We start from the raw sequence: 61,116 nt of genomic DNA, 5'->3' as shown, positions 1-61,116 counted from the left end.
AAAAAAAATATACTTCATGCACTGTACGATGGGCCTTGGTTCATCCTAAATCACTTCCTCTCCGTTCGACAATAGGAACCCAAATTTCTCGCCTCCAATACCAAACTCACTTATTCTGCGCTTTGGGTTTGCCTCCCTGAGCTACCCACTGAATTCTTTGACCTTGATATTCTCCACAAAATGGGAAGCAAAATAGGCAAACTGTTAAAAATTGATACATATACCTCTGGGACCACACGAGGCCAATATGCCCGAATTTGTGTGGAGGTGCCGCTAGAAAAACCCCTAAGAACACATATCTATATAGGAACCCACAAACAAATAATACTTTATGAAGGCATACACCTTTGTACTGCCTGTGACAAAATAGGACATTTATTAAGAAACTGCTCCACTACCATCACCTTACCAAACACTCCGTCCACCCTTACTACCAATCAGAATTCCACAGTAGCACCCACAGAATCACAAGAATGGAAAAGGGTCCACTTTCCGAGGAAATCCGCTGCCAAAGTAAAGGGACCCCACCAACATTCTCTGCAGAAGGCATATAACCGCCTCCCTCTACATGTGTTCCCCACGCGCCTCGAGCAGGTAAGTATACCACTCTTCCAAAACAAACTAATAAATCCACTAATCTCTCTCGTACCCCTATTATTAGTGTTAAGAGTGATTATACACACACAAATCAATTTGCAAAACTCCAATTAGAGGAGACCATTACACCACCTGACCACTCCACTCAAGCCCAAAATAACGGCAGCCCAGTAACTACAACAATAGCCCAATCAAAGCCTAGCCCATCCCACCCAAATCCTAACAAGGTTAGTCTCCCAATCACTGACACATTAGGACACCATGCTTTCACTTCTAATGTCTACGTAGACTTTCAGGGATTAAAATCCACTGCTCATACCCCACATGAAGCCACATCATCCAACCTAACTATTGCACCTAGGGCCACGATTACCCACCAAATCTCTGAATATTTTCAAAAATCCCAAGCCCATCATCACTCTGATAATACAATCCCACACGAAATTAACCCCATCAATTATACAAATCTAATTCCTGATACTACCACTTCTGCTTCAATAAAAAACTCCACCTCAAAATCAACTTCACCCCAGCAGACACTCTATTTCACCGCCTATATTCACCATCCCTCACTCCACATATAATACTCCCCCCTCACCTCAATCATTAGTGCCTACAACTGCAAATTCACATACTCCTACTCCTCCCAATATTAACCATGCACAGGTTTCGTCCATCACTCCCAGAAACACAAACGACTCCTTCTCGCCTAAACACTCCTCATCCTCATTACCATCACCTCCAGTTTCAAACCTCAACCATGAATCCCAACACTCACATTTTCACTACCCAAACAATCCATGCAATGGAGGATCCGACGTCCAGGTTGGAAGTGGGTCTCCAGAATCATGCTCTCATTTTCACAATGGTAGTGAACAATCAGGAAGTCACGATCCTTCTCACAAACCCCACAGATTTAGCGCAAATAGTAACGGAGGAGATCTGCCTAGCGACGGACATTTATGGCCGGTACCACTGGTCTATGATACAAGCTCCATTCCTAGCACCATATCAACCACTACCAAACTCAGCCCCTTATTGGGATCCCACCCACCTCTATCCTCATTATCTCTAACTCCCCTTTTATCTAACATCGACACCGTCTCCATCAACCTCATGGATACAACCATACACACTCCCACCACTGAACACCCCACCACCTACACCACCACAATCACCACCCCCTCCCAATCCAGTAGAACCAAACATCGAATTCCAACAGGAAATTGCAAGGGCAATGGAGCACTATAGGAACACACGCCCAGAGCCTCTCTAGCTTGCAGAAATCAAAGTATTTGTGATCCAGGAGCAATACTCAAAAAAGTTTCATCTAAACTGTCCTCCAAATCTCCACACCTGCTCCCTACGAATCCGGCCAGCCACAAATTGAGCTGCGGGAAAATATGCAGTAGTAGTGATTCCCTCACTCCATCCTCAGAGTGAGGATAACACTGGCCCAAGTCAAGCTACACAAAGAACACCCATGACAGCAGCAAATACTAGCCAAATGAACTTCATTGTGTGGATTTGTCGGGGTGCCCAATCCCAGAATTTCGTAGGAATTTTCGCTCTCTCCTAGACTATCATAGTCCCGCCTTAGTTACCCTATTGGAAACCCACCTCCATGATCATAACTCTCTTAAGGAAGACTTTTTATTTGCTAACATGGCACAGGTACCCGCTGAAGGACAATCTGGTGGTATTGTCCTCCTCTGGCATTGTGAGGCACTAACAGTGGATGTTATTACAACAACCTAGCAAGAAATCCACTGCATGATAAAGGTAATTCCATCCACCCAACAATGGTTATTTTCGGCAATATATGCTAGCACTAGTCATCATGCTAGGAATATTTTATGGCAAAATATTAAGTGTATAAGAGATCATTTTACGGGCCCTAGGATATTGGGTGGGGACTTTAATGACATCATCTATACGGGTGTTAAATTTGGCGAGAGAGCTATCAACTTAAATAGATCCCAATATTTTCTAGCTTGCATTAATTACTGTCAATTTTCCGACTTAGGCTTCAAAGGAAGCCGATACACGTGGATACATAACCGTAGGCTAGGTAGTAATATTATAGAATGGTTAGATAGATTAATGGCAAATTATGATTGGATCAATTTATTCCCTAACTGTTTAGTCACACATCTCCCTCGCACTCACTCCGACCACTTCCCTTTATTACTCCAACTTAATTGTCGTCTATCTCCACAACAGAAGGTCTTTCGGTTTGAAATCATCTGGGCTTCTCACCCTGACTTTCGTCCCCTTATCCAATCCATTTGGACAAACCATTCTCATCTATTACCCGTCATTCAAAATTTCACTGACATTGTTCAAGTGTGGAATAGAACGCACTTTGGCAATATATTTAAAACGAAAAACATTCTCTTAAAAAGACTAACAGGCATACAAGCGTCAGATAAATACCCCACTAATTCCTTTTTACAAAAACTAGAACATGATTTAATATTCGATTACAATGTTGTACTACAACAGGAAGAAAACTTTTGAAAATTAAAATCCCGCATCACCTGGCTTAACTACGGTGATGCTAACACCAAGTTCTTTCACTTGTCCACTATTCAACGACGTCGTCGAAATAAAATAATTGCCCTCCAAGATTCAGGAGGGAATTGGATTTGCGACTCCTCCCAACTCCAACTCTACATAATGGAGTACTATCAACATCTCTTCACCACAAATTCAACTTGTTCCAGTAACACCACCTCCTTAGCCCCACACAACACCCTATCCCAAGATGCCCAAAATCTACTCTTGCTCCCCCTTCAGGACTCTGAAATCCTTGAAGCTCTACACTCCTTTCAACCATTAAAGGCCCCAGGCCCTAATGGACTTCACCCTTATTTTTATCAACGTTACTGTACTGACATCAAACACTCGGTCATCTCCTTGTGTCACCAAATCTTTAAGGACCACGTCATCCCCCAAGAAATCAATACCACGTATCTTTGCCTAATTCCAAAAAATAAGAATGCAACTTCCATCACTCAATATCGTCCTATTAGCTAATGTAATACTATCTATAAAATTATCATCAAAATTATCGTTAATCGAATGAAGCCACTCTTACATACCATTATCTACCCTACCCAAACTAGTTTTCAAAAGAATAGACGTGCGGCGGATAACACAATTATTGTTCAAGAAATCCTCCTCAAACTCGACTTGCACCCCTTCCGGACAAACATTTTGTACTCCACAATTTCTCCATGACAGAAGGTCATCAGTTCGGGCGATACCTGGGTTTTCCCATATTTTTACGTCGACCTACTAAAACTGATTTTCAATTCCTTCTTGACAACTTCAAAGCACGATTGGCTGGGTGGAAATCTAGTCACCTCACCATGGCTGGACGAGCAACTCTCATTCGTTCCACACTCAACGCGCTTCCAAATCACGTCATGCAATATATTTCCATACCTCAGAACATTTGCGCCCAGTTAAATAGGTACCAACGTAATTTCTTATGGGGTACAACCCACCAAAAAAGGAAACTTCATCTCCTAAAATAGGATAAGGTCTCCTAAAATGGGATAAGGTCACTCTCCCAAAATCCGAAGGAGGACTTGGCATTCAGCGATTAAAAACTAAGAATAAGGCTTTCCTTGCAAGCCTGGCATGGAGACTCTTCCATAATCCTAACTAACTTTGGGCCAAACTACTTCTTTTCAAATACAAGTCCCTGAATCAAGCACAAGGATCTCCTATTTGGAGGAACATTCAGACTGGTTGGTCCACCTACCAACTGGGCTACAAGTGGCGAATTGCCAATCGGCGACACATAAAATTTTGGTAAGACCCCTGGATCCGAGCAAATACCACACTTCGCTCCTTAATCTATGGGTCGTTACTACCTCACGAAGAATCCTCCTCGGTAGCCCATTACACATCCAATGCCTCATGGAAACTCAATAACATATCCTTTCAATTACTTGATCATATTATCCAACAAATCAGTACTATCTACTTACCCCGAACGACCCAGCGATTTGATCAAATCATTTGGACCCTCACAAACAATGGCACCTTTTCAGTGAAATCAAGCTACCACTCTCTCCTTCCCTCTAACACTGCACCACTCTTTAAATGGCTCTGGCGACTACACCTACCACCAAAATTACTACACTTTCTTTGGCTATGCTGCCATGATCGACTACCCACAAATAATTATTTAGCCTTCCTTTCTATCACCAGCACTCCCATCTGCCCAAAATGCCACCTCGCCCCTGAAACAGCTCAACACATATTCTTCGAATGCCCAAAAGCAAAACTATTGTGGATCAAATTAAACCTCGCAACACTCATCCATGATTTCAACACTCAGTTTCACCCCCACCCCCAATGGGTCTATCACTTCTTACACCTCCATTTTAGTACATGCCCCAATAATATACCTCTGCATATTTTTGCCTCATTTAGCCTCTAGCAAATTTGGCTAAATCGTAATCAAAGCATTTTTGAACATAATGATCAACACATCAGTCTGCCGCTAATAATCTCTAAGGCCTCGGAATACTGTTTCCTTACCAATGCGTCCCAACGAAAGCATAAAAAAATTACGCTACATATTAAATGGAACTCACCACCCATAGGGGTCTATAAACTGAATATAGACGATTCTTACACAACAAACCACAACGGAGTAAGAGGGATTTTTAGGAATCACTTGGGGCATTGGCAATTGGGTTTCTCCAAACATATACATGCTACTTCTTCCATAGACACTGAATTGCATGCATTACTGGAAGGGTTACAACTAGCACATCAACACCAACTTCTCCCTCTCCAAATCGAGGTGGACGCATCCGAGGTAATTAGTATTCTTAAATATGACCACCCTAGTTATATTAATATAATAGATGATTGCAGGTCAATGATCTCACAAATGGATGATCCAATCATCCGGCACGCATACAGGGAGCAAAACTATGTAGCAGATAGCCTAGCCAAATATGCGGCACAACAACAGAATGGAAGCAGCTTAGAGCTTTTTGCCACTCCACCATCTTTTGTCACACACCACTACCAAGCTGACTGCCTGGGAATTGACTCTAGAAGACTTGTAAATGCCTCTGTTTTTGAAACAACTAACCCTCCCATGTATATCCACCACATGCAGTAGTATCTTTTTATAGTACCACTAGTACTTTTACTCATACTACCCCGACTAGGGGAGTAGAACCTAGTAATATGTCTACTACTTGTAACAACTCTGTATCGGGGGTTCCTAATGAGCCCCCCCCCCCCCCCACCCCCTGTATGCTTTCTTCCTAAATACAAAAGTTCTACTTTTAACCAAAACAAATATTAGCCGCAAAATAGTGATATGAAAAAAAATTGATTTTACCAAAAAAAGAATATGGAATGATCGATAAGCAAACACAGTAGTTTAAAATCAAGTATTATCAGGCTATGCGATTATACATGGTGCAAATTCAGTATAATATTATTGAATCATGGAGGTATTAGCTTTTTCACAATGATATTAAAGATAAATCCCCTAATAAAATAGAAGGACATTTATATTATGCTAATAAATTTACAAAAATTGAGCAAAAACTTAGAGAAAGTTTTACTAAAGAATTAAGAGGAAAAGAAGGATTTCATTGAGATCTAGAGGGTACTGATGTAGTTATGAAGATTAAAAAAAACAAGCAATAAAATATTGAACTTTATGTCTTAGCTTGTAGAAGAAGATGATTCATTTCAAAAACGGATGCTCAAAGAAATATTGGAAAGTAATATTAAGAATAAAAAATGATGAAATAATACTTAGGTAAGTATCTAAAATTTAAAGAATTTGAACTAAATTATAATATTAATGAAATGAATTATTATCATATTAAAAATATAAAATAAGAATTAGATAGTTTGACCTTCATATCATGTCATTATCGTCCTTTTAAAAACAAAGAGAATAATATTGTCATAGCTTAATTTTATATCTTAATCACTTTGATTATATATTCCATTTTTTTGAAAATAAAAGGGTCTGACACTGCTATGTATAATATCTTTAGGATTCAAATTTAAAATTTAATAAGCGTTCAAACAATATCTGATTGAGGATGAAGAAACAAAATCTGAAGTTGAAATTGAAAAAAAAAGTATTTGCAAGTTAAAGTTAAGTTTGGACATGTGTAGACAATAAATTGCGTCGAAAAAATAATCAAGACGGAAAAATATTGCAACAATCGTAGTATTTGATTTCAAATATTTGAGTGTTACAATCTCTATAGTTCCTCTGATTCTACTTTTCCAATATAAATTCAAGGGCCTTTGAGATTGATCTTGAACTTATATTTGTTGCCACGGACGATGATCTTGGATTCAACTAACACGAACTTTGATTTGAACTCGTACTCCTTGAATCTTGATTTATTCTTCGTTTTTGAGCTTGAGCTTGATTTGAGCTTGAACTTGGTTTGTTCTTCGTTCTTGAGCTTGAACTTGATTTGTTCTTCGTCCTTGAGCTTGAACTTGATTGTTGAACTTGAACTTGATTGCTTGAAGCTTGAAACTTGTGGAGGAATTTGCAGCGTTTGATCCACGAGCTCTTTCTTGCTTCTTGTTATAATTTCTGGTGTCTTTTCTGGGTTATGAAGACCCCTATTTATAGTTGTGGGAGGAAAGAGTTATGATAAGAACAAACTCATTCCGACCAATCAGATTGAAGAGTGATAAGGCCGCATTTGATTGGCCAGAATATGTCACTTGCACATGTGGCATGATTTCATTGGCCTTTTAATGTGACTTGCATGCCTTGTTATTTTGACACGTGGCATGATCCTATTGACTCTTCTGTTTGACTTGGCGCGCCGCGTCATTTGACACGTGGCACCAAACTAGGCCTCTAGGAAGATGGCATCTTGGGTTTAATGAGGTGGGCTCATCACTTTAGCCCAATTAAATGGGCTAGCCCAATGGATTAAGACTTAGTTATTTAATCCATATGTATTGGACTTATAAAATTAATTCAATTATATTAGCCCATAATATTTATTTGGCCTAATATATCTTGTATTTAAATATAGTTCAAATTATTTAATAAATTTAATTATAATAAAATTTATATGCCTACAAATTTCCCATACTTCAAGATTTGTTGTGTGAATTTCAAAGACTAGTCTTCGAAGTAAGAAATTCTTCACGTATGTCCCTCAAAGACGCTCCATGAAACGTTGTTGTGCAACCAAGCGCTCAAATATGATCACTATTCAGTTAATGAACTTTGAGCAAAATGTGCATTTAAAAACTTTGCATCTTCTTCAACAGATTGGAATTTAAAGTTTTCTTTCATTGAGGTATTTAGGATAAAGCCACATGGATCCAAAAATTTGAACAAAATGTCATCTTTGTCTCCCTTTGCTTGGACATCCTTTCCTTAGTCCACTAGAAAAGGAATGACATCGTCCCTTTCCCAATTTGTATGTAAGTAGAGACAAACTCTACCGCCTTTCCTTTTTTTCTTTCAATTGAATTAGGATAACGAATTCTAGTTGAACTTTGATAATCACGGCTCCCACATCGCTATTAGTACTTTAGTTAACGACTTTTAGAGCTCTATAAATAGGGACATGCCTTCCCTTCAATTGGCATCAGTCGTAGCTCACAAGCCTGTTCAAGTGAATAACTGACATGTACCTTTTTTTGTCCTGCGTTTTTGTCTCTTTTTTTTTTGTAGGTCAACGAGGTGGATAAATTCATGACGGCATATAGATGATCAAATCCACAACAACATATAAGAGAATAAATCCCTCGCAACATATAGGCGGACAAATTCATATTATCATATAGACGGATAAATCTATACCAATATATAGACAGACAAATTTCCATCACCAAATAGACGGACAAATCCACATCAACATATAGACGGATAAATCCATACCAACATATAAACGGATAAATTCACATCAGCATATAGACGGAAAAATCTATATCACTATATAGATGGCCAAATCCATATCAACATATAGACGGACAAACCCCCATATAGACGGACAAATCCACATCAACATATAGACAAATCACCATATAGACGAATAAAATTCATATCATCATATAGACGGATAAATCCATATCAACATATAAAAAATTAAACCCATGACAACATATAGAAGGAAAAATTCTTAATCGCATATAGAAATTTTCCCAAAGCACAAAGGACTAGAATCTTCTCCTCATTTTGTCAATTATCGTTGACTTAATATTTACTAATCTTTTTTTGTTTTTTTGCAGATTGTAAACGCGTAGAGAAACTTGAACCCCGTAGGCAAAGATGCACTTCAGTCATGATACGCCATACCCGTTCCTTGAGATCGTTGGCGGCAAGCAAAACTCGCGCGCCGAAGTTCTTGCTTTGAAAGTTCATCCTCTGGTGAGAGGTGCCTTCCTTTTACAGTTTGTGACCTAGGCGAGGGACTAGTTGGTATATCCACCTCTCTCGAAGAAGCACGTGATTCATCTCCTTTTTGCGGCTTGAGAAAGCAGTACATGTGTGTCTCCTTCTTGCGGCTTGGTGAGAAAGAGGCTTAGACCAACCATATTCCATCCTTGCGGCAGTGGCGAGGAGTAACTTCTTTTGGAACTTGGTGAAGAAGTCATGGAGTTTCCTAACCTTAAGGCTCTGACTTAGGACTACATCTTCAAGTTATTACGAGTTGGTCCTTCTATATACACCGCAATACATATATGACAAATCCACATCACCATATAGACAGACAAATCCACATCACCATATAGAAGGACAAATTTTCAACAGCGTATAGAAGGATCAACTCATAACAAGACTGGATTAAGGTGCAAAAGAACTTAAATATCCATCTTAAGCTTGGAAAATTACAGATCCTTTTAAGAGCAAACCCACGAAGAGGCCAACTTAAGGTGCAAAGGGACTAAACACCCACCTTAAGATTGGAAAATTATAGTTCCTTTTAAGGACAAACCCGTGAAGAGGCCAACTTAAGGCGCAAAGGGATTTAAACATCCACCTTAAGATTGGAAAATTATAGTTCCTTTTAAGGACAAACCGTAAAGAAGCCAACTTAAGGTGCAAAGGGATTGAAACGCCCACCTTAGTATTGGAGAATTAGAAAGCGTCAACTTAAAGACTTGGTGGATTTGTAGAACTCAACTTGAAGACCGACAAACTTGATGATTTGACGAACTTGAAGATTTGGCGGACTTTGACGCGTCAACTTGAGGAGCGATGGACTTTAAACTTCAACTTGAAGAATTAGCAGACTTGAAGACTTCAACTTAAAGAATTAGAGGTCTTAAACAACTAAACTTGAAGACCGATGTACTTGAAGGCTTGGAGGGCTTGAATACTTCAACTTAAAAATGGGTAGACTTGCAGACTTCATCTTGAAGGACGGTGGACTTGAAGACCAATAAACTTGAAGGTTTATCGAACATGAAGACATAGCGAATCCCCGAACTTTAATGCAAATACTTGGCATCCTCCTAAAGTCATCCGATTGAAGATACCAATTTACCATGGAGGGTTGCCCCCTTTAAATCAAATGAAATCCAAAGTTCAACAGAAGAATGTTGTTTCATCTTGATTTTACATTCCTTCATACTTCACTCGGACAATAATGGGGGCAATATGTATCTTTTGAACTTATGCGACTGAACTTAGAATGAAACTCTAAGTTGCCTACGTACCTCGGTGAAGAGGATCAAGTCATACTGTAGTTCAGAATAGGTGATTTTTTTATATGTCCTAAACTTTTGCCTAGGCCGCATCTTTCGAGGTTTTCAACCTAGCAAACTCATTTTTTAGGGCCGTACACAGTTTATACTCTTGCGGTCCAGGAGTAACATACAATTTATGCTCTTACGTTAAGTAGCGTAGTAATTTGAAGATTTAGCTCAAATTTTAAGAGCTTCGTGACTTGAAGATTTAGCTCAAAGTTGAAAGAGCTTTGCAACTTGAAGTTTGGCTCGAATTTGAAAAGATTTGCGACTTGAAGTCTTTGCTCGACTTTGAATAGCTTTCGACTTGAAGACTTTTCTCGGATTTGAATAGCTTTACAACTTGAAGATTTTGCTCGAATTTGAAGAGCTTTACATCTTGAAGTTTTGCTCGAATTTGAAAAACTTTACGATTTGAAGTTCTTGCTCGACTTTGAAGAGCTTTCGACTTGAGTTTTTGCTCATATTTGAGGAGCTTTGTGACTTGAAGACTTTGCTCGAATTTGAAAAGCTTTACGCCTAAAAGATTTAGTTCAAAATTGGGGAGCTTCGTGACATACAATATATTCTCATGTGCCAAGAAGTATTATAATTTGCAGTTTAGGCTCGTGCGTTGATGAGCATTACAACTTGCAGTTTACGCTCGTGCGTTGAGGAGCATTATAACTTTCAGGTTAGGCTCATGTGTTAAGGAGCATTATAACTTGCAGTTTAGGCTCATGCGTTAAGGAGTATAGTGACATACATAGACTCTTCGATTTCATTTTCGAATGAAAACTTGCCCTCATCCTCGCCTTCTTGTTCTTCTTCTTCATCGTAAGGCCCAAAGATAGGTAGCTCTTGGTCTCCACATGGGTCCATACTTAGTTCCATATCATGAGCACGAGTTTCTAGTTCTTCAAATGTTTTCGGCTTTATGCCTTGTAAGATATAGCGAAGACCCCAATGCATGCCTTGAATGCATACTTTGATGCCAGAAGTTTCGCTAAGGCAATATTTGTAGTTAAGGCTTAAGCTCCTCCAGCAATTGATGAAGTTAATAACTGGCTCATCCTTTCGTTGACGAGCGTTTGTAAGTTCGATCATACTTACGATGTGTCTTGTGCTATAGAAACGATTGAGAAACTCATGCTCTAACTGCTCCTAACTATCGATGGAACCATATTCGAGATTTGTGTACCAATTGAATGCACTACCTTTAAGAGATCGAACAAATTGTTTGACAAGATAATCACTGTACGTTCCACCATTGTTGCAAGTTTCAACAAAGTGCGCTACATATTGTTTCGAATTTCCCTGGCCGTCAAATTGTTACAACTTAGGAGGTTGATAACCAACATGCATCTTCAAGTTATCAATTCTTTGCGTATACGGCTTTGCATATGTGAGAGATATTTTGGATGTCAACTCAGGATTATCTTTGATAGCCTCCATGATATAGTCCTTCAATTTCTCAACGGGAATCAGACCTTCAACGGAGACTTGGATCTCCTTAGTTGTTGTTGCTTACTTTTCGGATGAGTCTCCTTTCTCATGTGACCTTTGAAGATTTAAAGGTTCTTGTGTGGATTCTTCTTCTACTATACTATCCAACTTATTTGTTAACTTGGAAAGTTTAGCATCTTGATCTTGCACGCGCTTTGACAAGGCTTCAACGACTTTAGTCAAATTTTCAAGTTGTCCGTCTATCGTAGAAGCTTCAATAACCATTGCTTGCATGATCGCCGTAGAGGATGAATAATGATATGGATCATTATTGGGATAGAGCTTAGATGTCGCGTTAATGTTGACTAGAGTAGATCCAACGCTCAAGTCATCATCATCGGCTTGCATGAAAGGTTTCTTGGACTTAGATGAACTAAGTTGGGCAAGAACCTTTTCTATCCCTTTGGCGACGTCGTTCCCTTTTTGGGTCGTGCTTGTAAAGGATCTTGCTCATTTTGAGGATGAAGATCCAAATATAGGGGTTAATGTGGACGACACTTGGAGTGCTTGTTGTCCTAAAGATCTTGCTTTCCTCCTTGTAATCAGGCCATAGCTTCCAAAGGTAACATCGAAGGTGCTTTCCACATCAGCGTAGAACTTGAAATTAGTAGGCTTAGTGGACGTTGATCTGGAGTTGATTTTCTGCTAAGCCATTTCGATATTCTTGAACTTTGGTGATTGAAAAGTTGAGATGAGAGGTAGAGATTGTCCCACCGGGCGTGCTAGAATTTGGAGACAATACACTGCGTCTAGAAAATAATCGAGACCAAAAAATATTGCAACAATCGTAGAGTGTTACAATCTTTATGGTTCCTCTGATTCTACTTTTTCAATATAAATTTAAGGGCCTTTGAGCTTGATCTTGAACCTATATTTATTGCCACAGATGATGATCTTGGATTCAACTAGCACAAACTTTGATTTGAACTCGTACTCCTTGAATCTTGATTTGTTCTTCGTTTTTGAGCTTGAGCTTGAACTTGGTTTGTTCTTCGTTCTTGAGCTTGAACTTGATTTGTTCTTCGTCCTTGAGCTTGAACTTGATTTCTTGAAGCTTGAAACTTGTGGAGAAATTTCCAGCGTTTGATCCACGAGCTTTTTCTTGCTTCTTGTTATAACTTCTGGTGTAGTTTCTGGGTTATGAAGACCCATATTTATAGTTGTGGGAGGGAAGAGTTATGATAAGAACAAACTCTTTCCGACCAATCAGATTGAAGAGTGATAAGGCCGCATTTGATTGGCCAGAACATGTCACTTGCACATTTGGCGCAATTTCATTGGCCTTTTAATGTGACTTGGCATGGCTTGTCATTTTGACACGTAGCATGATCCTATTGACTCTTCCGTTTGACTTGGCGCTCCACGTCATTTGACACGTGGCACCAAACTGGGCCTCTAGGAAGATGACATCTTGGGCTTAATGAAGTGGGCTCATCACTTTAGCCCAATTAAATGGGTTAGCCCAATGGATTAAGACTTATTTATTTAATCCATATGTATTGGACTTATAAAATTAATTCAATTATATTAGCCCATAATATTTATTTGGCCTAATATATCTTGCATTTAAATATAGTCTAAATTATTTAATAAATTTAATTCTAATAAAATTTATATGCCTACCACATGAACTTGACTTAAAAAAAAATTAATGAAAGCATTTGTGACTAAAAGCATTTATTTCGCTTGAGATACTTCTTAAATAATTTTTTCAATATTTCACCAGTATTTTAGACACTAAATTTCAGTAAATAAAACAAGGATTAAATTTCTTAATGAAACTCAAATGTGCGTAATATAAAGTTAAATCATCAATTAACTTGAATTTTGTTAGTTTATCCATTTGAGCTTGTGCTATCTCTCAGTAGTATCTAAGAAAAAGAATGAAAAAGGAAAAATAGACATCCTGATTTTATATATAGAAAAGAAGTAAATTAAAAGAAACAATTTTATGTACTTATTAAGTTTTGAAATATTCAGAATACGCCTGCGTAATAGCGGGAAGCTTGTAACTGAAAATCAAGAACCCAGCCAACCCCAGCGGCAGTGAAGGATGAAGTATGAAAATTTTCATTCAACTGCAAAAACAACTCTCTCACTTCACTCAATATAGAGCTTTTACTTCAACAAGAATCAGCCAAAATTTCCTGCCGAACACCATAGGCACCGAATCAAGCTTGGCATCAATATCATCAAACCCATGTTTTGCACTTCTGAGTCTTTGCAGAACCCTCTCTTCTCTCAAAAAAATCCATGCCCTTTTCATAGTTCACGGCGAAACGCATGATGTCCTCTTAAAAACAAAGTTAATTAGTTTATATGGACTATTTGGGCACTTAAAGAATGCCCGCAAACTGTTCGATGAAATTCCAAACCCAGATCTTTTTTCTTGTAAAGCAATGATAAGATGGTATTTTATGAACGATAAGTATGATGAGATTATTGGGTTTTATAATTTCATGAGAAAAGGTCTCACTTTGTTTGACAATGTCGTGTTTTCAATCGTTTTAAAGGCTTGTAGTGAGTTGTGTGATATTGATGAAGGTAGGAATTTGCATTGCCATATTGTGAAAGGTGGAAATTCTGATAGTTTTGTGTTGACTGGGCTTGTTGATATGTATGCTAAGTGTGGAAAGGTCGAATCTTCGCGTGATGTGTTTGATGATATTTTGGATAGGAATGTGGTTTGTTGGACTTCAATGATTGTTGGTTATGTAAAGAATGATTGTGCTGAAGAAGGGTTGGTTTTATTCAGTAGGATGAGGGATGGGTTGGTTGAAGGTAATGAATATACTTTGGGGAGTATAGTAACGGCATGTGCTAAATTGAGAGCTTTACATCAAGGGAAATGGGTTCATGGGCATATCATAAAAAGTGGGATTGAACTAAATTCCTACCTGGTTACAGCTCTGGTAGATATGTATATGAAATGTGGAGCTACTGCTGAGGCTCGTGTGATTTTTGATGAGCTTTGTGCAAATGATTTTGTTACGTGGACAGCAATGATTGTTGGATATAGTCAAAGTGGCTATCCAGATGAGGCACTGAAACTCTTTACAGACGAGAAATGGCAAGGAATATTGCCTAGTTCAATCACTCTTTCTAGTGTACTTTCGGCATGTGCACAGTTGAACAATCTGAAGTTGGGAAAATCAGTCCACACTCTCTGGATTAAGCTAGGATTGTATGAGGCTACTGTGACAAATGCTTTAGTGGACATGTATGCGAAGTGTGGTGCAATGGCAGATGCTCGTTGCTTATTTGAGAACTTCGCACACAATGATGTAGTTGCCTGGAATTCACTTATTTCTGCTTATTCGTTGAATGGATCTGCTAAGGAGGGTCTGATATTGTTTCATAGAATGAGATCTAAACATCTTCAGCCGGATGAATTTACAATGGTGTCTGTCCTATCAATTTGTGCTTCACTTGCGAATCTTAGAGTTGGTTCTTCTTTTCATGCTTTTATTATCAAAGAGGGTCTTTTATCGTCTAATTTATATGTAGGTACTGCACTTGTTAATGTGTATGCTAGATCTGGTGATGCAAAATCTGCTCGTGTTTTTGATGAGATGACAGATAGGAATGCAGTGACGTGGAATTCAATGATAGGTGGCTATGCAATGCAAGGGGACTGCAGGAATTCCTTTGCGCTTCTCAGTGATATGATCAGGGAAAGTTTTGAACCTAATGATATAATCTTCACTTCGATACTATCTGCTTGCAGCCATAGAGGGATGATAGAGGAGGGATGGAGATTTTTCTATACAATGTGTGAGGAATATAGGTTTGTTCCGTCCATGAAGCACTATACATGTATGGTTGATTTACTGGCTCGTGCTGGAAGGCTTAAGGAAGCCCTGGATTTCATTGACAAAATGCCAATTCAACCTGATATTCCGGTGTTTGGTGCTTTTCTTCATGGATGTGGTATTCACACCAGATTTGACTTAGGGGAGGTGGCAGTGAGAAAAATGCTGGAGTTGCTTCCTCATGATGCTTGTTATTATGTGCTTATGTCAAATTTATATGCCTCTGATGGGAGATGGAGTCAGGCTTATCAAATGAGAGAGTTGATGAAGAGCAAAGGTTTGAACAAGTCCCCTGGGTGTAGCCAGGTTAACATGGATTGCGAAAACGACTGTCTGAGGGTGTCATCTATTGCTTAATTATTTCCGAGGAACATTTGACATTAGCTGCCTGGAATGATTATCCGCCCTCGGAAGAAGTTAGCATCATACCTTGTTGGGGACTATTAAAATAGCTTTTACAGAAACATTTGCCACAGAAACCTTAATCAAGGGTAAATTACAGCTCTCGTTGACTGCAGGCAGAACTTGAGTGAGTTCAAATTCAAAATTTTATCCACTTCAATCTAGTTGCCAGGTTAACTGAATTGAAGTTTTCCGACATGGACAGTGAGGATTTTATATAGCTAATCCCAACTTGCCTGGAATTGAGGATTTTCTTGAGCCGAGGATCTTCCGGAAACAGCCTTTCTACCTCCTAAGGGTAGGGGTAAGGTCTGTGTACACACTACTCTCCCCGGACCCAAACTTGTGAGATTCCACTGGACTTGTTGACGTTGCCGAGCTTGAAACTTAAGGAGCCACTTAGGATGGTTTTTTGGCTCTCAAAACTTTGTGGAGAGAGAACTTTTAGGGGAAGATTGGATATACATGAATCTGAAGATATTCCTAGTATTGCACGTTAGCCTTTGGAATTTGGGTTGAGAAATGTTGGCTTGTGAACCTGTAAGCCTTTAAACTTGAGGATGGATCTCTCTTGAAGGTGCTATCACTGTATTCTTCTACACTATTTTGCTGATTGAAAAATTAGCTATGGAAATTCTGGACACAAGTGTTGAATGCTATGCTTGGCAGAATTTCTGGCAATTCGAATGTACATCGATCTCCATTGTGTGACTAACATTATACCCTAGACGAGATTGTTCTTAGCTGATGGTTCTCAGACCCTCATGTGGAATGACATTTTTGAGTGAAAAATACAGAATAATCGTGCTACCCTTGCAAGAATTTCTGATTTGGATGATGTTACAGTAGCAGATTTCTTTACCCCGCTTAGATATTACTCAGACCTAAAGGAGATTTTGTAAGTAACTACTCATTGGAGTAAATTCATTGACACTGAGCAAGTTTCCTGGAACAAAGTGGCTAATACTGGTGCATCTCTGGTAGCAACCAGTTAGAACGGCTGTATTTAGTAACATTTTCAGATGTTTGAGTAGAAAGCTACACTGCAACAAAGATCGAGTCTCCCCTATCTACATCTTCAATTTTCATTTTCACTCTGGCATGGACAGTACAGACATGTAATGCACTTCATTCTTTTGAGTAATATATCTGGATATACATACATCATGATACATTATCAATACTGGAATGGATCAGTAGTCAAAAGATTAGATTTCCGATCTTTCTTGATTCAGTTTCAGATGGTTTAAAGGTGAACACTACCTTCAAGATCACTGTTTTAGCTTTGAATGAGGAAACTGAAAGGCAAGTTGGAGTACCCAAGTGGTGCATTACTTAATATTTTGCTAATTCTCCATCCACCAAGAAAACTAAGGGGTCGTTTGGCAGAGTGTATAAGAATAATGCTGAATAAGGTGTATTAATAGTGTTGGTATTAGTTATGCGGACATATTTCTTATCCATCGTGTGGTTTGATGTATTAAAGCATTGCACAATTTCTAAAAGAATTGTTTGTTTACAAAAATACCCTCATAAATCAGTCCATCATTTATCTTTTTAAAAGAAACATATATTGAGGAATGTTTTTATATGAAAAAGGTTTAAAAAAATTATTTGATTTGTCTGCTTATATTGTAGTATAGAATCGAATATTTATTTATAAAAAAAGAAAATATGTTAAGTATTTATTTATTTACTAGGGATATAATTTCATTTTCCGCTTTCTTGGATTATTTCAAACTCGCATTAATATAATAGCATATTTCAATCAAGAATAAATTTTGAAGGATAAATTTGTCTTTAGCTAAGCTAATGGATACATTAAAACCCATTTCATTGTTAATATCATGATTTCTTATGCATTAGTTATGCATAGCATAATACCACATACGGTGTATAACTAATGTCACACCTCCTTTTTACGGGAAAAGGGAAGGAGTTTTTCCGATTTAAATGACATTATTGAAATGAGATTATTTTATTTTATTTAAAGAGTCGCCACTTGGAATGATTAATTACGGCGTCCCAAGTCGCCATTTATTTTTAATCCCAAATTAAGGAAAGTTTGACTCCGTATAAGTCTGTGAAACACAGAAGACCGGGTAAGAAATTCTGTTAACCCGAGAGAAGGTGTGAAGCACTCCCAAATTCTGTGATTTTAGCACGGTCGCTTTACCATTACACTCGGCTTAATTATCTGATTATTACATGTTTCAAACCTATGTGCATTTGAACCTTTTACCACTTTTAACTATATATTTTGAACCGCTTAAAGTATTTATGGAATTGTTTTAAAACAAGTTACGATGTCGCACATCTGTTGTTTATACATATCGCAAATCGCGCCACGTGAAACGCGCCTGCAATTTACAACATTTTTATTTTATTATTATTTGAAGTTGTAGGTCAAGTCACATAAGCGTGCACTCGAATTTGGGATTAAATGTATCATGACTATGCCACGAAAACTGTACCCATAATCACAATAATTTATTATTAATCGCGTCTAAAGCAAGCTACGATGTTCATATATTGTTTATTTTCCCAAGTTTGAGATTATTGTGACAAGTCCAGAATTATGGAACTTTCTTTGTGGGCAAGTGTGCGTTTCTTTCATTACTGAAAATTAAGAACGAATGAACAAAGGTCAAGATTCTAATGCCTATAAGATAAACGGCATCTGGGTGACTTAATTAACTAAAGTTGAAACTAAAACAGGCATCGGTGCTTTGATTGGTAAACCAAATTGGGCCAAGTTGACGTACTCCGGGCCCCTGAATATTTGAAATAAATTACTCTATTATTATAGTAAAAATAGCACGGGCTAGCCAGTTTTCGGATTGGTAATTCAAAAATAATCAACATTTGCAAATTTATTGAAAAATAACTACTATTTTGCTGCAACACGGACCGGTCCAGCATAATATAATAGAGATTGATGCAACTGTATATGAACTTCCAGCATATTATGCTAGAACTCCAACACGCGAAAAGTTCCAGCATAATATACTGGAGATTGGAACACCTGTGTATGAACTCCCAGCATATTATGCTGGACCGGTATATTATACTGGAACTCCAGTATATTATGCTGGAATATTTTCCGGATCTTGAACAATGTTTTCGTTCAGATTTATCTTTACATGAAAAATGACAAAATTTCAATTACTTTTGAAACTGTGGCTATTTTTCAATTACCACTTGTAAATCTAGCTATTTTTGAATTTCTCCCATTATTGTAGAGTCTGATGGACTCTCATGGGTTGCCTTGTATAGGCGATATACTGGGCCTAATTATTTATAGAATAGTAGCCCGTTAACTTGTTAACACTTCAATTGATTTTTCACGTGATAGCAAACTTGATTATTAAAATCAGAAACAATTAACAAGGCTCTAAACATCAATGCATGAGTATACAGATCACACGACTATTTTATTATATCAACAACAACAACAACAACGACCCAGTAAAATCTCACTAATGGGGTCTGGGGAGGGTAGTGTGTACGCAGACCTTACTCCTACCCCGAAGGAGTAGAGAGGCTGTTTCCGAAAGACCCTCGGCTCAAAAAAACAAAAAGACAAAAGGACAAAAAGGAGACAATATTAATATCACAACAACAATCATAGGAAAAATAGGAACACCATGAAATCCAGAAGAAAGATGCAAAGCAAAGGGAGACAATATTAGTAAATATTAGTATCACCAAAAATTAGGAACACCATGAAATCTAGAAGAAAGATGCAAAGCAAAAGCGATAGCTAGTAAATAGGACATGCACTGAAAAGCAAAATAGTAAGACACAACATTGCCACGGGCTATCTTAGACAAAAACCCTACATGACTATTTTATTATATCAAAGCTCTAAAAGGGAAACATTACCCTAATCAGTTATTGTTGGGGATTAGTTATTCCAGTTGTTCTTAGCGTGAAATTATAGCAATGTATACGTGCTCGACCAATTTTATAGCATGAACTAACCACCTAGTAGGAAATTCAGATTAAGACTAGATGATTACAAATTTAATGCCATAACAACTGAAATTAAAAATACAGACCACACGTGTGTATACAAACCATAAGCTGTAACTCACTAGTTCTACATTCTAACTTCAATATCAAGCTATCATAAGATGAACTTCAGCAGCCTTAAGATAATCACAGGATTCAAACATCCAACTGATGCATACGACTTAATTGAAGATTATACCTGCGTGGCATGACTTTCAATACAAACAATCACATGAGCTCAAACGAGTTTTAATCAATCTCACAGATTCATAATCATTGACAGAGTTTCAATTTTCTCGCTTCTAATCAATAAACTATCCAACTACTGAAATTCTCAACTGAATCACATTTGCAGCATTAAGTATTGATCAGAAAAGGAATACAAGCAAGTAGAAAAGGAATACAAGCAAGTTTCAGGATTAGGCAAACTGAATCCAGGAAATTAGGTATAAACGCATCATGAACAAATCAATGTGTCATCCATAGATTCAGAGAAGAGAATACAGATGAAGATTTACATACCTAAAAGCAGAAAACAGTAGAGAAATGACCAAATAAAGGTCTGGACTCCAAAGAACCAAGCTCGGCTACAGTGAACAGCAGAAACAGCAATTTCTTCATACACAAACAACTTTCAAAATCGAGAAAGTTTGCAACAAAAGGTAGAAATTGGAAACAACTTTGAATTTTTTTTGTGTTTTTTTTTGTGTTTTTTTTCTGTTTTTTCAGCTTTTGAATTTCCAGATCCAGGATTTTAATTCAAAAATTCAGGATGCTTCTATATGCTAAGAGGCGTGTGTGTGAGAGGAGTGTCTATTGCGTGTGTCCAGAATTCTGTGTGTGAGTCCTTTTTTATAACTGATTTTCAGATTCTCTTTTTGTTAATTCCTTTCTTTTCAGTCCTTTTTTATTTTCTATTTTACCCCCTCAAATACTTGTTTATTATTCCCTCAGACCCCAAATACCTGACCTGCTCACTCTTTTTCTTGCAAATTAGTCCTTTCCCTATCTCCTGGAACCTTCTAGGTTGTTAACAACAAATATTCCCTTAGTTTAATTCCAAAATCACCCTTTAGACTCTTGCTTAACACCTGACAGCACCAAATAAATGCCTGGGCTTCAAACTACAGGCCCAAGATCAAAGCCCAAACCTTCAAACCCTTTATAGACCTAAACTACTTACCCTAATTATGAAACGGATTTCTGAACTAAACAAATAATTTAAACTACATATTTAGACAACCATTAAACTGTTAAAAACGAAATAAAAAACTCTTAAATGACTAATTCATGCCCCAAAAACAGTGTCAAAACTCAAAAACTACCAAACTAACAATCAATTCAAAACTTAATGACTAAGCATAGAAATAATACACTACAACATAAAATGGGAATTACTAATCGATTATGCAACAACTAAGAACATTTAATGTTAATCTGAAAATGAAGACCTGACCTAAACGTGCAGCTGAAACAAAAGAAAACAAAATTAGAGAATACCTTCTTGAAGAAACTCGAATCAAACATTGGCGACTGAATTCTGGCTGGTCAACGGTGTTTGACCGGACTCCGGCGACTTCGAAGTGAGCTAAAACTAACGTCAATCGATTACACTCGTCAAGAGAAATCGATCAACGTAAGTTTCAAGTCAAGACGAATTGAAAAAGGCCTAGAAATCGAAAAGGGGACAGATTAGGCTTTAATACCTTCCTAGATCTACTAATTGGGGAGTTTGGGTGGTTTTCTGGGGAAATTGAAGGTATGGGAGGCATGCGGGAAGAATGGTGATTGTTTGGTGATGTTTTGGTGGTGTTTGGAGGTGGCCCGCCGTTGTGGGCGATTCCCGGCGGGCGGCGGAGGATGAGAGAGGGTGAGAAGGGGTCTGAGAAGAGCGTTTGAGGGTTGGGGTTTGGGGGAGGGTTGATCCGACATCTTTAAGGGGGATGGGGAGTGAGTTCTGAGCCGTAGGATTGGTTTTGAAGGACGGCTAGGATTAATCTACGCCCAACGCGTTTGACGTAGTGGGGGACCGGATCGGATGTTGGACTTGGACTGGGGCGGATTTTGGGGGAGTTTGGGCCATAAAACATAGGGCCAGTCTGGTTTTAAACTCAAACCAGGCCCTCCTTTTTTCTTTTCTTTTTCCATTTTAGCCACTAATTACCTAACATAATATTGAGAACTTGAATTGCACAATTAACCTATTACATGAACTATTTAACAATTAAACTAATTAAATTGTGGATTAACAACTCAATTAACTAATTTGAACCTAAAATGCAAAACAAGGCAAAACAAACTAATCTATTTCTTTTTGTATTTTAATCGTGTATTTATGTAATTATGCCCTTAAAACTACAAATAAAAATCTAGAAATGCAAAGATAAATGATAAAATGTTTTTGACGGTTTTAAAATATTCCTAATGATGCAAATGATCTATTAATGCAATAAAATGAGATTAAATACACAAATAAAATTCCTAAAATTCTGCAAAGGAATTAATAATTATTTTGAATATTTTTAGGAGTAATTTCCTATGTAGGGCAAAAAATACGTGCTCACAACTAATGCTTGAATAACTAATGTATAGGTTCAAAATGTGTATCAAACAACGTATTATTAATACACAAAAGTAATGCATACATTATTTTATCTAATAGGTACAACCAAAGAACACTCTTGTTTTAATCCAACAAAAGACCCTCTTCTAGTTCCCCTTGCGCTATTCACGAACGCACCTCACCATAAAACAGTATAATGAAAATAAAACAAGAAAAGAAAAGAAAAGTACGGGTAAATAACCGAAAATAAAATAAAAGGCTGGTTCAGTCTTGAACAAATATTCGTAAGGTCAAGTCTTCTTTAAGGACTCACAAATGACATCTCAATTGTCACAGAAATAGAGAAATTTATTTCCATTTGCATGCACAAGACTGGACATCTGATTGCATAAATGAATCAAATTACAGACATAAACTGACCTAAATAACTGCTAATATTGCACAAGACCAATTACAACCTCTACACTGCACAAAAAATAAAAAATAAAAAATAAAAAGAAGAAGAAAAGACGAGCAAATAAAGTGAATTTTTTTCCACAACGTCTATAATAAATGAAGTTTGAGTTGTGAAGCTCAGTTGACACTTGACACAGCGTCTATGGTCTCTGATAAACATACTTAGTTCTTGGATCCACAATTAGGCCCTTCCCTCCATTTACTTCCAAATCATGCCTGCAACAGGAACACGATAATTAGTTCAACTTAATCTACTCACTTCTTTTACACACAAAGAAATGAGACTGGTACCTTCTGGATGGAGCAACTACTGAGGTGTAATCCTTTTTTTTTTTTTTTTTTTTTTTGAAGATTTGAAACTCATAATTATAATCAGAAAAATGAATCGTTAGCAGAATGTTGACTTAACTGGAATACAAAATCTGGGATGGTTAGCTGTTCACGAGGAACATAGCGGAATAGTTGCAGAAGACGATCTACATACACTACTTTTTTCCATACCTGACATCCGTGCAAAAGGTAAAGAGCATTCAGAAATAAGTAAGTTGACTTTATTAGAGAAAAGAAAAGGAGGAAGGTAATAGGACTGTTAAATACCACATTATCCACAAAGAGCTGTAGTGCAACTATTGCACTCTTCAGTCCAAAAGTAGGGTGAAGAACATATATCGCCTGCCCAGAGAAAAAGGAGATTTAGACTACAGCAAGTCAAGTACTTGTATCATGGCAAGTGAACTCCAACACCGGGGAACAAGGGGGGAAGCATAGCATACATGAAGGTTGCGCTGGTGCTTGCGGCCGAGTATTTGTTGTATTCTCTTCATCAATCCTAGATCTGGTTGTCTGTTTTGGTACAATAAAATAATATTTAGTAACATTACAAGACAACGGAATTGTGAAAGTTATCCCCCCCCCCCAAAAAAAAAAAAGTGATAAACAAGAATTGTTAAAAATGTGCACGCCGTGTGACGTCAAAGGTTAAAAACACATTTCCATGTTCCCGTGTTAAATACAACTAACTTCACAAAGCAAATGGGAGAATGAACTCTAGAAAGGATTCCTTTGATATATTAACTATCTCAAAAGCATAGGGATTAGAAATGACGTATTGTATAGAAAGTTTTGATACTTAACAGCAGACCATATGGTCATGAAAGGATCCCAAAAACCAGAATGAAAAAGGAGAAATTTTTTATAGCAATGATATACCACTTTGCTCTGAAATTAATAGAAGATGGTAGAAAAAGAGCAGATATTATATAATACTACCCATTAAAAGAAAGAAAAATACACATTAGAAGTTTAAACTTTTATTGACAAGTCAATAAAGAGAAGCAACTTCACCAAAGACACACGAAGAGGTTTATTCATCGTATCGAGTAAGGAGACAAGGCCAGTGTGAGAAGGATGATACTCACATCTGTAAGGTTGCAGCAGAATGGAAGTACACAATAGAGTAAGGCTTCTGTATTAATGGTTCGAACTCCTGAAAATTGACATATAATAATTACTGAACCACTCAATGGATATAGATAATAGATCCTATCCAACCTATTTTAAAGGGGAAAAAACCCATAGTCGTCAAAACAAAATCTAACTTAAGTCTTAAGCAAGTAATTATCACATACCTTTACAACATGGAGAATAAATCTCTCAAGATCAAGACATCTTAGCAGGAAATGTGCCCCCACAACAACCATTACTGGACGACCTTCACTGTCAACCCCTCCTCGGTAGCTGAAACGAAGTCAAAGGGCAACATGGAAGTTGAAGAATATAACACAAGTTCTAATGGACTAGCTTATAAATATGTCAACGAGACTTTGCTAGTTGTATGGTAAGATGACATATCAATTAAACCACATCATGCTCAAACAAGTTAATATTTGGACAACTGGACACAGATCTTTATGTATTATAGGAACCATGGACAAAAAGAGAATGTCCTCGGAGACATATATATACAGCAAAACTGCTTACACAATTTTCATTTCTGCAATTTCTGAAAGGTTCAGAGTATTTGCTTTTGCAAGATATCTAGAATGAAGCGAGTATTCTTCTGCGGGTGACAAAGGCGGTCCTGCAACATCACCATATCCAAGCATTTTAAAGAAGTTCCAACTAGTTTGTGCCTGGGCAGTTTTTTCCCATTGTTCTCTCCGTCGCTGATCAGGGTCCTTGATCAAGGACATAAAAGCAGGGTCCAGAAAAGCATCCAAATAGGATGAGCTCCTACTTAAAAAATTCATTTCAGTAAAAGCAATGATAAAAAAGGCACATTCTTAACAACTAAGACTTGAATGGTGAAAGCAGATGACAAAATCCATCAGGAATGAACATATTCATCAAAGTAATTATCCACCGTGAAAGTAACAAGACGTTTCTTGTCTAAACTCTTAATGACAATTACTTTATCATTTACCATCAAACTTCAGTTCGATTTCAGTTTTGTAACACTCAGATAAAACACCAAATACGGGGCGCAATTTGATCTGTAAGTATTAGGATAGTAGCTTCAAAGTGCTTCACTTCATTTCTTTTTTTCCCAAGCTGACACAATGAATATTAAGTTATGTGCTTAACAGTGAAAAGGTAATACTATCTTGATGACAACGTGCTCCAAGATTGTAAGAGAAGAATATGGATGGAAGTTGTTATTTGTTTAGGGGTAAGCTTCTATATTCTATCCCAGAACCAGGAGAAAGAACCTTCTATGTCCAAAGCATTTACAAGTTGGAATTCATGCTACTATCCAGTAAAACACTTGTGGAAAAGTTGATCCAATTTGTTTTCATTTTTTACGACTGAACAGTTTAGTTCAAGGTTTGACGTCTATCTCAAAGAGTATAACTGCTACTTATTTTGTTTAAAATGTGACACCTAAAGCTGATAAAGACAAAAAAATTGTACAACAGCCTGGAACCACTACGTGCTATTATTTGTCAAGTAAAGGAGGAGTTTTTTCGTAATCCAGTAAACAAGGACTTTCTCCGTCAATGTCATCCTAGCTCCAAAGAGAAAAAAACTAAAACGGGAGGGTGCTTGTAATGAAGTCAGTTTTGGAACTTTGACCAACTTCAAGACTTCCCTTATATCACCCACGTGACTCTTATATGTATAATATAATGTGGATGCAGAATTCATCACTAACCTGGTCAAACCAACATTACTGACGGAAAGATCAACAGAGGCCTGCGGAACCCTTGGACTGGACTTTTTTGCATTCGGTAACGGTTTTATTCTAATTTTACGTTCATCTATAGTTGTCTCCCCATTCTCATCCCCAACATCTGCAGGAAGTTTTAATAGGGCAACTTCCTCTTCATGCTTATCCCGAGGAAAGTAGAGCGGAAGCAATCTGCAGAACAAAGTTACATATAGCGCTCAAGAGGTGGATGGTCGGACTTCCCAAATAAATAGAAACTGACAGAACTCTTTCCCTCCATATTCTACTAGAAAATCGATTCCCTAAGAATACCTTTTATAAATCTCTGTATCCGATGATGTAGCTGTACAGAAAACAACTGCCTCTATTTTATCTTTCTGTTTCTCAATGAACCGTCGTACAGTTCCTAATCAAAGTGAATGAGAGATGTCATTATAGAAGCGGTACAGCATAAGATTGGCAGCACAAAAACTGGAATAGATTTTTAAAACATAAAAACATATTTTTAATGGAGATACCATAGCATTCAAGTCCACAGAAAGACAGAGTTATCTATATCTACAACTTGAATATCAATTAAGGAACATAAGGGCTTGATAGAGAAGTTACGAAAATAGCAAACAGAGATCTCTCACTTATTGCCACATGAGCAGCTGGTTCTCGTGGGTAATTTTTTGCTTCTGTGTATATACAGCCCATAGCAATGCTGCATCCACATGGTACAACATGGTCAGGTACAACTTCCAAATTGCGAAACCTTAAAGTCAAGATCAGTCTTTTTATAAATTTTGCTGCTTTTTTCTTTTTCTTTAATAATCAATATCAGGGGACTAAAATGTAACAGACTAAATTTATGACAATGAGACAACCTCTTGAGCCCATTTTCTATTAGAAGCTCGAGACAAGAGCGATAGCAATGGCTTAGAGCATTCTCTGCAGCAGTATGATATTTTACAGCATATTTGGGACCAACAGTGTGTATGACCCTCCTGCACAATGCACGAAGCAAGATCAGCATAAGGTCAACAGTTATATAATGCTGCATGTCTTCCACTAATGCTAGTGTTGTGATAAATGATCATGTAAAACAAAGTTCAAAGGAAGTAGAACACTTATTATTTCTTGCTTTTAACTTTAACAGACCAGAATCTACTAGTAGCTTAAATGGTGATACAGAAACGTAGCTCCCGCACCTTGACAACCATGATGCAAATCTCAGAAATTACAATGGGAATTTAAACATTAAGTGAAGTCACACTTTCCTTTATTTTTTTTGTGTTGGGGTAAGTGTAAATCACCATTTTCTTATCAGCAAAGACATTAAGGTGCCAGAATGCTTCAACTGTTATAAATTGCTCAGGTGTGAAGAACTATAGCAAGATATAGTGGCATGACTATTGCAATAGGTAGTAACTCCTCACTGTTGATTTCAGTGAATTGATAAGCGCTTTGAAAGTACACCTGAAAATAAGATTGATTTTTATTTAACTTCTGATATACTGGATTCTTATTACAGAAAACCCAAACAAAGTATAAGCTGTTTGTAGGTATAGACTCGGGGGGTCCTTTTGGGGGAGGGGGTGTGGGGGGCAAGGGGGGTAAGAGGATTAAGGGAGCTGCCAGGCTGTGAGTTGGGTCTTGGAATATAGGAACCTTGACGGTAACGTCTATAGAGTTAGCGAAAATTCTCCGGAAGAGGAAAATTAATATAGCTTGTATCCAAGAGATTAGATGGGTGGAGCGAAGGCGCGAATGCAGACGGGTTTAAAACATGGTATTCTGGACGCGCGGGGGACAGGAACGGGGTAGGTATTTTGGTTGATAAGGACCCCAAGGAATTAGTGGTGGAGGTTAGGAGGGTGAACGGCAGGCTAAACTATTAAGCTAGTTGTTGGAGAATTTACTTTGAATATAATCAGTGCGTACGCACCCAAAGCAGGCTTGGATGAGGATGTCAAAAGGCGTTTCTGGGAGGATTTGGACGAGATCGTGCGTTCTATACTGCACAGTGAACAGCTTTTCATAGGAGGAGATTTCAACAGCCACATTGGAGCGACATCTGGGGGTTATGATGATGTGCATGGTGGCTTCGGTTTTGGAGATAGAAACGGAGGATGAACTTTACTGCTGGATTTTGCTAGAGCGTTTGACTTGGTGATAACTAACTCGAGTTTTCCGAAGAAGGTGGAGCACTTGGTCACCTTCTGGAGTTTGGTGGCCAAGATCCAGATGAATTATCTACTCTGCAGGAAGTTCGATAAAGGTCTTTGCACGGATTGCAAGGTCATCCCAAGTAAGAACCTTATGACCCAACATAGGCTCTTGGTCATGGACCTTGAGATCACGAGTAAGAGGAGAAAGAGGGCGGTGCATGGCCAACCTAAGATCAAGTGGGGGGGCCTTGACCGAGGACAAAGCGCACGAGTTAGGGATTAAGCTGTTGAGTATGGGGGCTTGGAAGAGTAGTGGAGGCGCGAGCGTTATGTTGACCACGACTGTGTATTGCATTAGGGAAGCTGCTAGAGAGGTATTAGGGGTCTCGCAGGGCTACTCTGGTGGTCACAAAGGAGATTGGTGGTGGAATGGAGAGGTCCAAGGAAAAGTGAAAGCCAAGAAAACGGTGTATCAGAAGCTAGTGGAAAGCATAGACGAGTAGGAGAAGAGGACGAATAAGGAGTGGTATAAGATGGCTAAGACGGAGGCAAAGTTAGCAGTTACGGGCTTACGGCGGTTAAGAGTGCAGCACAAACGAAGAACTTGAGGGCAGGGGCGGGGATAAGAAGTTGTTCAGGCTAGCCAAGGTGAGAGAAAGGAAGGCCTGTGACCTGGACGAAGTGAAGTGCATCAAGGATAAAAAAGGCAGAGTTTTATTGGATGAGGGGCATATACGTGAGATGGTAAACTTACTTCTATAGACTCTTGAACGAAGAAGGGCGACAGGAACATTGTGGTAGGTGATTAGAAATTATCCGAGAGTCATTTTGACTTTGGGTATTGTAGGCGGATTAGAGTTGAAGGTCGAGGGGGGCTATGTGTAAGATGAACAGGGGAAAAGCGACCGGAAATCCCAGTAGAATTTTGGAAGAGTGCGGACAGGGAGGGTTTGGAATGGCTCACTAGGTTATTTAATGTCATTTTTAGGATGAAAAAGATGCCCGAAGAGTGGAGGTAGAGTATGATGGATCCTTTGTACAAGAACAACGGTGATATCCAAAATTGCAACAACTATTCGGGTATCAAGCAGCTTAGCCCATACTATGAAAGTCTGGAAAGGGTGGTGGAGTTGAGGGTGAGGAAGAGAGTGTCTATTTTCGAGAACCAGTTCGGGTTTATGTCGGGGCGTTCGACTACGGAAGTTATTCACCTTGTTAGGAGACTGACGGAGCAGTATAGGGAGAGGAAGAGCGACTTGCATATGATGTTCATCGAGTTAGAAAAGGCTTACGATAAAGTTCTGAGGGAGGTTCTGTGGAGATGTTTGGACGCTAGAGGTGTACCTGTTGCCTACATTAGGGCGGTTAAGGACATGTATGATGGAGCTAAGACTCGAGTGAGGACAGTGGGAGGATACTCGGACCACTTCTCGGTCATAATGGGGTTGCATCAGGGGTCGACACTCGGCCCTTTTTTGTTTGCATGGCAATTGACATACTGACGTACCACATCCAAGGGGAAGTGTCGTGGTGTATGTTATTTGTAGATGACATTGTATTGATTGACAGATAATGCAAGGTTAGAGGTGTTGAGGCAGACCCTAGACCAAGACAGAATACTTGGAATGTAAGTTCAGTGGTGCGACACAGGGAGCGAAAGGAGAGGTGAGGTTGGATTCCCAAGTCATCCTTAGGAGAGGAAGTTTTAAGTACCTTGGGTCTATTATAAGGGGGTGGGAAGATTGACGAAGATGCCACACTTCGTATCGGGGCAGGATGGATAAAATGGAGACTCGCTTCCGGTATTTCGTGTGATAAGAAGATGCGCAAAAACTTAAAGATAAGTTCTACAGAGAGTGGTAGTCAGACTGACTATGTTGTATGGGGCTGAGTGTTGGCCAGTCAAGAGCTCCCATGTCCAGAAGATGAAGGTAGCAGAGATGAAGATGATGAGATGGATGTGCAGGCACACCAGGTTAGATAGGATTAGGAAATGAAGTTATTCGGGACGAGGTGGGTGTGGTTCCTATTGAGGACAAGATGCTGGAAGCGAGGCTTAGATGGTTTGGACTTGTGAGGAGGAGAAACACGAATGCTCCGGTAAGGAGGTGTGAGAGGTTAGCATTGGATGGCCTAAGGAGAGGTAGAGGGAGGCTGAAGAAGCATTGGGGAGAAGTGATTGGGCAAGACATGACACAGCTCCAGGTGACCGAGGACATGACCCTTGATAGGAAGGTGTGGATACTGATGATTAGGGTAGTAAGCTAGGTAATCTAGTATTTTCATTGTTCATACTGGTAGTATTAGTACGTAGTCTCGTATTTTGTAGGTATTAGGTTTCTATGACTACCTGTCGTTTCTAACATTTCGGTCACCTTACTCTCTTATTTTTATTTATGCTGCTTTTCCATGGTTTCTCGTTGTTGTCCCTTATTGTTTTTATTTTCATTTACAGTGATGCTTATGCTTTCCTAAGCCGAGGGTTTATTGGAAACAAACTCTCTATCTCCACAAGATAGGGGTAAGGTCTGCGTACACAACCCTCCTCAGACTCCACTATGTGGGAAGACTCCACTATGTGGGATTATACTGGGTATGTTATTGTTATTGTTGTTGTAAACAATTCAGTCGAATATTAGATTATGGATCTCTTTACATTTTACATGTGAGAGGTATATTTCTCAGAGTACATGCTCCTTTTATGAAACGCTCTTAGTTCGGTTCATAGTGTTCTCCTTTTGTTCTCTCTTTCTTTTAGTATAATGATGTCTATACAGAAAAAACTAGATATATAAGAAAACGGCTAAATTTCCTTACTTAAAAATTAAAGAGAAATATCTGGCACGTCAACAAATAGAAGAATAAAGTTATTGACTCGAAAGAAAAGGATAATGCTTAGAACGGGTACTTGTTACAAGTGAGACATTGTTATACGTTTCTTCACTTTTAGTGCATGCAGAACAATGGAGATAATGGAAAAAGCATGTCGCACAAGGCTGACAAAATGACCCCGTACACTCACCTAGCAGGAAGATCATAAGCATTTGTAACTTTTGCCATTCCTGTTCGGCAGCCTCCCTATGAAGGAAATGTAAACCATATTTTAGTCTTTCCAGCATCATCAGTTGAATTGAAGAGTAGAAAATTTAGAAAGGTGGGAGATAACTTCCTTAAGCTAGAAGAAGGAATGTACAAAGTGGAACTTCAACAGTTTGCCACAAGTCATACTCCAACTTCTATTTGCAAACCAGCTCAGAAAATATGCAATCAAAATTAAATTACCAATTGCGTATTCATGCATTAGAGAACCTACCAGTGTGGCACATTCTTCTGCAAGACCAGGTCCGGCTGCAGCATGCAATCCAGGGCTGCTGTGTGCTTCATCTAAGTTCTTTTGACCATAAAATAGAGGTGTAAATCTCAAATTGAAGCATCTATAAAGATTGAACATACACCACATAATAGACAATACAAGCATACAAGTATAAGAACTGGTGAAACCATATCTTAAATAGACATGATGTTTGGACAACTGAATCACATTGTCCAGCCATATAATTTACAGGGAAGTGTCCAAGTAAGAGATGTATGGGGACGAAAAAAAATGTTCAGTTTCTAGGAAGTTCCAAATTGCAAGCCTGGAAAGACGCAAAACGAATACAATTCCTCATTTCTTTGCTAACAAAATAAAGACGTTCTCAACTATCAGCTTTGATGCTAACCCGCTCATACTCCCCCCCTCATGTTATGAAACTTAGTCTGATTCAAGAACAAGCATCCAATTACAGAGTTCACTTAAGTCAGACACAGGGGCGGATCTATTCAGTCCCGAGGGGGTGGTACGCCACCCGCAAGCTTCGGGCGAAACTTTATATATGTATGTATATATACTTAAGAAATAATATAAATGATTAAGTTGCCACCCGCAGTAACAGAGGTATCCAAGGTGCCAGTGGCAAAATGTTGCCTTTTCCTCCTACAAGATGAAAGTTCGAACCCCGCTGCTTTCATTCAGTACAAAATGAGTTAACTCTCTTTTTTTTAATTCATCATTGACTTTTCTTTTATTTAAAATAGAATAAAATACCTCTTAATTCCTCTCTCTCAGTAAAACAAAACCCCTCCCCAACAGAAGTAACCCATCACCTCGTCTCTCTCGTCGACTGTCGCCTCTGCTTCCATTCTTTCACCGGAGTTCAGACCATCGTCTCTATCTTCCAACACCCAACCATTGTAAGGCACTACAGGTTGATTCTTGTTTATTTCCTAGCCCTATTTTGCATTTTTTCCCATCAAATATCTGTTCAATTTTTGTTTTCTTCTGTTTTATTTAGTTAATCAAATATCTGTTCCATCTTGTTCTATTTGGTTGTGTATCACAATATTGTTCAATTTTAGACTTTGAATCTGTGATATCTAATTGAAGAAAAGCAACGGTTTAGACTTTAGAGTACACAAGGTTTGATGGAACTTAAAGCAACAAAAGTTAATTAATCAAATATTTGTTTCGTCTTATTCAAATCCTATGTTGTTGCCTGTCGTAAGTTTATTTTGTTTTGCTTGGCAGTAATCAGTAGATGAGTAGAAGTGTAGAAGTGTAGAACCCAAACTTCTAAGGATTCTTTAAGATAAAGAAGGATGCTCTTCTAGCTTAAATCCAATCAATTCTTTTGCTAATTATGATAAAGGTAGAATAATGACTTTAGCAAAGTGTTATCCAAATGAGTTTGATGAAGTACAGATTCGGGATTTGAGTTATCAACTCGATACTTTCATAATTCATATGCGAGGTGGTAATGCCAAGTTCTCCAACTTGCAAGGAATTAGTGATTTGGCAAAAGCATTGGTTGAGGCAAATCTTGTGGAGACTTATTCATATATTTACTTACTTTTGAAGTTGACTCTGATTTTACCGGTTGCTACCGCAACTGTGGAGAGAGCATTTTCATCCATGAAGCAAATAAAGAATGATGAGCGGAATAGCATGGGTGATCAATATTTAAATGATTGTTTAGTTTGTTACATAGAGCGGGATGTATTTACAAATGTAAGTAATGATGTTATTATTGACCGTTTCCAGAATATGAAAATTCGTCGAGGACAATTGTGAAGGGATGATGTATATTTATGATATTAGTAGTATTTTTGGAAATTTTATGCTTTGCGCCAAGTTGGAAATTTTGGACCAACTTGGCACCCAAAAACTTCGAATCCTGGATCCGCCTCTGGTCAGACATAGAGATAAGCTACCTGGAACTCAACACTTTCAAGAAAAATGTAAAGTGTAGTTGGAGGCCGTTTGGACATAAGAAATTTTTCCTTTTTTTCAAAACAATGTTTGGTTATGAAAATTTTACAATTTTTCAAATCCAACTTGAAAATGCATTTTCGAATTCAGCAGGTTTTCAATGGAAAATTGGAACGTTGGTATTTTTAAGTTTTACAAATTTACCCTATATATTCGAAATTCATAAAAGGACCCCAATCAGTTATTAAACTTAGGTAACACCTACAACTACCGACCATCTGATTGAGTGGCCTTGGACTATATTTTGACATCCACCGTTGAGATCTACAATTTATACTCTTACCTGAAAGAGCCACTGCAACTTCTATTAGAGATTGTTCGTACAGTTAAACAATCAACATGTTTGATTGTTTGTTTCAAGTAGGATAATCAAGTCGGGGTGATTTTGATATTTTTTACAAATTGTGGGGTATAAATCATGCTTCATGATTTTGAAAAAAATACATCTAAATATGTTGCAAAAATTATAACCAAACACAACTTCATCTTCAAATCAAATTTTAGTGAAATTCCAAATTTGAAAAAAAATCTCGGAATTTGTGTCCTAATGCCTACTTAATTTGTTCGGCTACAAGTTCACCTTTATGTTGCCATCTCACATGAAACAATGTACGCAAACAAGTTGCTCCGACACGGCAGTTTAGGTGTTGCACCCGTGTCGACACGACACTAGTATGGGTGTGGGTATGAGATCCGTACTGATTTGGTCAAACAATTTTGGGTACTTTAACCACGACGGATGGAAAAATTCAAGATGAGATACAATTTGATTCCCAAAATCAGAACCAAAACTAGGGTAAATTTGGAGGAAATAGCATACCTTATCTAGGAAATCAATCATTTACTTATCTACACCTTGAGAATAAAAAAGAAATCCACACTTTACAAGCTATACGTAAGTATTCCACAAAATTTCTCATAATTTAGAGATATTTATATTTTTTTTGAATTCTTTTTAGCCGGATCCCCGCACTCGTATCTGTACTAGGATTCGCATCCCCGAATCTTAAGATTTATATCTCGAAGGATCCGACATCTAGATCCGCACCCGTGTCGAACACTAGCACCTGTGTTTGAGCAACTTAGGTTCAAATTTCAATCTCCAAAGTTTAAACAACAAAAGATGCTCACATTTATGATGGACATGCAAAACAAAACCGCTTTATGACAGTCACCTCTTACCTCATTAGTAGAGTTAACGACAGCATCTACCTCGAGATTCCAGGGGTCTCCTCTCCACAGGTATATCTTGGAGTTAATCTCATGATTCAGGGGAAACTTGGAAACCATGCTACTTGCATTGCCCTCAGACCCAGAGGCAGATGCCAAAGGATCCGGGAAGTATGAATTAGAAGGATCTTCATTCTCATATGAGTATCTAAATTCAGCATTACTCCAACATGGAACTTGGTCCAGTGTAACCACAGGATCTCCACTATCTGTAGGTACCCCACCTCGAGTAGTAGTAGGCACAGGCCGATACATATTCTGCTACTCTTTATCAAATTTGTCTTCCTAGTCGTTCAGAAAAGAGCTGATATTTTCCTTTATTTGAATATTGCTAAAGTCAAACTCATAACCCACAAGGATTGTACCAAAACAACTCAAATTCCCTGAAAAAAAGAAAACAAAAGACTTGGTATTAGAATATAAGGATGCAATACCATAAGCATGTATCCCTGAGAGCAGTAGTATTTCAGAGAAAAATAGAATTATTGCGTCCAAATATAGCTCCTCAAACTCCGTTTTTTAAAAGCAAGAAGCGGCATAGAAGCAACAATATCCATGGAGCTTGATGTGGAACATGAGAAGTGAACACACGTTTCTTAGAAGTGAAGCACACAACTTATGGACAATAAAAGAATACCAGGCATATATGAATTCAATACTATAATATTCAAATTTCAATTAAAATATATAATTTCAGCATCTAATACACTAAAGCTGATATTACTCCAACTTCACAAAGTTGAGATTCAAAGAATCGATTGCTTCTAGTTGAGATCACTTTGCACGTCATTATTTGAAGCGCATGGCTCAGCTCATGAAACGATAACCCCTCGCTTCGCATCGCTTGATTGCTTTGAGCTATGGCTTTTAATAACACTGATTTAGCTGATGCTCAATCACGAAATACTCACTATGTCACATTGTACATCTGTGTATTCCGTACTTACATGAAAAAACTTGACTAGACAGAGTTCAAGTTGCTAATTTTTATATATTTATTTACAAGTGTTAATTTGACTTAAATATCATAATAGAAGAAAATATTAAAGTAATAGTCGACAATAGAGGTGGAGATGGGTTCAACGTTTATGTTCTTAGCATTGAACCCATTATATTTTAAAGTTATGGGTTCATATCAACCATTTATTGCAATTATAGTGAAAGTTTACATATAATTTGTACTTCGCATCCAAAGTACTGGGTTCAGATGAACCCGGTATTCCTAAGCTACATCTGGCCACGGTCAACTAGGTAGTGTAGTGGAGAAAACATCCTACCGAAGTATAAATTTGATACTTTAATAAATTTGAATTCTTGAAAGTTGCCAAAATTGCACAAAATGGATAGTACTAAACATTTTCGAATGTCCCAAAATAGTGTTATATAAATTGGGAAACTCAACAACCCCATGATTGTAACTCTATCTAAAAACCTTAACAGGCATCAATCTAAATTAACTCCATGCTAGTTTCCATCAAGAAGTCTAAAATTGATCAATTTAGGACCAATATAGAAGTATGTATTTAAAGACCCCAATTCCAAAACTCTTCCGGTGGTTCAAAATCACAGGTTAATCCCAAAAGGAAAAAAAAAGACCCAATGATACAGACACAACAGGGTTGAGAGAGACACATAGATATGCATATACATTGAAAATTATGAAAAATTACCTGCAAATCGATGTGGGGTTTCGACAATATAGAAATAAGCGAGGCTAAGACAGAAAGTTTGAGAGGAATTTTGGTGGACGTGATGAGCTCGCCGAAACAAAGACTCCCTTCTCCCCGACGGGAGTGTATTGGTATTTTGTGGAATATTTTTCTTTAACTTATCATTTTGGGCTTGTTTTGTCATTTTGCGTGTCAGTACTCGCTGTTAAGACTTAAACCTCATAATCGGCCGGACTGGCCCGTTCACGGCCCGATTCGATCCGAATCGGCCCGGTACTGCAGGGATGGGGATGGGGATGGGTTGGCGGGGGCCGGGCTAGAAAGAACACATTTTGTTAATCGGTGAACCGGAACCCGGTTACCCATTATCGGGTTTTTACCGATAATGGGGAATGTATAAGATTAAGGTTTTTCTTTACTTAAATTGCTTTAATAATTGTTATTGGAATTGGATAGTTGATAATTGGCTTACCTAGCGGGTTGGGTTAGGTGCCATCACGACTAGTTGAATTTTGGGTCGTGATAGTTTACCTTTTAGTTTTGCTGCTTTACCTTATCTTGTTACTTATATTCAAAGAATTTATAACCCTTTGTTTAAAAGTATTTCTAGAAGTACTTGTAGAGCTGATATCTTTAGGCTTTTTGGATAATATCAGACATATATCTATTATTTGTTCGCTAGTCTTTCTTGTAGAGTTTCTCTTACTTCTGATATTGGTTGTGCTGGTAATGGAAATGATTATTTGAATATTACATGTCATTGGATAGATGATAATTTTTGTATGCAAAAACGTATTATTGTTTTTAAATATGATGAAGATCAAAGTCATACTGGTGCATTTATAAGTAATACTATCCATGAAGTTGCTATATTTTACAATCTTTCAGAAACAAATTTGTGTATGTCATTGGATAATGCTTCTAACAACAATACTACTATTACACTATTAAAATTGCACCTACACCCACCACTTTTTGAAATATTTCATGTGAGGTGTGCATGTCATATTTATAATTTAATTGTGAAGAGTGACCTTGAATTATTTAGAGATGAGATCACTTTAGTTAAAAGAGTTGTTGGTGTAATTCAAGGAAATAATAGAAGTGCTAGATTAAATGCATTTAAGGAAAAATGTGTACAATATGGACTAAAACCAAGACTCATGCCTAAAGAAATAGTTACCAGGTGGAATTATACTTATTTATTCTTAAGATATTGTTATAAATATAAAATGCCTATAACTGAAGTTGCTAATTCTTATTGTACCGATCCTAGCCATTTGTTGATATCTAGAACTTGGGATGTCATTGAAGATGTTGTAAAAATTTTACAAAAATTTTATGTGGCTACACTTGAGTTTTGTGGAGCTTATTATCATACTATTGCAAATGGTTTAGTTCATATTGCTGAAATTTCTTTTTTACTCCATAATTTGAAGAAGAAAGAAGGATATAGTTCTGTTGTTGAATCTATGCTAGATAAATTTAAAAAAATATTTCTACCTAATTCCCCATATTTACCTAATTGGTGCTATTTTTAACCCTTCTATCAAAATGGCTACTTGTCACCAATTAATCATTGTTTTATATGTTTATATGGATATTGGACCAACTGAAACTCCTGATATTGATACTTGTATTTCTGATCTACACAAACATTTACAAATCTTATATAATTATTATGCTAACATTGTTGATGCTTCTGCTGCTGTAGATGCAAATATTCCTTCAAGTTTAGTTTCAACAGTCGCATCAGAGAGCGCATTTAACCAAGCAAGGCAGCAACTAGGAGATACCCGTCATTCATTGGGCAGCAACGCTTTGAAAATTCTAGTGTGCTTCAGAGATTGGATAAGATCAGAACGGCGAAATCAAGGGCGTGAAGAGGTAGATGAAGCAGAGGATCAAGAAATTAGAGATATAATTGTTTATGGTTCCGATTCAAGTAATGCCGGAAACCAAGAACCTCATGTTGATATGGTTGAACTTACAAAAATGATGCAAAGCATGTGATGTACTCTTTCTTATTTTTTATAATTGTTGTAAACTTTTAATTTGCAAGTTCAAAAATAAAAAAACCAGAATAGAACTTGCAAATTAATTTGAAGTATTATTTATTATTCGATGAAAATATAAAACGAAAGCATTCAGAGTTTGATCCTTACATATTGCCTATTAGTCTTACTAAATAATTTTTTGTAGCCACTTACTTTCAAATTTTAATTTTAAAATTTTAAATTTCAAATTTCAAATTTAAAACTTTAAACTTCAAAGTTTAAAGTTTAATTCTAGGCCTTAATTCTAAGCTTTAAAAGTTTGTAAACACTTAAGTATCCATAACATTGAATAAGAAAAATAAAATATACTTAAAAAATAATTAGCCCAGCCCGGTCTGGACCTGTTAAGCCCGAACTCGGACGGGCCTACCAAAACTCGAAAAATCCCAGCCCGCTAATAGCCCGGAACCCTAGGCCACTAACCAGCCCGGAACAATAATCGGACAGGCTATTTTTTTCCGTGTCTAGCCCGGAACAGCCCGCATGATTAACACATATATTAAAGTACTCATGATTTCCAAAAAATATTAAAATTATTATGAAGCTGACTTGAGAGTAATTGTTAAACGGGCCGGGCCAGCCCACTGACAACCCAGTTTGACCTGGGTTGGTTAGGGTTAGGGGTTTAGCCAGACGGGGGCGAGCCATTTTTGCTAACCGGTGCCCCAGGGCCCGATTATCCCAGTAACCCACTAACGGGTTTTAATGGGTTATAGTCCGGTGTAGCCCAGTTACCGTTATGTATTTTTTTTTTATCGTTGCCAGCGGTCAAATTCAAAAATGACTGTTGAGCAACTGCCATTTTTTGCATTTTTTGCTATTTCGTCCTACCCCCTTTAGTAGGAATGGCAATGGGGCAAGGCAAATGCAGGGCAAAGGTTAAACGGGGCAGGGTAGGGTAATGGTTAAACAGGGCAGGGCAGGGCGGGTCAAAACTGAAATTTTGAAATATTAAAGAGGGCAGGGCAAGTAGTAGGACAAGTTTTCCGTATAATCTAGTTTAATGCTTGATGAGTAACACTAATGAAATTTTGCGTCTTTTTTGTTACAAAACCCATGCGTACATCTTATTCATATTGGGTTAATTTGACCATGATAGATTTTATTTTACGGACTAAGTACTCTAAAGCTTCAATGATTGAGAAAATATAATACTATAAGCCTACAAGTCTATTGAGGTTGAAGGTACTTTGTTTTATTTCAATTTCTATAATTTTTCTTTAGGCCTAATAGTTAATTACAGGTAAAGGCTTCAGCTTTGGTTAGAAAAATATTAGATGGCTATTACAAAAGCTGAAAGGACAATCTTAATTTTTCTTTTCAATTTGTGTAGTTTATTGACTTGCTGCAGTAATTATCAAATGTCATGCGAATGGATATGGTTAATTTCTCATTATGTTACTGTTAACTGAATTAAATATTGCAACACTCCAGTGTTAGAAATGCAATGGTACCGTAAAAATTAATTTTTTTGGTTCTGAAGAAAAGAAACTGTTTCGAAAATGTCTTTAAGTAGTTTACCCATTTACTTGAGTTGAAACATTAATATAAGGGAATTTACTCTTTAATAAACTACTATATAACATTGATAAAAATCACATTTTATTCAATTGATATACATAAACAACTTTCATTGACGTGTCAACTGCAATGTCTCAATAGAGTCGAAATAGTTTTTTTTAGAACAAAAAAAATAGCATATTGCAAAATGAATAACAAAATAAAGAATTAAAAAAATACATAAACGGGGCGGGGCGGGGCAGGGTAGGGCAAAATTTTGAAAAAATGCTAAACGGGGCAGGGCAGGGCGGGTTAAAATTTTAGCGGGTCAAGGCTTGCCCTGCCCCACTGCCCTGCCCCGCCCTATTTGACATCCCTACCCTTAAGAAAATAGCCCTCTCACCCCTAATAATTGATAAGTTACATTTTTAACCTTTTATAAACTATAAATAACCCCTCATCTTCTTCATTTTTCTCACAAATTGCTCTCTTACTACTCTAATTTTCTCTCAATTCTCTCTTGATTATTGAATTGCTTATTGCTCTCCAGTTCTCAATTACTTATTATTTCAAGTTTTATCACATATTTACTTTAGCCACTACAAAATTATAATTATCAAGTGAAGTATGGTATCAACTATCAATATCATCAAATATCAGTTGAAGTGTGATATCAAATTTAGTGCGGTATCCGAACTCTCGGTACACTCGTTCCATCTCTTTCTCTTCTTTGGTGTTTATTTTTATTTTATTATTTAGAATTATTAATTTAGTTTTTTAATTTAGTTTACATAATAGATATATTTAGAGCAGCCAAAAAAGCGTGTACCAGTAGGGGTGGTACTAGGAAGAGTAAAAATCCTAAAAGATCAAGAGGTGGTACTGGTTCTTTTAGTAGCTTTACACATATTTATGAAAGTTCACGTGAAAATTTAAATATAAATTATGAGCAACTTCAAGAAGATTATGGTATAGATGATAATTCAGATGATATTCAATCACCTAATAATCTTGAAATACCACCTCCTACACCTGGTACTGCTAGTCAAAATACTAGGGGTGGCGGTCGTGGTAATACATTAGGACTCCCCTCCCTATTAAGAAGAATCAAAGATTAAGAAGTAAGTATTGGCAATTTTTTGAAAGACTAGAAGAAGATAAAAATTATGTAAGATGTACTATTTGTAAGGTAGTTTTTAAACATGAGACCGGATGTAAGCAAGGGGGAACGGGTCAACTTCGTAGGTACATGGTAGATAATCACCCTATTGCATGGGGTGTTGATGAAGAATCTGGCCAACAAAAACTTATTCTGGGTATTGGCGGTTTAATGGGTAAATGCGATATAGTGAAAGATCAGGAAGAATTAGTTAAAATGATTATTTTAGGTTATTTATGTAACGACCCGGCCGATCGTTTTGAGCGTTACAGTACCGTTCCCCTAGTTACTGCTCAATTTATGCTTTTCAATTATTGTATGACTTGTCGGGGTAATTGGTTCGGGTCTGGAAGGATTTCAGAATAAATTGAGACACTTAGTCTCATAATTAAAAACTTAAGTTGGAAAAAGTTGACCGAATATTGGCTTATGTGTAAAGGACCTCGGATTTAAATTCTGATAATTCCAATAGCTTCGTATGATGATTTTGGACTTAGGGGCGTGTCCGAAAAATTATTTGGAGGTCCGTAGTGGAATTAGGCTTGAAATGGTGAAAGTTGAATTTTTAGAGAGTTTGACCGAGGGGTTGACTTTTTGATATCGGGGTCAGAATCTGATTTTGAAAATTGGAATAGGTTTGTTATGTCATTTATGACTTGTGTCCAAAATTTGAAGTCATTTCGGATTGATTTAATGTGTTTCGGTACAAGATATAGAATTTGAAAGTTCAAAGTTCATAGATTTTGAATTGGGGTATGATTCGTTGTTTTGATGTTGTTTGATGTGATTTTAGGCCTCGAGTAGGTCTGTGGTATGTTCTAGGACTTGTTGGTGTATTTGGTTGAGGTCCCGGGGGTCTCGGGCGAGTTCCAGATGATTAACATATCAAAAATTGGAGTTATGAGGTTGCTGAAGCTGTAGCCCTTCTGGTGTGATCGCACTTGTGGGGGTCTTGGACGCAGGTGCGACACCGCATGTGAGGCATCTCGAGCGTAGGTGCGGAGTTGGAGGGTGTCAGCAGAGGTCGCAGGTGCGATAGGATTTCCGCACCTGCGATTTCGCAGATGTGGGCAGGGATTCGCAGAAGTTGAAAATGGTGAGGAAGCTGGGCAGCGCAAGTGCGATATTTTTTCGCAGAAGCGGGTGCGCAGGTGCGAGCCCAGGCTCCGCATGTGCGAAAAGCCTGAACAAAACCCTTTAAGTTCGAGGGTTCGATATTTTTACCCATTTTCGGATTTTGGAGCTTGGTTTGGGCGATTTTGGAGAGGAATTTTCCATACAACTTGGGGTAAGTGTTTGACTCCCTTGTGACTATATTTCATGAATTAATCTTCATTTTTGGTATAAGATTATCGAATCTTCAAGAGAAATCGAAGGAAATTCCTATAATTTCATAAAACGAATTTTTGAGTTTTGAACATCGATTTGGAGTTGGAATTGAGTGAAATTAGTATGGTTGAACTTGTAATTGGATGAGTTGTCAGATTTTGTGAGTTTCGTCGGATTTCGAGACGTGGACCCCACAGACAATTTCTGGAGTGTCATTTCGGATTTTGTGGGAAAATATTAGTATTTTGATATGAAATTAATTTTTATAAATTGTGTGAACTGAATCAAATTTATTGTGGCTAGATTTGAGCCATTCAGGAGTTGATACGCGCATAATGAAATTTTTGGAGTATTGTTTAGTTTGCTCGGCATTAGATTTGTCTTGTTCGAGGTAAGTAACTCTTCTAATCTTGGAGCTGAGGGTATGAACCCTGAGTATACGTATTATGTGAATTGTTTGAAGGTGATGCACATGCTAGGTGACGGGCGTGTGGGCGTGCACCATAGAAATTATGATGTAATTATTTCCGTATAATTTTATAGTAAAATAATCTTGGCATTTTCTATGCAGTTTTATATGTTGAAGAAATTTAACTGAGAATCATATTAAAAATCATGTTGAGGCTATGCGCCAGTATTATTGGGACCCACAAAGGTCATATTGTTGTGAATTATTTGTTTTAAATTGAAAATTTATACTGAGTCATATTCATTTCATTCCATATCATATCTCATTCTCTGTTGTTATTTATTGATACATCATATCATCATTTTTGGGCTATTTTCATGACATTGTGAGCTCATGAGAGAGAGACTGGAGAGATTGATGACTGAGGGAGGCCGAGGGCCTGACTGTGAGGATATTTTTGGGATCGGGTTGCACGCCGCAACATGCCATGTTGGCTTTATATATAGTATTATTATTATGTGGATCGGGGTTGCCTGCCTACAGCAGGCCTTATAGGCTTTATATAGCACGTGAGTTGTCCATGCAGTTTATAGCACTTGGGCTGAAGGAGCCCCTCCGGAGTCTGCACACACCCCCAGTGAGCGCGATTGATATTATTAAGGGATGAATCTTCCCTGGACATGAATCTTGTCCAAAGTATTATATACCTGGAGATGGATCTTCTCCATGTGCTGGATTGGCCCTACTCGGTACTGAGTGACTGATGATCAGTTAATGTGTATATTCCGGAATAGATCTTCCCTGGGCCGGATTGGCCATATACAATACCGAGTGATTGGGCATGATGAGTGGAATGTGTGAAAAAGTGAGATTGAGTACTCTAAGAGTGTGAGTACATGAGTTCATCTCTGAGATACATTGCATTAACATGCACACATAACATACATGCATAGAGATGTATTTTTCTCATGCTGTACGGTATCACATCATTCATGATTTCTCACACATGTTGACAGATGGGCATAGTGATGCATTTGTTTTACACTGATTATCTGGAAAGAAAATAAAACATCTTATTTATTATTGAAAGGATTTTGAAAAAATTATTGTTTTCAAACTTATTCATCTTCAGTAAACGATTTGGGTTTTTTATTGATGTACTTGGAAGGCATAACTATTTTCATAAATCATGTTTTTGTTGAGCATTTGATCGTTGAGTTACTTTGGTATTACTTGTTTTATGTTGTTATGAACTATTGTTGATTATTGAAGTTGGACCCGACCTTGGTACAAGCTCATCACTACTTTCAACCTAAGGTTAGGTTTGTTACTTATTGGATACATGTGGTCGGTTGTACTCATACTACACTTCTGCACCTTGCGTGCAGATGTTGGCTGTTGATGTTGCTGTGTTCGTTGGGAGCTCGATCTGAAGATGTACCTGCGTTCCGGTTGTAGCTGCCTCTTGTTTATGGTAGCCTTAGATTCATAAAACTTTGTTTATGTACTATTCGAAAGGATGGTGTATTTACTTCATACCGGCTTTGTATACTCTATTCTTAAAAGCTCATAATTTGTAATACCAATTCTTGGGGAATGTATAAAATTAAGATTTTTCTTTACTTAAATTGATTTAATAATTATTATTGGAATTGGATAGTTGATAATTGGCTTACCTAGCGGGTTGAGTTAGGTGCCATCACGACTAGATGGATTTTGGATCGTGACAGTTTACCTTTTAGTTTTGCTGCTTCACCATATCTTGTTACTTATATTCAAAGAATTCATAACCCTTTGTTTAAAGGTATTTCTAGAAATACTTGTAGAGCTGATATCTTTAGGCTTTTTGGATAATATCTGACATATATCCGTTATTTGTTCGCTAGTCTTTCTTGTAGAGTTTTTCTTACTTCTGATATTGGTTGTGCTGTTAATGGAAATGATTATTTGAATGTTACATGCCATTGGATAGATGATAATTTTTGTATGCAAAAATGTATTATTGCTTTTAAATATGATGAAGATCAAAGTCACACTGGTGCATTTATTAGTAATACTATCCATGAAGTTGCTATATTTTACCATCTTTCAGAAAGAAATTTGTGTATGTCATTGGATAATGCTTCTAACAACAATGCTACTATTATACTATTAAAATTGCACCTACACCCACCACTTTTTGAAATATTTCATGTGAGGTGTGCATGTCATATTTATAATTTAATTGTGAAGAGTGACCTTGAATTATTTAGAGATGAGATCACTTTAGTTAAAAGAGCTGTTGGTGTAATTCAAGGAAATAATAGAAGTGCTAGATTAAATGCATTTAAGGAAAAATGTGTACAATATGGACTAAAACCAAGACTCATGCCTGAAGAAATAGTTACTAGGTAAAATTATACTTATTTATTCTTAAGATGTTGTTATAAATATAAAATGCCTATAACTGAAATTGTTAATTCTCATTGTACCGATCCTAGCCGTTTTTAACATCTAGAACTTGGGATGTCATTGAAGATGTTGTAAAAATTTTACAAAAATTTAATGTGGTTACACTTGAGTTTTCTGGAGTTTATTATTATACTATTGCAAATGGTTTAGTTCATATTGCTGAAATTTCTCTTTTACTCCATAATTTGAAGAAGAAAGAAGGATATAGTTCTGTTGTTGAATCTATTCTAGATAAATTTAAGAAATATTTCTATCATATTCCACCTATTTACCTAATTGGCGCTATTTTAAACCTTTCCATCAAAATGGCTACTTGTCGCCAATTAATCACTGCTTTATTACTTTATATGGATATTGGACCAACTGAAACCCCTGATGTTGAAACTTATATTTCTGATCTACACGAACATTTACAAACTTTATATCTCGGTGTACTGATCGATCTCATATGGCACCCTGACCGTGACGGGTGCTATAAAGGTAGGTTCGGTAAAAGTATATACAGGGGGAACGTACCGCTCATGAGCAGCGACATGTGTAGGTTGGTGGTGAAAGTGACTCAGTCACGAGTAGGGGTAGTTGCATTAGTGGTAATAGGCGGGTTTTGTGATGTCTGAGGATATTTTGGTACGTAGGGGGTGTGAATAGTAGGGTTCAGTGGGTTAGCGGGAATTACTGGAGGTATAACTTGAGTAGTGGGGGTTGAGGTTGGAGTGTTGTTGTTTTGGCACGAGGTTGAAGGAAAATGATCTGGAAGTGAATCTAAAGAAGAGAATTTGAGTGGCTGAGGAAGTGTTGTCACGACTAGGTGCACCAATTCTCTGATATGTTGTACCTCTTCTCTTAAGGATTCCATTTCTTGGGCCATCCTGGACACACGCTCATCATTCTTAGTACTGTCTTTTTCCTCGATCACCCCGGGCTATCGGCTACGACCAGAGCATATTCAGTTGGGTCTTCTACAGCTGACATCTTTTCCTTAGACCTTAGATTGTATGGTGGCTATGCCAGTTTTAGTCGACGCAAACCAACTTTCTTTTCTTTTTGGGGGTAATAATAAAGCAAAAGAAAAAATAAGAAGAAAGAAAAGAAAATGAGTAAGAGTCAGTTTCTTTATTTATGCGAGCAAGAAATCACATAGAGCAGATAATTTGTGCATTACAGCTAGCGCGTTCCTAGAATTCGCAGGGACCTCTCATTACCGGAGGTAGGCCTAATTCGCGGATGTTTGACAGACATTTAGACTAGACATATTCAGATCCGAAGCGATTTGTTTTCATTGATAATTTGGGCTGATACAAGCGGGAACATGGATTACATCACAAAGTTGTATGGGCTTAGACAATTGCCCTTTTGGAAAGTAAAAGAGAGAAGTAGGGATAAAGGTATAAAGTAGGGAAAGGAGGGGAAATCAACCAATTCTAATAACCATCCCCTGAGTCGCTTCCTGGGCCTTTCTCTTCTTCTGCCTCCTCTTCCGGATCCTCCTCCGGGTCTTCCACAAACTCTTTTTCATCATCATTGAATTTAGACTCCTCTTCTAGATCTTCAACTGGTTCTGTGCTTGACTCTATCTGGATGTATTCTATTACTCGATCATCCTCTTCAGCCGGTGGCAACATATGGTCAATGGTTCCCGGGACCACCTGACGATGCATTGATGTGGTCACAAGATAATGTGGTAGGATCTCAAGGTAAATCTGCAAAGCAACCACTACATCCTCCAACCAAGCTATTCCCTCTCTGCTCGGGCGGGCTAGTTCTTCTTCTTCATTAATCTAGACGTAGTACTCGGGGGTGCACCATGAATTTTGACCCATAGGCATTGTTAACCAGGTCATTCCACTCTTCTTGCAGTTTCCTTATCCTGGGAATTAGGATCTGGCCATTGTACTCATCCTCGTACAACGTTGTTCTTATCTACAGCGGCACATCTTGGATCATACCAAATTGTCTGAGGACCCACAGAGGCGAGTACTGCTGAATGCCTTCTAATCCAATCAACTCAATGAAGTACCTTTGGGGAGTCCTCAAAATTGCTCTTCCACCTAACCAAGAGAGTTTCTAGTTGATCCATTCTCCTGTTAGATTGGTTAGCGTTTTCCTCCATTCTTCTTGCCCATATGGGGAAATCCAGTGCCTCATTCTTTCATTGTGGTTGCGGATTATATTGTTGACACCTACAAAGTAGTTGATAGTAGCCTCCAATTGGAAAACGTGTTCAGTAGCCCAAATCTGTAGCAGCAAGTTACATCCTTTGAAGTAGTCGTATCTCCATGCACATGTGGATAAGGCTCTCAGTATTTCGGCTAACATCATTGGCACTAAAGTAGCTTGAAGATTGCCGCGGAAGGTTTCCAGGACCACTGGTAACATGTTGATATTGATGCGGCCCCTTCACTATGGGAAGACCAATAGTCCTAATAGTGTCATTGCAAAAGTGATTGGCCTGAGGTTCTCCCATGTCGCCTGGTCATATTGGAATTCCCCTGAATACCATTCGTTGCTTTCTCGGGGCCCAAACCTGTCGAACATCTGGTTGAGGCTCACCCACCCGTCCTCGATACTTCCGAGATTTCTGCTATTGGTAAGACCTAGAGCATCCAAGAACCGATAGTCGGGCATAGTAACTAGCAGCACTAGCTTTCTTCCGTTGAATGGCAGCTCCGTAAAATATATGACTTCCTCCAATGTCGGTACCAACTCACAGTCAGCAAATTTGAACACCACTTTGGCTGGGTCCCAAAATTCTATCTATAGGCGAGTGAGCACTTTGTCTGCTTGGTTTTTCATCAATGCTGTTAATGCCCCTAGGTGCGTCCGAACTTCGTCTTCATGTTCCCAAAGAATATTCTTCCAACACTGTTTCAGCTTATGTGGTGCTCCCATTACCATGCTAGTTTCAGGGATGTTCTAGTTGATTTCCATTTTCTGAGATGGGTAGAAGAAAAATATTTGGGTAAGTGTTTGATTCAGATCCACTTTGGGTGCATGACCCGTTGACACCAGGGTGGCTCCCCTAATTGTGTATTGGTGCCAGGGACCAACTCACCTAAAGTTTATGCAGTATGACCTATTTTACTAGAGTAGAGTATTTCCTACTTTTGAATTGGACTGAGAACTATGAGAAGTTATGTCAGTTGAACTGACAAGGGCATTCTCTAAAACTAGAGAGTTTTGAAAAGAAGGTTTGGAGGGGTGTAAAAGACAACCCTCGCGTGCCATTGTATGTGATAGTGTACAACCAAGACTCGATTGGAAGAGATGTGATGACAGTATATATAAAGCAATAACAAAAAAGGGTGTAGCAACAATAAGCAAGGTGATCATATAGATGAGATAATTGTAAAGAGCAAATAAGACACGTAAGCATGTAATTTCAATTTCAATCAAAACAGAGTACAAGTAAATCTAGAAGCCAAATTAGTCTAAATCTGCTAAGGTCAGAAGCTAAGTGTGATTTCCCCAGCAGAGTCGCCATATTGTTGCACCCTATTTTGCACTAGTCAAGACAGGATTTAACTTGTGGTTTCTCTGTTGTTGATGAAAGAGAGACACCACTTAATATTTAAAGGTATACTCGGGTACCTATTTCATTACTAAGTTATGTTCTTTATTGGTCTTCTAACCGGTGAGATTATGGGTAAGGGTTCTTGTTTTTCTAAGGGGAAGGTGTTAGGCAGCCCTTAAAATCTACCTGAGGTAGTTCCATAGGATTTAGACTATATTTGGGATCAATTATTTGTAAAATGCTTTGATTAATAATAAGGAAGGTTGCTTACTGTACACCTAAGGATGATATTGATATAAAGAATGTGGAGTCTTAAAGGGATATGAATTTATGAAAGGGTTCATAAGAGATGTTAAGATATTTTTGAAATTGGCACATAAATGGTCAAAATTTTATAAGTTTATAAAAGAGATTGAGTTATGAAAATACTTTGATTTGGGGGATGATTATCTACATAATGCTAAAAGGATGTTTGTGATAAAGCATATATAGAATTTATCTTAGATTCGAAGGATTTTCAAAGAAACGGTCATTTGCTGGAAATCCCTTAAAGGCGACGATTTTCTGAAGTTCTGATTTCTTTTGAGAAAAACGAAGGTTGAAATCTGATTTTTTTTCTTTAGAAATAGAGTTGCTTTTCACTAAGTTCTGGATTTCAAACTCTTTTAAAGAAGAGAAGGGTGAGTGAAAAAATATAATATTAGCCAGCAGATTACAACTAGTGAACTGAGGAACTACTATTAGCTAATTTCCCTTTTTAAAATCCTATATTGTTTAAGGCTTGCCTAAGTTCATATGATACTAAAGCATAAAGAAAAAAAAGGGAATGCATGGGTTCTGATAAATGAGTGTTATATGCATGAGAGTTAAAACAATAATAAATACATAACAAATACAACTAACATTAAACTAGTAGGGGCAGTAAACTAAATTAACGAAGCAGTAATAGTGATAAAAGGAGTTGAGAGAAAGAGGACTGGACTCTGGGGATTGGGCCTCAAGAAGATAAGCCCAGCAGTAAAGAAGAGTGAGCATATCTGACTTTGGACCCCTGGACGCAGTGCAATAAAGCTGAAATTGGGCTTGAGTTCATCAAGAACTCAGAGGCCCAAACAGATGTATATGTGAAAAATAAAAAGGTCATTAGATATATATCCAATTCATCTAACATATTCCAACTACAAAACATTTTTGATGTACATGACAAATACATAAACAGTTAATTAAAGAAATAACAATATTAATATGGTAGAGAAAACTATATATTAACGTGGTGGTTTTACTTAGCAAACAACTCACATTGAAAACCTTTCATTGTCATTAAACACTAAACCCTTAAAGAACTGGATGTGTCAATGAATTAAGAGCTAAAGAGGGAACCCCACTCAAAGTCAATACTTCCTTTGGATCCCTCGACACTTCCAAAGTTCCCAAGGGACTTAAGGCCCAGGGCAATACTTGTGCCGGGAAGGGCAGCCCAACATAGAGTCGAACTTCGCTCCCAAATATCCTTAATCACTAACAACATATTTTTCTTATGGGTTTAATTGCCAATGAGGCCCTTCCAATGTGAACTAAATACTAAAGTATTACATACCACACCATATATATTTTCCTCTTACTGAAAATAACACGAGCGAATACATATGGTTATTATACTAACTAGAGGAATTCATATTAGGGAAACCTAAGGGGAGAGGGGCTAAGTTCAGAATATACATAGATACAAAGAGGTTTTATAATCACATCATTGCAGGGATGCACCACTAAGGCATGACATATTCAAACAGGTATTAACAATCATCACTTGGCGACTTAAAGACATCAAGGCAGATTAAAACCAACAGTCATAGTCAACACTTGTTACATAGAGAGTACCAATATGATGGGACTGAACTCTCATCATGAGTACCAAAACATGGCACCCCTAAGATCTAAAAAGGTCATGCTTCTAACAATATTAACGAGTCAATGTATTCAGATAATATCAACAAATGAACCTCAATAGGGTTTGAGAGCCAAGTCCAGCTTCAGGTTAACAATAAAAGAGGAGAGCTAGGCATACTTCATGGTAGAACATGGTATTGCAGAGTTAAAACATGGACACTTGTAACATTCAATCAACTATACATGGGCAAGATGAGTGAAACAATGATCTCACTTAAGCTGAGGGACTTTACACATTACAGAACCATACCAACATGTTGATGAAGAGAAGATATGGAAGACATTATATCAAAGCACGTTCAAATTCAAACATAGATCTAGTTCAACACATAGGTATGAAGTGATCATGTTTCACTTATGTCACGACCCAATTTCCCCTCCGTATGACGCCGTGATGGCACATAGTCTCTACGACTAGGTAAGCCTAACATTTGCAGAATAACAAAATAAAAACATAAATTCAACAACTAACTGTAGCAATAACAACATAACTGGATACCATGCCACTTGGCATGTACAATAACTAATTCCTCAATATACTACACAACATTCCCAAAATCCGGAACATCGTGAATCACAAACTACAGGAGGAAAATCAAGTGTCTCTATACATCAGAGTCTATCAAAAGAAAATACATAATATAATGGATATGAGGAAGAGTAGAAGGGGACTCCGAGGTCTGCGGACGCGACAAATATACCTTGAAGTCTCCATAGCTATCCCGACTCACTGATAGTGCGGCTGATAAGGAGTACCTGGATCTCCACACGAAAAATATGTGCAGAAGAGTAGCATGAGTACACCACAATCGGTACCCAGTAAGTGTCAAGCCTAACCTCGGTCGAGTAGTGACGAGGTCAGGTCAGGGCCCTACTGGTATATATATAATAACACAAGATAAAATGAAATACCGCAGTAAAATAAAGACTGAAATTTAACAAGAATGAAATCATAGAAGACAACAACTCAGTACACATAGATAACAACAGGGGATTTCCCGAGATACCGTCTCGTAGTCCCAACGTAAATGTGCAGAACAAGGGGATCTCCCGGAATACTGTTCCGTAGTCCCAAAGTAAATATGAAGTACATAGGGATCTCTCGGAATATCGTTCCGTAGTCCTAAAGTAAATATGATGTACAGGGGGATCTCCCGAAATACCGTTCCGTAATCCCAAAGTAAATATGCAGCCAAACAATAGAATTCAATAGTTACGGCATGAAATTCTACAGTTCAACCTAAGTACCAGTTAAGAAAAGACAGGTAAATTCACTAAACATGCTGCACGTAGTTCAAGTAAACAGTTAAGGCAAGTAGGCATGCTATTCTAGTCTAGCCGGATACCACACATGCTGATGGAACTCAAATAAGAAGGAAATTAGGTTACTATTTAGTAGAAAAATTGGGTTTTTACATAATTAGCCAGTGTACGTACTCATCACCTCACGTACACGACGCTCATATATAAAAAACAGTACAAATCCTACGGGGAGTTCCCCCACAAAGTTAGGCAAGTCACTTACCTCGAACCAAGCTCAATCAATCGGTAAGAATGCCTTTTCCACGAATATCCGACTCTGAATGGCTCGAATCTAGCCAAAATAATTCGATACAGTCAACAAAAATTATACGAATCAATTTTATAAAAAAATACTACATTTTTCAATAAAAATCCGAAATTAACTCAAACATCGCCCATGGGGCCCACATCTCGGAATCCGACAAAACTCACAAAATCCGATAACCCATTCAATTATGAGTCCAACCATACCAGTTTCACCCAAATCCGACTCTGTATCGACACCGAAATCTCAAATATTTGTTTTTATGAATTTTCTAAAATTTTCCCAAATTTCAATCTCAAAACACTAATTAAATGATGAAAACAAATGATGGATTGGGGTAATCTAACCATAATTTAGTTAAGAACACTTATCCCGATATTTTCTCTGAAAATCACCCAAAAACCGCCTCTCTCCAAGCTCTAATTCGTCAAAAATGGCACAGGGGATGAAGTCCCCTGTTTTATAATTCTGTCTAGGCAACCCTCGGTCCTGCTTCGTTCCTGGCCCTCGATCAAGGCTTCGATCATGGCCCTCGATCATGGCTTCGATCATGGCCCTCGACCCTGGGCCTCGATCCTGACCTTCGATCCCGAGCATCGATCCTGGCCCTCGAACCTGGCCTTCGATCATGGCCCTCGATTCTGGCCTTCGATCATGGCCCTCAATCCTGAGCCTTCGATCATGTCCCTCGATCCTGAGCCTCGATCATGGCCCTCAATCCTGAGCCTCGACCCTGGCTTCCATCCTGGCCCTCGACCCTGGCCTTCGACTCTGGGCTCGATTTCTAGGCTTCGATCCTGGGCTCGATTTCTGCATTTCCAGCAGAAGAAAATTGCATCAGCTGTTTAAGTCCAACTTTTGATCTGTTAACCATCCGAAACTCACCCGAGACCCTTGATACCTCAACCAAATACACTAACAAGTCCTAAAACATCATACAAACTTATTTGAAACCTCAAATCACATCAAACAATGCTAAAATCACAATTCACACCCCAATTCAAGCTTAATGAAACTTTACAGAAGTCCGATTGACCTCAAATTTTTCACACAAGTCATAAATGACATAACAGGGCTATGAAAATTTTCAGAACTGGATTCTGACCCCGATATCTAAAAGTCAACTCCCCGGTCAAACTTCCAAACTTAAATTCCTATTTTAGTCATTTCAAGCCTATTTTAACTACAAACTTTCAAATAAAATTTCGAATACGCCCCTAAGTCCAAAATCACCATGCGGAGCTATTGGAATCATCAAAATTCTATTCCGGGGTTGTTTGTACATAAGTCGACATCCGGTCACTATTTAAACTTAAGCTTTAAATCTTGGAACTAAGTGTTCCAATTCATTTCAAAGCCTCACCGGACCCGAACCGACTACCCCGACAAGTTACATAACAGTTATAAAGCAGAGAATGAGTAGTAAATAGGGGAATGGGGCTATAATTTTCTAAAATAACTGGCCGGGTCGTTACAAGTTAAAACTATTAGTTGACTCTAACAGTATGTCTAAATCCTTCTTTCATAGAAGATGGGCTAATGATGGATGCATGCAGACTTTACAGAAATTCAACAGGGGTTCAGAGAGATCAATGACAGGGATGTATTGCACATATGTATGAAGATCTCAAACAGATTGGGGAACAAACAAACTTAGTTGTGCAGCAGTTATTAGTTGACCTTATCCAAACAAAGTCATGACTCACACTAAGAAGAGGAAAATAGTTTGATCTTACAGAATATATATGCAGTAAAGATTCATGAGAAGAAAATAGTTTGATGCAAATAAGACAGTTTTCCTATGCATATAACAGTTGAGCATGATCATGGGAAAGTCCTAATGACAGCTCAGATATCACTCTTAGAGTTAACAGGTACATATACAAAGAAGAAAACATCTGGACACTCAGATTCCTTTCAACTTAGTTAAATGGCATGAACATGTGGAATATCAGTTAAGATTACCAGATAATGAACCCGATCATGAACATGTAGAATGCAAGGAAATAATATGCAGAGGTGGGAATTATGACAATATCACTGGTTAAAGGGAAACATGAATATGATTGGTGTATCAATGATAGTAATCAAATAGAATAAGGACCATAGTGATAATTCAGAGGCAGTTTAACAAACACAGATAGACAAGAAAATACTTGAACATTGTAAGTTCAAACTTAAGGTTAAGGGATGGGGATACAAGTCTTGAACAAATTCAGGTTTCAATAACTACCAAGTAGCACACTTAGCTTCTAAACTCATAAAATTTTAGATGTGTGATAAAACAAGAATGAGTTCATTGTAAGTCATTGAGAACTATGAAGTTTACATTGAACATAAACATATAGAATTTAGGCATGGAGACTGTAAGAAAGCCCAGGCCAAACATCAATAATTATCATTCAACTAATCAATTATCACTTAAGGAATCATAACAGAACATGCTAATCATAAAGGATTATTATACTAACAAAACATAACTATCAAATATGTCCAACACATATAGCATAATTATAATCTACAGAACTTAACATTGACATATCTAAATCATTTAGAGAGACAAACAAAAGAAAAGGGGAAAAAAGGTACTGACCTTCTTAAGGGCAACAGACCAAACGAATTCCTTTTGTTTCTCAAAGATCCCAGAACTTTCAAACTCGAACCAGTAAAAACAAACTCGGCAAAAGAGAGAAAACATGTCACGACCCAAACCGATAGGCCGCGATGGGCACCCGGTACCTTACTCAACCGAGTACCAACGTAACGTATCTTTCTTATTACATCATCATATACACGTGACATACGGGCCTAATAGGCCAACATGATCATTTATAAACTCAAAACATAGGCCGACAAGGCCGTACAATCTTTCACATATACGACATATGTCTACAAGCCTCTAAGAGTACATAAATTTCATAAAGTTTGGGTCACAGTCCCTCCATACCAAGAAATACACGTCTAAATCATACTAACCAAACAAGCAACTCCGAAGCAAATGGAGCGTACTAACATCTTCCGCTGAGCTGATAGTCAACTTGGAGGGCTCTCGACCTGTCTATCGGGATCTGCAGGCATGAAACGCAGTGTCCCCAGGCAAAAGGGATGTCAGTACAAATAATGTACCGAGTATGTAAGGAATGAACATTAGTAAATAATAGATATGAGAGAAACATGGAGTAAAAGACTCGACATGTACGTTTGCATAGCTCTGCGAATCATTTCATTTTTACAATGTCATGCATATGCGTATAAATGGCATACCATGCATAGGTATATGCGTTCATAACATCATCAAGCTTCTGAGGGCATCCCATCATATCATTTCGGCCACTTTGGGCAAATCATCAACGTTACCAACTGATCAGGTGGTGGTGTGTATATAACGTGATAACCTTTCCCATATACCATATACATATATATACATATATATATATATATATATATACGTGTATATAACGTTATCTGTTCATGAGTCAATGCGCATGTGTAAATGCATGAAATTTACATGAAATACGTTAATAAAATCTCTCAGTACGTCATAAGACCATTATGCCTTTGATTAATATCATAAAATAAACTTTACTAACTTACGTACTTTTTTGAGACCCATGAACAGATGATAAAATAATATGACACGTGGGGAATCAAGAACATAAGCATCTCTAATATTTCTATGAATAGAGTCATGTATGGATATTGTGCATTTTCTCGTTTCGTTTGTGTCGTATGGATCATGCCAAAAGAAATAAGGGATAGCCTTAACATACTTGAGTCGATTCTCTTGAAAATCCCTCTAACACACGTTAATTGCGATGAAACACGTAACTGCGAGATCGAAATAGGGAACAATCCGTATGAAATGCTTAAAGCAATAACGTTGCTATTGCAAAATCATCTTTGTCAAAACCCTTTCTCAAGAGATTTAGAATCAATGTTGTGTAACAGAAAGCTTGCTGAAACTCTTCTTAAGAGTTTAGGAATAATGTTACATGAAAATGGAAAGCTTGGTTGAGCTCTCTTAGAAAGAACGTTACTGTGTTCTTTTCTTAAGAGATTTGAAGATAAATGTTGAATTTAGAAAGTTATCCTTAATTATTGGGTGAACCCCACATGTCTAGCTTAGTGTCACTTAATTTCTTCAAGTGTGACACCTTTCATTCCTAATATAGGAGTCACAACTCTTGGAATGGGGGCTGCCACATTTTTGGCTTGGTCTTTATCCAAAGACTTTAGTTAATCAACCACCAATTAATAATTAACTAGTTAATTCTCCCATTAACCAATAATTAACTAATTATTCACATAATTAAGAATTATCTCAAATTACATAAAATACTACTCACTTTTAATACACTTTATACACCTTACTATCATAGCCATATGGTACCTTGTATGGTACGAGTCCATAAATATCAGTTATTATCGCTCGACCCGTATTTTATCCCAAATCGACAACCTTTAATGAAACTCATTTTATTCTAGTTGCTTACCTTCTCTCCTTCACAAATTTACTCACCATATGTTTGAAATAGAATAATGCTTATAATCTCAAGAAAATCTCATCCCCGAACTTACGTCGATTAACTTACGACGAAGCTTTTACGTACAAAAATGCGGGATGTAATATCTTATTTCCGAGCTTTCATCAATTTACTTATGGCATATTTTTACGTACGAAAATATGGGGTGTAACATCATTCCCCCCTTTGGAACATTCGTCCTCGAATATTAACTGATGCACTTATCATTCTCATAACCCATAGCTTTTGAGAATATTTTAATATTCTTCTAGCCATGTAGGCAGCTGTTCTTTGAATAAATCCAAAGTCTAGGGTATTCCCCCCTTTAGCCCTCTTTCTCATATCACGACTTGTGGTCGAGTTCTTTCCAATCTCGTAACTGTTGCTACCTTCTATCATGCAGCCTGTACGATTCTGACCTTGTAAATGTGCCTTTGCGACTCTTCTCTCCTTTTTCCTCTAGATTTTAGCCAATCTCTAGGCCTCACTTTGTAAACATATATAAATCTTGATAAGATGTCTCTCCGGACATCTATAGGTATACTGAAGTTCTTTGCTCGATACTTTTTTGAATTTACGAATATTGCTATATCTTATTTCATAGACCCGGTTATCCATTCGTATGACTTTACTGTATCTAGGTAGGTCATACTATACCATAACTCTTACTTCGATTTATCGTTGCTGAGGTCTGCTACCAAATTCCAGCTTACTTCTGTTGCTTATCCCATATGTATAAATCTAAGTCCTTTAATGCTTCCTAATTACTGTTCATCTTAAGAATGACGACCTAATCTCATCTTATACTTTGTGACTTTTGTCCATCTATTATTGATTCACCTCAATATTGATCTACAATATACCATTGATAACTTGAAACTTCTTACGTAATACCTTGCCACTAGGGCTTACGTTGCATCAAGGAATATTTGAAGTGACTTTCCTGATCCACCTGGGGGCGATACGATACTATACTTCCATAATCGTATTTCATAGCATCCTAATGTGATTCTCCTTACGTGGGTATTTTAATCCTGTACAATTCATCAAATCATTACTCAATCGAAGGTCCAAACGTCATCCTTTATTTATCGCGATTATACCCTCATTCTACTACCAGGGCAACATTCTATCTCTCCTAAATTCTATTAGTCTTAGACTCCTTTGAGTTCGTTCAGACTATATTGAGCTTTCTTAACTTAGAGAAACCACTAGCTCTCTTGTTTTCATGGGCTTAATCCTGAGGAATCATCCATTTCCGGTCACCTTCTCACTTACCTTTTTCTTATCCTTATTCCTGTCATAAAACCTTGTCGCTTTACTATACTTTAGCTTGCGACCTATACATATCTATTTATATTGCTCGCAACCTTCCTTCAACTTGATTGCACGATAGATTTCCTTATGTTATTCTGGAACATCAAGCAATACATCACATTGTTTCTAACTCTTCTTTGCTCTCTTAATCAGGATTCTCGATAACTAGAAACCATAGGCTGGAACACATGCCATTGACGATGCTGCTATCATTCCTGGATATTGAACCCCCATGCTTCTAGCTTTCTACCTGTAGTATGGATTATTCGCAACCTTCTGCATTTGAATATCTCATACATTGTTCACCTTTACCTTACTTACCTTAAAATCTCGCATCAAGTCTTCTATCTCTTTCATGACTTTGCTTTAACACATGTATAATTCATATCCACAACTTGAAGCTCTATTATAATACTTGTACCTCTGGTGCATACACAATCCGGTGAGAGCTTCATGCTGACTTCTTATGAGGTTGGTAATCTTCTTACTGGCTTTATCGTAGAGCCGTTATAGAATATGGTTAATGTACTATCTCTCTTGTATTTAAGAGTGATCCTGCAATGTTCTCAATCACAAGGTCTAAAATTTTCTTGGTCCAATAATCAGACTCCTGATTTACTAAGTTGATGTAACTCTTTAGTTTCCTCTTCCTTCTGATCAGCCTTCATGTAGGCTTAAACTATCTTCCGATATGCGGCTCCTGGGATTAGTTATTACTTTATCCTTTCATGGGCGCTATGGACTATCCATGACACAATCTTCTAACAATTCCATCCTTTGTCTATGCACTGGGCTAAATTCTTTTTTTTAACTCAAATCAGAGTCTTTTACGGCTGATCATTAATCGAATAATTCCTTTTGTTCTATTTGAACTTTCTTCAAATGTAAGCAATTGCTTTTCCTGGTCTTTTTTTTGCCCCCTTGTTGCGTGCATACTTAGCTTATCTGAGTTCTCACGCGTGCCGAAAGTTTTTTGTGCAACTCATATGGTCTCGAATATTGCTTTTGGTTTTACTTCCCGCTCATTAGTCATGGTAGGTGCCACTTTCTTTTGGAGTGCATACAATTTTATAGTGAGACTATTGTTACACAACCATTTCCTCCTTAGGTTAGTGAGCTTAGGTTGAAGCCTTCTTCCTTACTTCCTCAACTAGTCTTTCATGGTAGTATTTAGGGAGGATCCTCTGACTCTTGTAAAGCTGTGAGCTTATTACAGACCTTTTGATGTCCTTCCTTGCCTATAATTATTCGTAGTTACTTATCTCCACGCCCTTATGCTTGTAGGGTTGCCTCTGAACTAGTATTTTCACTGTCTTCCCAAGGGCACTCTCTTTTATTCCCGTAACATTCATACGGTACCTTTAACTACCCCGACTCCTATCTGAATATATCTCAAGTATTACAATGACATTACTGCGAGGCTGAATTCACTGTATTGGGTTTTACTAAGCTTATCTTGCATGATCTATTGATTCATCTGTAACCTCCTGTCTAGCCATAACTAGGCTGTTCCTGATAAATTACTAACTACTCGTTGGCCCATTCTCATATCAATATTTCGCGTAATCTTTCTTGAGTTATTTCCTTTGCCTTAACTTACGTCTCGTACTGGCTCCTTATTTATTAATAACAGCTCGGGCAGGAACCCTTACTTCCTCTCCTTGACGTCGTGCTTGCACAATATTCTGGAATCGTAGCATATCTATAGGATTTGGATAAGTGACATCTCATTCCTCTTTTATTTTTATCGCATTCTTCCTTTACCATTCCATAGTCACCATAACCACTTAATTCCGATTTAATGCCACATCACACCATATTCCCCCCTTTTGGGGAGCACTAAGATTTAGTGCTATGATAATCTACGTATAGATGTTTTACCCTCTCATCTTTGGCATCTTTTCACAATATCAATGACCCTTACTCGCCTTGCGGAAATCCTCTGTACCAAGGATAACAAATTCCCTTACTCGCAATGGTGGCACTTAGTGAAACTGGCACATACAATCCCTTAAGCTTAACTTTGCTCATATTGCTTGCTTTAGGGAAGCGTCTTCCTGAGTGACCATTTTCTGAATTTCTCATGAATCCTCTTTTGTTGTCCATTCTATTATCGTCGGAACGCAAATATGAAATTCTCATGATGCCGACCATTATCGAATCATTTAGTCCCTAATTCATGTTTAGCTTATCTTTTTCACCAATCCATACTGATTTCTTATTACTCCGGGGTCAAATTTTTCCTTTTGGTAATCGCGTTGGAGTCACGAACTTATTTCTCGAAATGAGGATATGCCTTTATGGCCTATACTCTTTTATTGTCTCAAGGCCTGTCACCTCTCATCCTTTCCTTCACCTGACTATAGACTTTGTAATACTGTCATCTTTTTGATCTACCATTGTCATCCATGTGTCACATCTTACTCATAATGCTTCATTAACTCTCTTCTTATTTCCTGCAAATATTTATGTCTATCACTTTATTTTGAAAACTCGAACAAGACATTCTTTTGCTTTTAGCTCCCCTTGCTCTATCTACTGGCTCCTCGAATTGCCTAACATTCTCTTTCTACCAGGGATGGGAGCCACACTAAGGTAATATTTATCCCTTCTAGGCTTCCAGTGATTATCTTTGTAGTACTCATATCTAGCTGTACTATTTTAGAGTACACCATCAAGGTGTCTCACAAGGAGATCCATTACCACGTTTGCTCTATCCTTCGAAAACGTCAACTAACTCTACCACTCCATCCACTAT

At 37.7% G+C, this 61,116-nt stretch overlaps 2 protein-coding genes and 1 long non-coding RNA gene across 4 annotated transcripts; 1 reads left to right on the top strand and 2 right to left on the bottom strand.

Annotated features, from left to right (window-relative positions):
• The first annotated feature begins 13,762 nt into the window (after positions 1–13,762).
• LOC104101259 (pentatricopeptide repeat-containing protein At2g03380, mitochondrial) lies at positions 13,763–17,262 on the top strand. The gene has a single exon (XM_009608707.4). The coding sequence runs from the start codon at positions 13,875–13,877 to the stop codon at positions 15,981–15,983; it is 2,109 nt and encodes a 702-aa protein (XP_009607002.1). The 5' UTR covers positions 13,763–13,874; the 3' UTR covers positions 15,984–17,262.
• Positions 17,263–19,364: 2,102 nt separating this feature from the next.
• Positions 19,365–21,966, bottom strand: LOC104101258 (uncharacterized). Of its 2 annotated transcripts, none has more exons than XR_687415.3 (2): positions 21,543–21,966; positions 19,365–20,657 (listed from the first exon to the last, which is right to left on the bottom strand). It is a non-coding gene; the product is annotated as an uncharacterized lncRNA (long non-coding RNA). The 2 variants fall into 2 exon arrangements; XR_687414.3 differs by having other exon boundaries at positions 19,365–20,629.
• Positions 21,967–22,884: 918 nt separating this feature from the next.
• On the bottom strand, positions 22,885–36,764 carry LOC104101257 (uncharacterized). The gene is made up of 15 exons (XM_009608706.4): positions 36,589–36,764; positions 34,871–35,301; positions 31,694–31,771; positions 31,403–31,458; positions 27,097–27,216; positions 26,863–26,933; positions 26,540–26,633; positions 26,213–26,419; positions 25,042–25,293; positions 24,690–24,798; positions 24,480–24,547; positions 23,835–23,904; positions 23,659–23,733; positions 23,471–23,562; positions 22,885–23,277 (listed from the first exon to the last, which is right to left on the bottom strand). The coding sequence occupies exons 2-15, from the start codon at positions 35,171–35,173 to the stop codon at positions 23,202–23,204; spliced, it is 1,671 nt and encodes a 556-aa protein (XP_009607001.1). The 5' UTR covers positions 35,174–35,301; positions 36,589–36,764; the 3' UTR covers positions 22,885–23,201.
• Positions 36,765–61,116: the final 24,352 nt, after the last annotated feature.

This window comes from Nicotiana tomentosiformis, chromosome 4, assembly GCF_000390325.3.
Source record: "Nicotiana tomentosiformis chromosome 4, ASM39032v3, whole genome shotgun sequence".
Lineage (NCBI taxonomy): Eukaryota > Viridiplantae > Streptophyta > Magnoliopsida > Solanales > Solanaceae > Nicotiana > Nicotiana tomentosiformis.
The sequence above is the reverse complement of the archived record's forward strand: the minus strand, read 5'-3'. Positions and strand labels throughout refer to the sequence as shown.

Coding starts and splice junctions, on each gene's coding strand:
- LOC104101259 (XM_009608707.4), top strand. CDS start 13,875: ATGAAAATTTTCATTCAACTGCAAAAACAACTCTCTCACTTCACTCAA.
- LOC104101257 (XM_009608706.4), bottom strand. CDS start 35,173: ATGTATCGGCCTGTGCCTACTACTACTCGAGGTGGGGTACCTACAGAT. Junction 24,548..24,689: donor TTATTCTCCATGTTGTAAAG/GTATGTGATAAT, acceptor GTCAATTTTCAG/GAGTTCGAACCATTAATACA. Junction 23,563..23,658: donor AGCTCTTTGTGGATAATGTG/GTATTTAACAGT, acceptor CACGGATGTCAG/GTATGGAAAAAAGTAGTGTA.